The sequence below is a fragment of the Triticum aestivum genome, chromosome 5B (assembly GCF_018294505.1).
Source record: "Triticum aestivum cultivar Chinese Spring chromosome 5B, IWGSC CS RefSeq v2.1, whole genome shotgun sequence".
NCBI classification, from domain to species: Eukaryota; Viridiplantae; Streptophyta; class Magnoliopsida; order Poales; family Poaceae; genus Triticum; species Triticum aestivum.
Window position 1 is genome coordinate 527,019,674 of NC_057807.1, and position 72,089 is coordinate 527,091,762.

General features: G+C 48.2%; 1 long non-coding RNA gene and 2 pseudogenes across 8 annotated transcripts; 2 read left to right on the plus strand and 1 right to left on the minus strand.

Annotated features, from left to right (window-relative positions):
• Positions 1 to 16,873: 16,873 nt before the first annotated feature.
• LOC123112931 (uncharacterized) lies at positions 16,874 to 21,161 on the minus strand. Of its 8 annotated transcripts, none has more exons than XR_006455820.1 (8): positions 20,859 to 21,161; positions 20,655 to 20,750; positions 20,234 to 20,468; positions 18,304 to 20,158; positions 17,905 to 18,006; positions 17,564 to 17,708; positions 17,335 to 17,484; positions 16,874 to 17,198 (listed from the first exon to the last, which is right to left on the minus strand). It is a non-coding gene; the product is annotated as an uncharacterized lncRNA (long non-coding RNA). The 8 variants fall into 8 exon arrangements; XR_006455813.1 differs by having other exon boundaries at positions 20,815 to 21,161; XR_006455816.1 differs by having other exon boundaries at positions 20,577 to 20,750; positions 20,859 to 21,160.
• A 2,673-nt stretch (positions 21,162 to 23,834) lies between these two features.
• LOC123114962 (probable kinase CHARK) lies at positions 23,835 to 25,666 on the plus strand (annotated as a pseudogene).
• A 22,817-nt stretch (positions 25,667 to 48,483) lies between these two features.
• On the plus strand, positions 48,484 to 54,101 carry LOC123116745 (uncharacterized; annotated as a pseudogene).
• The last annotated feature ends 17,988 nt before the right edge of the window (positions 54,102 to 72,089 follow it).

Here is a 72,089-nt window from a genome sequence, read left to right on the forward strand (position 1 = left end):
CGTGATGATCGGACATGGTTTAGTTGATTTGGATCACATGATCACTTAGATGACTAGAGAGATGTCTGTCTAAGTGGGAGTTCTTAAGTAATATGATTAATTGAACTTAAATTTATCATGAACTTAGTCCTGGTAGTATTTTGCAAATTATGTTGTAGATCAATAGCTTGCATTGTTGCTTTCATATGTTTATTTTGATATGTTCCTAGAGAAAACTGTGTTGAAAGATGTTAGTAGCAATGATGCAGATTGGATCCGTGATCTGAGGTTTATCCTCATTGCTGCACAGAAGAATTATGTCCTTGATGCACCGCTAGGTGACAGACCTATTGCAGTAGCAGATACAGACGTTATGAACGTTTGGCTAGCTCAATATGATGACTACTTGATAGTTTTGTGCACCATGCTTTATGGCTTAGAATCGGGACTTCAAAGACGTTTTGAACGTCATGGACCATATGAGATGTTCCAGGAATTGAAGTTAATATTTCAAGCAAATACCCGAGTTGAGAGATATGAAGTCTCCAATAAGTTCTATAGCTAAAAGATGGAGGAGAATCGCTCAACTAGTGAGCATCTACTTAGATTGTTTGGGTACTTCAATCGCTTGAATCAAGTGGGAGTTAATCTTCCAGATAAGATAGTGATTGACAGAATTCTCTAGTCACCATCACTAAGTTACTAGAACTTCGTGATGAACTATAGTATGCAAGGGATGACGTAAACGATTCCCAAGCTCTTCGTGATGTTGAAATCGACGAAGGTAGAAATCAAGAAAGAGCATCAAGTGTTGATGATTGACAAGACCACTAGTTTCAAGAGAAGGGCAAAGGGAAAGAAAGGGAACTTCAAGTGGAAAGACAAGCAAGTTGTCACTCCCGTGAAGAAGACCAAAGCTGGACCAAAGCCTGAAACTGAGTGCTTACACTACAAAGGAAATGGTCACTGGAAGCGGAAATGCCCTAAATATTTGGTGGATAAGAAGGATGGCAAAGTGAACAAGGGTATATTTGATATACAAGTGTTTGATGTGTGCCTTACTAGTGTTTATAGTAGCCCCTGAGTATTTGATACTTGTTCGGTTGCTAAGATTAGTAACTCGAAACAGGAGTTACAGAATAAACAAAGACTAGTTGAGGGTGAAGTGACGATGAGTGTTGGAAGTAGTTCCAAGATTGATATGATCATCATTGCACACTCCCTATACTTTTGGGATTAGTGTTAAACCGAAATAAATGTTATTTGGCGTTTGCGTTGAGCATGAATATGATTTGATCATGTTTATTGCAAAACGGTTATTCATTTAAAGTTAGAGAATAAATTGTTATTCTGTTTACATGAATAAGACCTTCGATGGTCATACACCCAATGAACATAGTTTGTTGGATCTCGATTGTAGCGATACACATATTCATAATATTGAGGCCAAAAGATGAAAAGTTAATAATGATAGTGCAACTTATTTGTGGCACTGCCGTTTGGGTCATATCGGTGTAAAGCGCATGAAGAAACTCCATAAAGATGGATTTTTGGAATCACTTGGTTATGAATCATTTGATGCTTGCGAACCGTGCTTTTTGGGCAAGATGACTAAAACTCCGTTCTCCGGAACAATGGAACAAGCTACTGACTTATTGGAAATAATACATACCGATGTATTCGATCCAATGAGTGTTGATGCTCGTGGCAAGTATTGTTATTTTCTGACCTTCACAAGATGATTTGAGCAGATATGAGTATATCTACTTGATGAAACATAAGTCTGAAATAGTTGAAAGGTTCAAAGAATTTCAGAGTGAAGTGGAAAAATCATCGTAACAAGAAAATAAAGTTTCTGCGATCTGATCGCGAAGACGAATATTTCAGTTACGAGTTTGGTCTTCAATTAAAACAATGTGGAATAGTTTCACAGCTCACGCCACCTGGAACACCACAATGTTATGGTCTGTCTGAACGTCGTAACCGCACTTTATTAGATATGGTGCGATCTATGATGTCTCTTATTGATTTACCATTGTCGTTTTAGGGTTATGCATTAGAGACAGCTACATTCGCGTTAAAAGGGCACCTTCTAAATCCGTTGAGACGACACCATATGAACTGTGGTTTAGTAAGAAACCCAAGTTGTCGTTTCTTAAAGTTTGGGGCTGCGATGCTTATGTGAAAAAGTTTCATCTTGATAGGCTCGAACCCAAATCGGAGAAGTGCGTCTTCATAGAATACCCAAAGGAAATTGTTGGGTACACCTTCTATCATAGATCCGAAGGCAAGATATTCGTTACTAAAAATGGATCCTTTCTAGAGAAGGAGTTTCTCTCGAAAGAAGTGAGTGGGAGGAAAGTAGAACTTGATGAGGTAATTGTACCTTCTCCCGAATTGGAAAATAGTTCATCACTGAAATCAGTTCCAGTGATTCCTACACCAATTAGTGAGGAAGCTAATGATGATGATCATGAAACTTCAGATCAAGTTACTACAGAACCTCGTATGTCTTCAAGAGTACGGTCCGCACCAGAGTGGTACGATAATCCTATTCTGAAAGTCATGTTACTAGACCATGATAAACCCACGAACTATGAGGAAGCGATGATGAGCCCAGATTCCGCGAAATGGCTGGAGGCCATGAAATCTGAGATAGGATCCATGTATAAGAACAAAGAGTGGACTTTGGTGGACTTGCCCGATGATCGGCAAGCCATAGAAAATAAATGGATCTTCAAGAGGAAGATGGACGTTGATAGTAGTGTTACTATCTACAAAGCTCGACTTGTCGCAAAAAGGTTTTCGACAAGTTCAAGGTGTTGACTACGATGAGATTTTCTCAACTGTAGCGATGCTAAATCTGTCCGAATCATGTTAGCAATTGCCGCATTTTATGAAATCTGGCAAATGGATAAACAAAATTGCATTTCTTAATGGAGTTATTAAAGAAGAGTTGTATGTGATGCAACCAAGAGGTTTTGTCGATCCTAAAGGTGTTAAGAAAATGTGCATCTATGGACTAGTGCAAGCATCTTGGAGTTGGAATATACGCTTTGATAAGTTGATCAAAGCATATAGTTTTATACAGACTTACGGTGAAGCCTGTATTTACAAGAAAGTGAGTGGGAGCACTACAACATTTCTGATAAGTATATGTGAATGACATATTGTTGATCGGAAGTAATGTAGAATTATTCTGCAAAGCATAAAGGAGTATTTGAAAGGAGTTTTTCGAAGAAAGACCTCAGTAAAGCTATTTACATATTGAGCATCAAGATCTATTGAGATAGATCAAGACGCTTGATAAGATTTTCAATGAGTACATACCTTGACAAGATTTTGAAGTAGTTCAAAATGGAACAGTCAAAGAAAGAGATCTTGCCTGTGTTGCAAAGGTATGAAATTGAGTAAGACTCAAATCCCGACCACAGCAGAAAATAGAAACAGAATGAAAAGTCATTCCCTATGCCTCAGTCATAGGTACTATAAAGTATGCTATGCTATGTACCAGACCTATTGTATACCTTTCTCTGTATTTGACAAGGGAGTACAATAGTGATCTAGGAGTAGATCACTGGACATTGGTCAAGAATATCCTTAGTGAGGACTAAGGAAATATTTCTCGATTATGGAGGTGATAAAAGAGCCCGTCGTAAAAGTTACCTCGGTGCAAGTTTTCACACCGATCCAGATGACTCTAAGTCTCAATCTGGATCATATTGAAAGTGGGAGCGATTAGCTAGAGTAGCTCCGTGCAGAGCATTATAGACATAGATATTTGCAAAATACATACGGCTCTGAATGTGACAGACCCGTTGACTAAGCTTCTCTCACGAGCAAAACATGATCACACCTTAGTACTCTTTGGGTGTTAATCACATAGCGATGTGAACTAGATTATTGACTCTAGTAAACCCTTTGGGTGTTGGTCACATGATGATGTGAACTATGGGTGTTAATCATATACAGATATGAATATTGGTGTTAAATCACATGGCGATGTGAACTAGATTATTGACTCTAGTGCAAGTGGGAGACTGAAGGAAATATGCCCTAGAGGCAATAATAAAGTTATTATTTGTTTCCTTATTTCATGATAAATGTTTATTATTCATGCTAGAATTGTATTAACCGGAAACATAATACATGTGTGAATACATAGACAAACATAGTGTCACTAGTATGCCTCTACTTGACTAGCTCGTTTATCAGAGATGGTTATGGTTCCTAGCCATGGACAAAAGAGTTGTCATTTGATAAACGGGATCACATCATTAGGAGAATGATGTGATTGACTTGACCCATTCCGTTAGCTTAGCACTTGATCGTTTAGTATGTTGCTATTGCTTTCTTCATGACTTATACATGTTCCTGTAACTATGAGATTATGCAACTCCCGTTTACCGAAGGAACACTTTGGGTACTACCAAACGTCACAACGTAACTGGGTGATTATAAAGGAGTACTACTAGGTGATTATAAAGGTACATGTTGAGTTGGCGTATTTCGAGATTAGGTTTTGTCACTCCGATTGTCGGAGAGGTATCTCGGGCCCTCTCGGTAATGCACATCATTATAAGCCTTGCAAGCAATGTGACCAATGAGTTGGTTACGGGATGATGCATTACAGAACGAGTAAAGAGACTTGCCGGTGACGAGATTGAACTAGGTATTGGATACCGACGATCGAATCTCGGGCAAGTAACATACCGATGACAAAGGAAACAACATATGTTGTTATGTGGTTTGACCGATAAAAATCTTCGTAGAATATGTAGGAGCCAATATGGGCATCCAGGTCCCGCTATTGGTTATTGACCGAGAATAGTTCTAGGTCATGTCTACATAGTTCTCGAACCCGTAGGGTCCGCACGCTTAAGGTTTCGATGACAGTTATATTATGAGTTAATGAGTTTTGATGTACCTAAGGAGTTCGGAGTCCCGGATGAGATCGGGGACACGACGAGGCGTCTCGAAATGGTCGAGACGTAAAGATCGATATATTGGACGACTATATTCGGAGTTCGGAAAGGTTCCGAGTGATTCGGGTATTTTTTGGAGTACCGGAGAGTTACGGGAATTCGCCGGGGAGAAGTGTTGGGCCTTATTGGGCCCTGCGGGAAAGAGAGAGGGGCTGCCTAGGGCAGGCCGCGCGCCCCCCCATGGCCTAGTCCGAATTGGACTAGGGGGAGGGGCCGCACCCCCTCCTTCCTTCCCTTCTCTCTTCCCCTTCCTTGTCTCCTACTCCTAATACATGGAAGGACTCCTAGTTGGACTAGGAAAGGGGGAATCCTACTCCCGGTGGGAGCAGGACTCCCCTAGGGCGCGCCATAGAAGAGGGCTGGCCCTCCCCTCCTCCACTCCTTTATATACGGGGGTAGAGGGCACCCCATAAACACACAAGTTGATCTACGGATCGTACCTTAGCCGTGTACGGTGCCCCGCTCCACCATATTCCACCTCGGTCATATCGTCGCGGAGTTTAGGCGAAGCCCTGCGCCAGTAGAGCATCATCATCGTCACCACGCCGTCATGCTGACGGAACTCATCCCCGACACTTTGCTGGATCGGAGTCCGGGGATCGTCATCGAGCTGAACGTGTGCTGAACTCGGCGGTGCCGTACGTTCAGTACTTGGATCGGTCGGATCGTGAAGACGTACGACTACATCAACCGCGTTGTCATAACTCTTCCGCTTACGGTCTACGAGGGTACGTGGACAACACTCTCCCCTCTCGTTGCTATGCCATCACCATGATCTTGCGTGTGCATAGGAAATTTTTTGAAATTAATACGTTCCCCAACACTGGCACGTTCCGAGCACGCGTAGCAATGCGGCCCCAACCCCAGCCCTCGCGACATCGCGAGATCAGTGCCACGCGTATATCATTACTCTCTGGAGATACCATGGAATAGGGGGAGGGGCACGACCATGGCAGGCCCAGAGTGTGGATCAACCACACCAGGGGCTCCCGAATTGGTCATTTTTTTTCTTCCTTCTTATTCTCAGGACTCCGTCTTTCAGAAGTCCTGTCCGGCAGTGGATCTGCCGAACTAACTATGCAATAGCCAGGGAAGTAGAAAAGCTATGACGAGTATCTAGGTGGTCTCCATTACGAGCATTATACCTGTTTTACATACCATTCCGCAGCCTACCCCTGGAGGGGGACATGTTAAATAGTCCCACCACTTGCTTATCGCACTATTTGTGTCGTCCTGCACTCATTGCAGTATTTTTTGAATAAACAATGCACCTTTTTTTATCATGGCATTCCTTTTTTATACATATGTTCACTTATGACATGTTGCATCCGTACGCTTTGGTACGGCTAAATACACCAGGGGCTTACGTTCTCCAAACTATGGTGTGATAAGTCCGAACACTTTCACAAGTGCGGCACCCCGAACTTATAGCATTATATGCATCGGCTCCGAATCATGTCTTGGGTCAATAGTTGGGTTTGCCCGGCTCCCATGTTTTGGTACCTTACGTTCCGTTATATCGGCTAAGGTAGCGCTGGGAGAACCACTGCGATTGTGCCCTAGTTGAGCTGGGTGAGCACCTCAGTGGAGAAAGCTAAAACTGACCGTCATGATGGGGCGAGAGTCGGTCGCTGTTCGAGAGGTTTTTTCGAGTCCCTAAAGACTTATGCCGCTTAGAGCGAGGAACCGGCTTTGTCCGGCCCAGGCGTGGATAGCGCCCCAAATTCGGCCTTCCGAACAATAGGGGCTTCACCAAAATTTAAAATTATAGAATTCTATGGCTAAGTGAGAGTGTTCAAGCATTATAAGTCCAATTGCCTCGTTCGTTGTGTTGAGTGCCTCCCTAGAAGGACCCAAAAATGGGAACAAGAGCGCCCAAGTTTATCCCGAACACCCCAGCACTCGTGGCATGGGGGCCGAAGCCAACAACTTGCCATCTCTCAGATTTGATAGACGGTCGCACAGAAGGTAATATTTTAAATTAACAAAAGTTGCTTAGCGCATATGAGCAAAGTTTTCAGCGCACAGGATAACAAAACGCGAGTCTAATCAAAGATTACATCTTTGGAGCACTCACCCGCAATAATGCGGGCACCCTTCAGCACACCCTTGTAATACATCTCGGGTGTGCGATACTCCTTGCCTGGCGGTGGCGCGTCCGTCACAAGCTTCTCAGCGTCCATCCTGCCCCAGTGCACCTTAGCGCGGGCAAGGGCCCGGCGGGCACCTTCAATACAGGCGGAGTGCTTGATGACGTCAACCCATGGACAGGCGTCCACCAGCCGCCGCACCAGACTGAAGTAGCTCCCAGGCATGGCTTCCTTGGGCCATAACCGAACTATGAGGCCCTTCATGGGATGTTCGGCCACCGTGTGGAGCTCGACCAGCTGCTTCAGCTGGTCGCTCAAGGGCACCGGATGTCCGGCCTCAGCATACTGAGACCAGAACACGTTCTCCGTCGAGCTCCCCTCCTCGGCTCTGTAGAATGCAGCGGCATCAGACACGCTGCGGGGCAGATCTGCGAACGCTCCTGGAGAGCTCCGAATTCGGGTAAGTAACAGATAATTCACTTTTACATGCTTGCTTTGCATGAAGAATGCCTTACCCGCCGCTATCTTCTTCACCGCCTCGATTTCCTGGAGGGCCTTTTGGGCTTCGGCCTTAGCGGCTTGGGCACTCGCAAGAGCGGACGCAAACTCGGACTCTCGAGTTTTCGAGTCACGCTCCAAATTCTCGTGTTTTTCCATGAGAGCCTGGAGCTCTTGCCGCACTTCCGCCACCCGCGCCTCCTGCTTCTCTCGCTCGGTGCGCTCCGCGGCCGCATTGCGTTCGGTCGCGGACACCGCCTCCTTCAGGGTCGCCACCTCGTTCGTGGCCCCTGCAATACCCACGTTATTCCTGTCATTTCTTGCAACCAAATCCTTTTTTTATAAGGTACAACTCTAATAAGGTATTACTTACCTTCCTTGTCCTCGAGCTGCTTCTTGGCATGTCCGAGCTCGCTCTCGGACCGCTCAAGGCTCTTCTTTAAGGCATTAACCTCTGTAGTAAGTGCGGCAGAGGTCAGCAGCACAGCCTGCATTCCCATATTGACATATTTGTGTTAGACTCCTGCGTATATCTTTTTAGATCCTCAGCTCGGCTTTTCGAACACCGAACTAAGCATCAGGGGCTACTGTCTATGCGGTACTACTTTACATATCTTAAAAAAATCCTTACCTCAAAGCTTGTTAGAAGGCTGCTGCAGGCTTCGGTCAGCCCGCTCTTGGCGGACTGAACTTTCTGAATCACCGCACTCATGACGGTGCAGTGTTCCTCGTCGATGGAAGCACCGTTGAGCGCTTCCAGCAAGTTATCTGGCGCCTCCGGTTGGACGGAGGTCACCGGCGTCGCTGTCTCGCCCTTCTTACGAAGGGGCCGCCCGCCGGACTCCGGAACCATCAAAGGTTTCGGCACGAAGTCCGGCCCAAGGTCCGAAAGGTTGCCCTACGGCACCTCTAGGGTCTCCTCCTGGCCGGTCCCCTTCTGGGACCCCACCTCGGTGTCTTCAGCGTCACGAGGGGAGGAGGCAGTCGGAAGCGAAGCGCTATTCACATCCGACGAACCCAGGGACCCGCTCAACGACGCGGGGAGATTGTCCTTGGGCGGGTTGTATGGTCGTGTTCGGCATTAGTGGACACTATGCGGCAAAAGGAAAGACATAAGTTATTCTGTGATCCGGACACTTACGATCTCACTAGGGGCTTGGCCCTCAAAGGCCACTCCTCCTCGCCGTCGCTAGCGTTGGTGGAACAGTCCGGAGGAAGGGTCCTTCCCTTCTTGGTCCCTTCGCCCTCCCCCGCTGGGGAAGCCTTCCTTTTCTTCTCTCCCCCCGCTGGGGGAGAGGCCTCTTTCTTCTCCTCCTCGTCCTCGTGGGAGGAGTCCGCCTCGGAGTCATCGGACGATGAGTCCGATAACACCTAGCGCCGGGAACTCCTCCGAGTTCCCGTGGGCTTCTTCTTGGCCTTCTTCTCCGGCACCACGTAAGGCGCCGGGACCAGCAGCCCTATCAAACGGGCGTCTGCTGGGTCTTCTGGAAGGGGCACCGGACAGTTAATCTGTCCAGACATCTTCTGCCAGGCCCGTCAAAGGTATTGGGAGTTTAGATCCCACATAGAGTCAAACTATGGAAAGCAAGTGTCCCGTAAAGGATAATATAGCTTACCTCGCCAGCCGGACGCTGCGAGCTGAACCCGCGATCTTCGGTAGCGGATGCAGGCGCCTCAGCGCCCTTGAACCTCCAGGCCTCTTCGTACGAGCCTACTCAAGGTCTGGTGCTGTGAAGGATCGAACTCCCACAGGTTGAAATCCCGCTGTTGGCACGGGAGAATCCGGCGGATGAGCATGACTAGGACTACGTTGACAAGCTTCAGCTTCTTGTTCACCAGGGTTTGGAGACAAGATTGGAGTCCGGTCAGCTCCTCCGAATCACCCCACAACAGGCCCTTCTGTTTCCAGGAGGTGAGCCGCGTGGGGATGCCAGATCTGAATTCGGGGGCCGCTGCCCATTCAGGGTCACGCGGCTCGGTGATGTAGAACCACCCCGATTTCCACCCTTTGATGGTTTCCACAAAGGCGCCCTCGAGCCATGTGACGTTGGGCATCTTGCCCACCATGGCGCCTCCGCACTCCGCTTGGCTGCCGCCCACTACCTTCAGCTTGACATTGAAGGTCTTTAGCCATAAGCCGAAATGGGGCTGGATGCAGAGGAAGGCCTCGCACACGACGATGAACGCCGAGATGTTGAGGATAAAATTTGGGGCCAGATCATGGAAATCCATGCCGTAATTGAACATGAGCCCCCGGACAAAGGGGTGAAGTGGGAAGCCCAGTACGCGGAGGAAATGGGGAAGAAATACCACCCTCTCATGGGGCCCGGGGGTGGGGACGAGCTGCCCCTAGTCTGGGAGCCGGTGCGCGATATCGCTGGACAAGTATCTGGCCTTGCGCAGCTTCTTGATGTGCCCCTCCGTGATGGAGGACGCCATCCACTTGCCTCCCGCTCCGGACATGGTTGGAGAAGGTTGAGGTGAGATGTGCGGACTTGGGCGCTGGAGCTCGAGTGCTCGAAGATGGATAAGCAAAGGAGGAAGAAGGCGTAGGTGAAAAGGTGGATCCTTATCCCCTATATATGAGTGGACGAAACTATGCGTCCCCACCGGCCCAGTAAAACTCTCTTATCTGCCAAGCGCCGCAATTAATGGTGCGGTTGGGTTACCCACGTCCATATTGATGAGAATCCCGAAATAAGGGGACACGATCTCTGCTTTGACAAGACGTGCCAAGGAAACCGCTTCGCTAAACGCGCTAAGGTGGAACAATAAAAACGATTCGAATAAAGGCTTGTCCGTGACATGACGTCATGCCACGAAATACGTCAGCAGATTGAACCTGTGTAAATATTATTCTCTCTATGGTGGTATGTGGAATTTATTTTGCGGAGCCGGACACTATCCTGGTGTTCAAAGTCTTCTATGAATTATTCGGAGGAGGAACCGCCTTGCAATGTTGTCGGTGTACTAAAGTAGGGGGGTACCTTAGTACCCCCAACTTGTGCACGGGCAGTCGTAGCGCCCCGCGGCAGGGCTTGCCGGGCGCCCGGCAAGGCCCCCTCCGCCACTCCTTATTGCCACCATTCAAGAACAAAGTGCTAGCCAGGAACACGAAGGCCCCGGCAAGAGGAGCTTGCCGGGAAGACTAACCAGGACATCACCAGAAAACTTGCCGCGGCGCCCCGCGCGCCCCGGCAAGGCCCAGTGGCCGGCAAGCATGCCGGCACAACAAAAGGACCGCGGCAAGGCACTTGCTGCGGCAAGGCTGCCACCCGTCTCCAGCGCACTCAGTGACGCGTCATCACCAGGCCATCCCAAGGGCACGTGGCGAGACACTACACAACCATGCGGAGCGAGGTGGCAAACGGAGCTGACAGAAGCGCCATCGTGGCAACCGGAGGCTCACTTAACGGTCACTCCTTCTGCACTGTTGGGCGACCGGACGGGCATTTAATGCCCTTGTCCCCTGCCATCAGAGTTAGGTAGGGACACTGTTGTGCACTGTTGCACCAACCTGCGCTTTTACATTTGTACCCCCTCTTCCTACGCTGCCACCTGTGGGTACCCCCTTTGAACTATAAAAGGGAGGCCCATGCGCACGTAGAAGGGGTTCGGTCCATTGGACACACAGCACTACCTTACGCTCGCACGCTCGAGCTAGATCAAATAACAACACAGAGCAGCAGTAGGGGTGTTATCTCTCCGGAGAGCCCCGAAGCTGGGTAAAGATCGCCCGTCTCCCCGCGCGCGCTCGACCTCGATCTGCTCTGCGCACGGCCCCGCTCCCCCGCCGAACCAGAAGGGGCCCCCGAGTGCCCCATAGGTGTTCGAGGCCACGGATACGCGTTCCAGCCCCGACATCTTTGGCGCGTCTCCTGTTTCTCTGTTCAGGAGGTAGGTCAAGGAGGCCCCGGCGAGAGAAGCTCGCCGGGGAGGGCAAAAGGGGCGCCTAGGAGAGCTACGGGCGCCAGAAGACACCAAGAGAACTTCCCGGGGGCCGGCCAGGAGCTTGGCGGAGGCGGAGGTGCCGGAAGCAGAGCTCGAAGGCGGGGTGGTGGAACGTCAGCACGCTGACGAGGGCGCCTCGCCCTCGTACTCCGACTTGACGGCCTTGCCGCCACCCCTCTTCCTCTTCCGTAGCCTCCCTACGCCAGCCGCTCAAGGAGACGGCCCCGGGGAGTTCAGAAGGCCGGCGACCCGGATGATGGGGTCGCCGGTGGCGCGCGAGGCAGCGTCCGGCGCCTAGTCGGACCCACCATCCTCGTCGTCGTCGCTGTCACTTCCCTCCTCGTCACTCTCGCTCAAGGAGGGACCTTCGCTGTCGGAGGAGCTGTCCACACAGCATCTCGCCCGGGTCCCGGAGTCCCCGAAGACCTTGACGGCGAGAAGGTCGCCCTCCATTAACTTGAAATGAAGGGTAAACCCCGCCGTCAAGCTGTGGATGCGGGCGAACGTCTTCCACCCTCGGTCGAAGTACATCACGCCAGGGGCTGGGGACACGACACTCACTCGAGTGCCGCTGATCCCGCAGCCCCTCATGCGCAACTCCATCACCTCGGGCGGATCCGGTTCCATCGCACTCGCGAACGGGGCCGGCAGCCGGAGGCGGCGACGAGGCGCTCGGCACAGGTTGATGAAGAACTCCCAGGGATCGTCTCCAGTGTGGACCACCTCGAGGAAAGGAGCCGCCGGCGGAGACGGGGGAGGCGCATCGCCCCGGCCACCTCTCCCCCGACCGCCTCGACCACGTCCTCGGTCCCGTCCGCGGCCCCGCCCCCTCCCTCTCCCCCTCGTGGCCGGCTCCGCCGCCACAGGTGCGGGATAGGGAGAGGCGCGCTGCCTGGAGGCGACCCTTGCTACCACCATAGAAGGACCAGGATTCCCTCCCTCCATGGCAGATGGGAGGAAGAGTAACGGAAGTTGAAGACGAAGGGAAGAGAGAAGGTGCGAGACTATTGTGCTCCCCTTCCGCCCCTTTTTAGAGGACGAAGTAGGGGCTCAGCCGCCCCGCCCAGCCAATCGGAAAGCGAGAAGGGTAGAGGAGCGGGGCCGACCCACCATCTTCGCCCGTGACGGCTCGGTCTCCCACCTTCGCCGCCCACGACCCCCCATGCATGAGGGCCGCGTGGCGAAAAAGCAGGGCCGGAACGACGGGTGAAAAGACCCCGCCCTGCCCCACGATCACGGGTGTGGATGCCTTAAAGGGCGCATGCGCCACCCACGTCTCCCACGACGCTGCAATCGACGCATGCCGTTGCGGGAGAGCGCGGTGGGCGCGGAGCCCGTTGCTGTGCGCGCCCAGGCCACGCGTGCCCGTGCACTGTTTTGGGCCTGGCCCAACAACGCTCGGCACCGTGTATGGCCCAGGCCCGGGGGCTCCTGTCGGTGTACTAAAGTAGGGGGGTACCTTAGTACCCCGAACTTGTGCACGGGCAGTCGTAGCGCCCCACGGCAGGGCTTGCCGGGCGCCCGGCAAGGCCCCCTCCGCCACTCCTTATTGCCACCATTCAAGAACAAAGTGCTAGCCAGGAACACGAAGGCCCCGGCAAGAGAAGCTTGCCGGGAAGACTAACCAGGACATCACCAGAAAACTTGCCGCGGCGCCCCGCGCGCCCCGGCAAGGCCCAGTGGCCGGCAAGCTTGCCGGCACAACAAAAGGACCGCGGCAAGGCACTTGCCGCGGCAAGGCTGCCACCCGTCTCCAGCGCACTCAGTGACGCGTCATCACCAGGCCATCCCAAGGGCACGTGGCGAGACACTACACAACCATGCGGAGCGAGGTGGCAAACGGAGCTGACAGAAGCGCCATCGTGGCAACTGGAGGCTCACTTAACGGTCACTCCTTCTGCACTATTGGGCGACCGGACGGGCTTTTAATGCCCTTGTCCCCTGCCGTCAGAGTTAGGTAGGGACACTGTTGTGCACTGTTGCACCAACCTGCGCTTTTACATTTCTACCCCCTCTTCCTACGCTGCCACCTGTGGGTACCCCCTTCGAACTATAAAAGGGAGGCCCATGCGCACGTAGAAGGGGTTCGGTCCATTGGACACACAGCACTACCTTACGCTCGCACGCTCGAGCTAGATCAAATAACAACACAGAGCAGCGGTGGGGGTGTTATCTCTCCGGAGAGCCCCGAAGCTGGGTAAAGATCGCCCGTCTCCCCGCGCGCGCTCGACCTCGATCTGCTCTGCGCACGGCCCCGCTCCCCCGCTGAACCAGAAGGGGCCCCCGAGTGCCCCATAGGTGTTCGAGGCCACGGATACGCGTTCCAGCCCCGACAAATGTCGAAGACAATATGCGCACTGGACTCGTCGTCATTGAAGCCTGGTGCGCGATATCGCTGGACAAGTATCCGCCGGTCCGCGATATCCTGTTCCCCGAGCCCGTCACTACAGAGCCGGGCTCCCGCCCGACCACCTCGTCGGCATCGAAGGGGAATGGATAAGGGTGACGCCCTGCCTCCCCGGCCCCCATGGCCTCACTCCTCCTCGACGCCCCCTCCCAGATCCACTTCTCCTCCTAGCTCGCTCGATCCCGGTGATCTGGATGAAGTCAGATGCCACCGCCACTGAGGGAGTCCTGGACTAGGGGGTGTCCTGATAGCCGAACTATCATCATTGGCCGGACTCCAAGACTATGAAGATACAAGATTGAAGACTTCGTCCCGTGTCCGGATGGGACTTTCCTTGGCGTAGAAGGAAAGCTTGGCGATACGAATATGTAGATCTCCTACCGTTGTAACCGACTCTGTGTAACCCTAGCCCTCTCTGGTGTCTATATAAACCGGAGGGTTTTAGTCCATAGGACAGATAACAATCATACCATAGGCTAGCTTCTAGGGTTTAGCCTCCTGGATCTCGTGGTAGATCTACTCTTGTACTACCCATATCATCAATATCAATCAAGCAGGAGTAGGGTTTTACCTCCATCAAGAGGGCCCGAACCTGGGTAAAAACATCGTGTCCCTTGTCTCCTGTTACCATCCGCCTAGACGCACAGTTTGGGACCCCCTACCCGAGATCCGCCAGATTTGACACTGACAGCCACCATGACCGACCCCGTTCACACGGCCACTGCCCTCCCTGCTGGCTAGGAGTTTGTCGAGGAGCTCCGAATGCCTCCGCTACTTCGTCTACGCCAACGAGATCAAGTCTAGCACCCCCAGATCGACGTCGTTGCCATCTTCCTCAACCTTCGGCCACCGCAACATTGTCGTTCGATCCGCGCCGCCCCGAGCTACCCTGTCTTCCCCTAGGGTGCCATTGACACTGCCGTGATCTCCTCTTGCCTTTCCCCAGTTTCCCCTCTCGTTTGCTCTCGTTAGGTATTTCGCCGTGGCCGAGAACCGCCGTCCGCCATCGCCATTGCAGGGGTAGCCATTGAGCTCCTCGGATTGACCCCGTGGCACATGCCCGCTCCTATGCGCGCCCATGCCCGAGCCTTCAGCTCTTCTTCCGCGCCCGCGCGGCCACTCCCTCTCTGGTTCTCCATGCCCACGCACGTGCCACACCGCATCCATCGTGCCCGCCGTTGCCATCACGCTCGCCACAGCCACCGCACCACTGTGCCCCGCGCGATGCACACCCTGGCCGCGCGTCACACTCTCGCTGGCTACACTCGCCCCGTCTTCTACCGCCTATCCCTTCGCTCGCCCCGCTATCGCGGCCCTGCCTCGCGTCGCCTCCTGTCGCGGCCATCTTCTGCCAGCCGCCCCCTCAGCCATGCCGGCCGCATTTCTGCCCTCCACCGTCTGCCGCTCGCCTCGCCTGTTGTGTGCTTCTTCCTGCTGCTATGCGCTGCTCTACCACTGGTACATTGTTGCGCCATGCCCTCGACACCGTCGTGGACAAACGTGGCGGAGGGATTGTCAATGGAGTACGAGGAGGAGGTGGTGGAGAAGGTGTGGAGAGGCAAGGGGTCTAGGGTGGCGTCAGCTGGCTGTGGTGGAGGTGATTATGCGAGAAGGAGCCGGAGCGGAAGAAGAGGTCACAATTGGAAAGAATCGCAAAAAAATCATAACCCGGAGATGTCATTCCAAAAAATGCTAATGTCGATGGAGGGGTAATTTCCTTCAATAGGTGAAAAACATAGGAAATATTGGATGTTATCAAGGAAAGGTAAAAATTTAGAAAAGTTAGGATTTTGAACTGATGTTTATGTAAATGGGGTTTTATTGTTTGGTAACATGATATCAGTACCTGCCCGTTTGTGACGTGTCTGATTAGAAAAGTTTGCAAATGTTAAGAAACTATTTATTGGGAGGAAAGTCTGTGACGTGTCTAATATTTGTTTTCTAAAACAAATTTCACTAATGAGAGAAATCGATTGATTTAGATAAGTTATGAAAGTTTGATTCAAATCTATTATTGTTTCTTAAAAAATTGTTATTTGTTTCGTAAGACAAATTGAACCAATAAAAGGAATCGATTGATATGAATAATTTAAGGAAGTTAGATCCGTGATTTGTTATATGTTAGGAAAGTTCTGGTTGTAATAAAGAGTGGAGAGAAAAATAAATCGATGAACCAGGATGGGAGGGGGTGGTGGGAGGAGAGACGAAAAAAATCAACGAAAATAAACCGTGGAGACTATTCACCAACTGCTCCATTAGGAGTAGAGATACAACCTTCTCACGCGAGGGACGAGTACAGGAACAACACTAAACAAAAGAAAAAATAATATCAATCTTGTTGTCTAAATCATGTGATTGGAAAGTTAGATGTGAGATGAATATTTTAGCAAATCTGTACAAAATGTTGATGGGTCTGACTTTGCATCATATATCGCCAGTCACTACACCACGACACTGCATCCCCAACAACCAAATTGGTTGGGAATATAGGTTCCGCCAACAGACAGTCAGTCGGGAAAGACTATTGCCGACCGACCTTGTCTGTTGGGGAAAGCCCAGACGGGAAAACCCTTTCCTGACCGACATAGTTTTCCCGACCGACTTCTTGTTGGTGATGGGGTATCTTTCCCGACCAACATTCTGTTGGGCCTTCCCTAGGCCTTTCCCGACCAACAGTTTGTTGGGGCTACAATGGGCCTTTCCGGACCGACTATCGGACAGGGATTTCTTTCCCAACCAACAATATGTTGGGATGCCATGGGCCTTTCCCAACCGACTATCTGACAGCGTATTTTTTCCCGACCAACATTATGTTGGGCCTGGCATTAGCCTTTCTGATCAATTGTTAGACATTTTTTTTTCTACCAGCCATCATCGAATAGCCCTCCTGTAGGTGGACTTTGAATTACCAACAAAATATACATCAAGTTACAGTGCATGTCATCCAAAAATATTGAACCAGATGCAAACAATAACAACATACATTTCATTAATTTTCACATATAAATACATCATCTGTTAGTAACTAATGTCCATCCAAGTTTCCTATAAACTAATGAAACTAATTAAGTAGAGGAAACATTATTGTTCATTGCCTAAGAGCAAAAATTCCTCACATTATTTTCTAGAATTTGTCTTAAGAGGCACATCATCTGCCTTGGCTCCTTGTAGTGGGCAACTAAATACACATCCTCACAGCCTTCAACCAAGATCCTTGTGTCCTTCTAGTACTTGACATCAAAGCCTTCCTTCTAAATCTCATTGGAGAACATCCTCCAGTCTGAAAATCTGCAAGTCAAAATCCCCGGTTAATATTTCCGCACGATAACTGGACAATGTGATATTTTCTTGAAGCTGCCTTCAGTATCATTTCATACCAAAGCAACTAAAGAGAATTCATTATCACTTATGGGAAAATGGGTACCTTTAGCTCCCCTCTTTTGTGTTTCCTGTAACTTCTTTTGCTATAGCCTAGGATACTTGAAAGGAGTAACAAATCTAGCAGAGAAAGCATTTGCTAAATGAAAGGATAATTCTCTTCAGGACATGGGGGATAACGCTCTTGAGGCCATTCCTGCATAAATGAAAGGACTAAGAAATTAGATGATTAATAAAAGGTAGCAGCGAAAGCATTTCCTAAGCAACGAAATTACCCATGGGGATAGGTGGAGCCTTCAATATTTCCAAATCAGTGACATGCTCAAAGTCCTCTGTTGTAGGCAAGTCACTTGCTATCACAAACAACAATTTAATATCTCCTTCAAGCGTTACTTCACCAACAAACCGAGGCTCCAAATCCTGGTAAAAGCCATGGTATGATTAGTAATGTGAAAAATACTCTGAAACAAGAAAAAAACGGTTCCGTAATCAGAGGACGAAAATTACTTTCACAGGCCATCATAAGACACCACAAAAAAAAATTAGCCTGACAAAATCAGTTCACCTTGACACTGTTAGAAAATGCAGCAGAAAGAAATTCTTATACAAGACTCACCTCTTGAATGCAAAGAAAGTGACATATTTGAATGTAACTTTGAAGCCAAGATCTGTTTTTGACATTTGTCCACCATGCTACTACATTTTTCCAAATCATTCACTGAAAAACAACAGAAAACAAAACTTTATGTCAAGCCTGCTACCAAAAGAAAAAACATGTGTAACCAGTTCATGAAAGTACTTTTTAGAAAATTACAAAGCAATAATGAGGCTTAATTAACTGCTGCACATAATGAATTTTACTGCTTCAAGGGCTTCTCTATTTCCATGAAGCAAAGCAGCATAGATTCTTTTTAAGATATTATTAAAATTACGGCCTAGTTCAAATCTGCACACTGCAGCACATAGAGAGAGGGGGGAGGGGAGGGAGAAGCCAAGTGAGAGAGTGAGATCTTACCGATGTCGTTGCCGCCATGGATGATAGGCACCTGGTCACTGAAAGTTAGTTGGGGGGAGATGAATGTCAAACAACTAAATTTTAATAAGAAACAACCAAAAGAAGTATATCGCTATATAGCTCTGTACATTGACTAGTAACAATCAATGCTGGTATATCTTCTCTTCTTACTTGGTGATGGTATACACAATATTTTGGTTATTCTCTTCATCTAAAGATTGTCTCAGATAATGTATATAGTTCATAGCTTAGATGGTTCAACAGAATTTTGAAACTGATTCATGAAAATACTTTTTAGAAACTCAAACCAATAATGATGCAAGTCAACATAAAAGAACTTTACTGCTTCAACAAGAGGGCTAGAAATGAAAGGTAGGCCAGAGTTCTCACAAGAGGATGTCTATGGCACGGTAGATGCCAGCCAAACCTAAACTAACAAGCAACCCTTCACAACAATGAATTACGACAATCTTTCTTATTCTGCATCTCTGGTTCCTTCACTTCAGGTTCTATCTTCTCCTCCCCAGCTTCTTGAAAGTCTTTCCAGGGACGAGCTCTACAACGTCATCGTCATCATCCTGGGAAGCACCAATGCTGGCGCCAGCCTCAGCACAAAATACTCCCTCCATCCGGAAATACTTGTCAGAGAAATGGATGTATCTAGACGTACTTTAGTTCTAGATACATCCATTTTTCTTACAAGTACTTCCGGACGGAGGAAGTACATTTCTAACACCAATTACATATAAAGTCAGTCTAATCATGCCATTTTCCCAAAGTACCATCATAGTTAACATGCATAGTGCATGGCTAAGTTCTGTCCTCCAAGTTATAGCATGTGAATTACTTATGAAAATCCACTAAGCAAATTAATTATGACAACCTAGATAAACAAAATTTGTCATCCATGCTTTATTACTCTGTAAAATATTGAACAGAAGGTGTACAATAACTAGAACCTAGGGGTCCTTAATATAAATATAAAATATATTATATGTTTATATAAATGTTTGCAATAAACAAAGTACATAAAAAATCTATGAATATGTCGGCGAAGGGTGAACACCTAGCTCAATATATGGATTGAACATACTGGTGGTTAAATTTTGACCGGTGTGTAAAACAGAGCAATAATAGATTCCTCTACAACAAGACGTAAATCCAACAGTTTGTTTGCTTGCTGTTACCGCAACATCAGGTCAATATTAGGTCTATGTGCACAATAATTTCAGGTTTCTATAATTTGACCTAATTATGTAGTGACATTTGTATGACTGCCAACAAACATCAAAAACCAACAATATAGATCGTGTTCTACTACAAATGAGCTAGTACCCAGAAAAAATGATCACTTCTAGTTACTTTTGCCAACTTTAGTCCCAATGGATGAAATTGACTTTTTCTTGTCCGGATCATGTTTCTTGCTCAGAAAACTATGAGGTCGCCCCGTGCGAACAACGGAGACATGAAACCACCAATGTTACAACTTACAACAAATAGTTTGATTTCATTTGTTCATAACATTCTGATATTCAAAATATCCGGGAAGCAGGGCATAAATAAGATGCTCTTCAGGTTAAAGTACTGCACCCATCATTAGCATCATATAGTTCCGTCAGATTAATAAACATGAAAAGAAACACAAGCATGTGGTCACATCATTATAAACTAAAAGCTCGAGCTCGAAATAAGTAATTGCAAGCATGTGCAGCCTCACTTTTGCAAATAATTTTCTAATCATGCCTTGCTTATATAGTTACAGTATGCACTTGCAATTAGGGCTCTTGGGGAACTATCCTGTAGCCTAGATGATTTTCAGGTTGACATATAACCTGATGAAGGAGTGACGCCTCACCTGCATACATGAAGCCATTAATAAACCAATGAATTGCGACTACGGAACCAAGAAAATCTAAGATTTATATCATACCTACATGACCCCAAATTGTAGACATTGGGGCGACAGTTTTTAGAGCCAATGGATCCATATAGCTACCAGATATTTCACACCTATTCAATTCAAAATCCCAGCAGATATGCATCGCATGTCGATGGGGCGTGGCATACAATCAAGCATCATGATAGCAAGGCATGGGGCCACAGTTTTCTTCAAAAATCACATAGTAGATGTAGAAATAGCTTCCAAATCCACACATAATATAGGCCTGCACATGTGAAAGGAAAAGTTACGGACTAATACTGAAATTTTATTCGACCAGTCCATCAAGCAGGTCGATTTCTGGAGATAAAGTCGTTGTCTCACAGGGAAATACCTAATAGCAGAGGTAGCCAAAGCCATGCCTTTAGAGGGACTATAACCCAGATCTGGCAAGAGGCATCTCGGAGCATACCTTCTTGGCCGGCGTGACATAGGGGCGATGGCTGAGCTTGGGCGCAGAAGAAAAGGGCAGCCGTTGGCAGGGTGTGGACGGCGATGACAGGACCACCTGTGCGTATAGGGTGGTGTGGTGAGCGACGGGGGAGGGGGATAAGCAGGATAGGAGAGAGCACCTGGCGGCGGAGGGTGCTCGAGCGCGTAGCAACACGGAGAGAACCTCACGGCGGAGGCTGCTCGAGCCCGTGGCGGTGGTGAGAGCCTCTGCAGGTGGAGGCCGAGCGAGCGCAGCGGAGAGAGAGCTCGAGCGTAGCTGCGGCGGTGTGGAGTGGCCTCGGTGGTGCGCAGGCTGAAGTAAATGAGGGAGATGCGGAGGGGGGTGCGTCCTCGCCGGCTGGAGAGCACGCAGCTGGCCGCAGAGAGTAGCGTCGGCGGCGGACAGAGAGCTCGAGCATGGCGGCGGCGGATGTAGAAATTGGGTGGGGGTTGAGGGATTTGGGGATTTAGGAGCGAAAGGGGAAAAAAGAGAGGGAGTTTTCAGTGGGCTGGGCTAGTTTTGGCGCTAACTTTTTATGTTCCCGCGTGCGCGACTGGTTGGCCCAATTAGCTGCCAACAGTCGGTCGGCATTAATCCCCGACCCATAGTCTAATGGAAGTCCTCGTATTCCCGACTGACGACCTGACATTAAATATATGAGCATTCTCGACTGACCCTCAGTTGCTACGCATATGCATTACCGACCAACAGTCTGATACAACTTTTCCCAACCAACTGTCTGATGGTATTAGAGATTTTTCCCAACAGTCGTTGGTAGGGAAATCTGGTGCGTGGTGTAGTGAGTCTTGATCAATTGCATTGCACCGCAAGCGACCTTCGTATCACTTTTCATGGCATTACATGGCAACTACGAGTAGTTATAGCTACTTAAGTATTGCAAAAAATAAAGGTAAACTTTTAGAGCCGGGGCGCCGGCCGAAACTGCGGTTGGTCGACTAGCTCACCCCGCGCGTTGCGCTAAAGCAGGAGGGATAGGTCATCCCGCGAGGGCCCGCACACCGCTTTCGTTTTCTTATCGTTTCGAGTACGGCTGCTGTTCACACACCACATCTCCTTCCTTTCTTCCCTCCCTGCCCACGCTGCTGCTTCTGCCTATCTGCTTTTTCTCAGACGCCATTGTTGTAGGGTTGCTGCACGGGGCGCCCTCCCCCATGAAGCGCGGCGCCGTGGAGTTGTTGTTGCTGCACGGGATGCCATCGCCATGGCCGCGCCCTTCGCCATGGCCGAATGCGACGGGGCCAAGCACCGGCGCTACTACGACAAGGGGGCCATGGCCTGCGAGCTCACAGGCCATGGCGGCCATGGCTTACGAGCTCGAGGCTGTTACAACTCCGGATTTTGCTTCCATATTTGTTTTTCTGGAACCAGTGTACTAATTTGTTACCATCATCTTTGTTTCTTGCTGGAACTAACCAAATTTTGCTGCCATGTCTTTTTGCTAGAATCATTTTGTACCACTTTTTTGCTACAACAGTTTTAGTTTTTTGCTACTACTGCACTGTGGTTTGTTACACCCTTTTTTATGAGGTTGTCGAGACCCTGCCACTATGTGGTTTGCTACAACCTTGTACACTTTTTTGCTACAACCTTGTGCATTTTTGCTACTACCGGAGAAGCCCATAGCTGGACCACAAGTTGTTTTTGCTACAACCGTTTTGTGGTTTGCTGCAACCAGTGTCAATTTTTGCTACCACCGGCTTCTTGATTTTTCTGGAACCAACGCTCGATTTTTCCCTTTTGCTACCACTAGCGTTTCGATTTGCTGGAACAAGCTTCAATTTTTGCTACCATCAGGTTTTCGGTTTGTTGGAACGGCATCGGTTTTTTCCAATTTTGCTACCAACGTTTTATTGGTTTTTGCTGGAACCGTCAAGAATTTTTGCTACGACCGGTGGAATTTTTTGCTGCGACCGGCAAATTAAGGACGAGGAACAACACGAGCTCTACGGTGGGTGTTGCGGCCGACGACTTGCAGCTTTGCGAGCCGCGGGGGGCCTCGCCGGAGATACACCGCGGGAGCCTTGCTGGAGATGCGCGGTGCTGCGAGCTGTGGGGATCTCGCCGGAGATACGCCACGGGGGCCCGAGGAAGAAGAAGCTGGGGCGAATTTTTTTTGCTCCAGATCCAACCGCCGCGCGGCTCGCATGGAGCGGCTATAGCTGGACTGGCCCACCGGCGCCTAGCGGTGCCCAAAAATAAAGGACGTCGATAACTGCCACACGTGTGGCAGGAAAGGAGACGCAACACACGTCTCTAATGCAAATAGATTGCCACGTCATCGCATGCATGCATGCGAGAATCTTTTCGGATTTTCAGTTTTTAAAATGTTTTATCTCTTAAATGAAAAATCCGATTGAAGATCCATTTCCACCATTAAATCCCTCGCGACGAGATCTTCAAAACTAGATCTCATATTGATATATTTCGACGATTTTTTTTTTGTTAAAAGTTGCCATGTCTATTGTACATGAATTGCCATGATATTTACATTGAAGTTGCCATGATATGTTTCAACTATTTTCTTTTACATTTAAAAGTATATTTTAATATATTATAAAACGGAGAATTAAGAAACTAGACTTGCCATGCACCATAAACTAAAATTGCCATGATACATACACTTACAATTACAATGGTTCAATAAAAAATATTTTCATGGTCAAAGTACTGGAATTGCCATCATCAAAAAACTAAAATTGCCATGATATACAAACTAAAATTGCCACATGACAACTTTAGTTTAAGCACTATGGCAACTATAGTGTAAACATCATGGCAACTTCTGGGCAAAAAAAAAAATTCGTTGAAACATATCAACATGGGGTCTAGTTTTGAAGATCTCGTCGAGACGGATTTAATGGTGAAAACGGATTTTTAGTTCGCTTTTTTATTTACGAGATAAAACATTTTTAAGCCAAAAACCAAAAAGATTTTTGCTGATGTCATCTATTCATACGTGACAAAATGAGTGGTGATGGAGGCATGTGGGCGATCTGCAAACATCCACACGTTGGGCGTTAGTTTTTTCGAAAATAAATGAGAAGTCAACAGGAGCCTCCATGCATGTATGCGAGGCGGATTGGACAGAACTACAAAGGCTAGTCTTCTTCTCCTGGAAGCTACGCAACACTCTGAACCATGGCTATCTCTTCCATCTTGAGAATCCCTGGTATCCTACACCGTCATGTTCGAACTCCGTTCGTGGTACCGCGGTCCTCGCAAGTACTACAGGGAGGAAGTGACGTACCAAACCTCCGGCAACAAGTACGGTACTGCCCAATCCCGTCGTTCTGCAACATCCCCCGGGAAGAAGAAGCAAGCTGGGCCAATGAGATGTTCGATTCTCAAGAATCCCGCTCCCACGACTCCGACATGGACTGGATATTCAAGCCTCGCAACGACACCTTCCCCGTAGGCGTCTGCGAGGCCGATTACAAGATGCGCTACGCAAATTTGATGCGTATTGTTTTGTGCAGCAGAAGATTCTGCAGGGTCGACGCCTATGTCTGCCACTCCATGACGAAGCGGCTGTATGAGGTGGAACCAGAGTACCTAAAGATTCTGAGCTTCACTGGGCTGTATATCCTCTCAGGTGTGGTAATGTTTTCCTCCGTATTGGTCTACTGCATCATAGAGCTTGTGTCGGTGCGGTGTTCCAGAAGGAGAGAAGAGCAGGCGAACGAAGAGCACGGGGGAGGATCGATGCCGAGACCGCAGTTCGAAGAGCCAGCAATGCCCCGGCGGTACCGCTACGCCGAGCTGGCCGCCGCGACGGGTAATTTCGCGGAGAACAGAAGGATCGGGCAGGGCGGGTTCGGCTGGGTATACCGTGGCTTCTTGAAAAATGGCGGCGCGGGCCGTCACGTCGCCGTCAAGGCGCTCAGCCCGGAGTCGTCGGCGCAGGGGAGGAAGGAGTTCGAGGCCGAGGTGAAGACAACAACGCGGCTGAGCCATCGCAACATTTGTGCAGCTGCTGGGGTGGTGCGAGGGCCACGACGGCGGCCTCATGCTCGTGTACGAGCTCGTGCCGGGAGGCAACCTGGACAAGCGTCTCCATAGCCCTGACCCTGAACAGCTCCTCACTTGGGAAGAAAGGTACGTACAAGTACATCTCGTCATAAATTACCTCTGCTTTTCTCGTCAGTTCAGTTATTCACAACAACTGGTATATGTTCGAAATTTTAAAGGTTCGAGATTGCCCTGGGCCTTGGCTCCGCGTTGTGCTATCTCCACACGGAGGTGGAGCAGTACTGCGTCGTGCACGGCGACATCAAGTCTAGCAACGTCTTGATCGACTCGTCCGGCCAGGCCAAGCTCGAAGACTTCGGGCTGGCGAGGCTCCTCCATCACGGAGCCGATCCGCGCACCACGGAGGTCGTCGCGGGGACCATCGGGTACATTGACCCGGAGTTCGTCAACAGCCGCAGGCCATGCGCCGAGTCCGACGTCTACAGCTTCGGCGTCCTGCTCCTGGAGATCGCGAGCGGCAGGCGGCCGACCCCGCCTGCGGGGCGGCCGGGTGGAGCTTCGGCCCGGAGTTCGTCAACAGCCGCAGGCCATGCGCCGAGTCCGACGTCTACAGCTTCGGCGTCCTGCTCCTGGAGATCGCGAGCGGCAGGCGGCCGGGTGGAGCTTCGGCCTGCGGCGACGCTCGTCGGACGTGTCCGCGATATGTATGGCCGGAACGCCGTCTCGACGCGGCAGACGTGAGGCTCGGCGGAGACTTCGAGGAGATGGAGATGGAGCGTGTGCTCGTCACCGGCCTCTGGTGCGCGCACCCCGACAGTAGCCAGCGGCCGTCGATGGTGCAGGTCATGAGTTTCCTCCGGCCCGAAGATGCAGAGCTGCGTGTGCCTCCGGCGCACCGTGTCTTGGAGTTGGAGACGAGCCACGGGTCGACGCGTTCCTCTCTCGCCAGTACTACGTACCACACTCCACCAGATTCGGGTTACCTAATGACAGACCAATGACACGTACGCGCAATCTTCGAAGACCAAGCATGTGTATATATGCTGCGATGTGTTTATTTTCTGTGACAGTATAACTTCAGTACTCTGTAATTGTAGTCTGCATTCTATCGTGGCTGATCACTGTATTGTAGGCTTGTAGCGCACTCCTCCTCACTTGTAGCTGTTCAAGTCTATTAGGTTGATCTTTCTTCCGTTCGAGCCCAACGGGTCTACCCTGTTTTGGGAAGATAGGTGGCTCGCCAGTCTGGTTGGTCAGGTCGCTGCTAGGGGCGAGTGGGCAGCTGATGTTGGGCCAAACATCGCCGCTGCTGCCCTTCAGCAGTTCCTTCAGTTGTGACCGAGGACGAGGGTAGCTGTTTGGGAGCCGCGCACTAATGAGCAGGATACAGTCTCTTGGTCCTCGGAGACGCATGGATAGTTCTCGGTCCGATCGGCGTATGCTAGCCGGTTTTGGGGACGTGAAGTGGTGCAAACGTCAAAACTGACTTGAAAATGTCGAGCACATCTGGAATGCCGCTTCTTTGATTGGCTGGCCCTCAGGAAGCGGTGTTGGACTTCAGATCGCCTAGCTAGGAGAGGTTTGCCGCATCAGGACGCGTGTTCGTTTTGTGACCAGGAAGAGGAAACGATAAACCACATTCTGCTCACGTGTGTGTTCGCTAGGATGACGTGGACGGTGGTTGGGGAGGCTCTTGGCAGGCGGGACTAGATGCCGAACCAGGAGGATGCCCTTGGGGTTTGGCTATGTAGTAGGAGTGCAGATACCTCACTCCGCACCAAGGACTTACATACCATACTGCTCCTAGTTTTGTGGGAGTTATGGAAGCATCGTAATGCCATTGTCTTCGACAACGGTTCTTCCTCGATCGAGAGGCTCATCGTCAAGGTGAGGTCGGAAGCTAAAGTGTGGGCTGCGGCAGGGCTAATCAAAGGGGAGTTGGAGGGTTTTCTAGGAGGATTGTATATGTGGGCTAATTGGGAGGAGTAGAGTATATGCATGTAAGTGGAGTGGATGTGGGTTAAAGGCCGCACGGTCATGTATGCGTAATTTGTGGTGGAGGCTTTCTTTACCTTTCTTCTTTAATATATGACTAGCACATATGCCCGTGCGTTGCAACGGGAGATAAAATAATATGCATTTAAAGTCAGTGAGAATTATATGCGCAAGCAAAACCCTGTATGCACATGAAAAAGGAACATTTAGTTTCTCGATGCCGCTGCGTGTGAAAGAATCAATCCACTACTTTTTCATTCATTGATCGAGGGCATTTAAGATTTTTGTTACGTCATCGTACTCCAGAGCAGGCCCATGAGTTGTTTAATCTACTTTTCTTTTCAATCCTTTCAATCGAGGGGATTTTGAGGTATGAAGTTTCTGAACATTCTAGGAAACATGAACAATTTTTTAAATACTGAACAATTTTTTGAAAATTATTTACACTTTTGAAAACGATTATAGGTTCTCCTGTGCGAAACTCTGACTATTTATCACCCAGTGCGGAAAATAAAATTTTCATAGCTGTGTGGGTAGAAAAATAAAGGGGCTTGCTTCGTTGGGCCACAGCGCGCGGCCCATGTACGAAAATTCTTTTTCTAGCAGAGAAACACGTAAGAATGTAGTACCACCTCGGATAGAAAAAATTCAGCGATGAACGGATGGAAAAATTAACGAAACGCACATTGCTTTATTAGTATATATATATATATATATATATATATATATATATATATATATATATATATATATATATATATATATATGAGAGAGAGAGAGATAGATATAGATATAGATCTGCGTACTCGTACATATTCAAGAAAAAGAGGTAGGTCGAGAACCCACGCAGCCCATGTATGCCCACCAAACAACAGCCCACTGTGGACTCGCGGGCATCAAGCACGACCCAGAAATTTGAGAGATCTTTGCTAAAAAAAAAGGAATTTGAGAGATCGGCAGCGGCGAGAAACGAACCACTGATCTATCCGCTCGTCTACACTGGTGACGAGCTGCGGCCGCCGTTGTGCCCCAGCTAGCCCTACACTGGTCCGGCCTTCGCCCTGATGCCGACACCAGGATTCGCCCAAGCCGCCAATTATTGAAGGTCATGCCCGATCAGCGACGCTCTCGACCTAATTCTTTAATCCTTCACATTGTTTTTTCGTTTGGTGCTTACAAGTTTGTTCTAAACAATTAGCGCGGCCAAAAGAGCAGAGTGATGCCTCCGAAAATGTTAGTTGGTAACACGGAGATTCAGTGTGAACTAGCGAAAAGAACTAAGAATAGAGATTTTCCTCTACATTGTTGATGTGTGAGCATATGACAAAATCCCAAGCACACCCAAGCTCTCTGTACTCTTAGTGAGCTTTCTAAAAAGAAATGGTTGACACTCGAGACTAGGAAGCATATTTGTTGCCCTCTGGTTAATCTGCTATGCGGAGGAAGAATAATGAAGAAAAATACCAATGATCAAGCGGTTGAGCGATTAATGAACCAAGAGAGTAAATGCTGGAAGAAGGTAATAATCTTGCTTAACTGATTTTATTTGGCCCCTGAAAAAATTCTCTTGCTAATTTCAATTCAATGTCATATATATGATGTCTTTCGCGAATGCCAACTGCCTTTTGCAAGTGGTTTCATCATTTTCGTAACCACATCAGCGATGTACATAATCAATCAATATAATTTTTTTCGAAACGGAGGCAAAAATTTTGCCTCATCGATTAATTAAGATGAAGAGAATTGCCCAATTAATTATGAAAAATCAGGCGAAAACCATTACAAACGTACCACAGACGAACTACTTACATGACATGAAACCCCACAACGACACATACATTACTCCAAACTAACAACAACCAAACTCGACATTGCTACCACGCCAAGTGACCCAAGAAGAATAGCTCGACACAAGACATCATGCTCCTCCCAAACAACAAAGGCAACCCAGTCCAAGAGGACGAGCCGAGAGATCGGAGATCATCCATCAAGCAAGCACATTCGTCTTGCCTATGGCACCACTCTTGCCTTTGCCGACCTTCTTTGATTTGCCCCTTATTGGCGTCCCAGTTAGGAGGCAAGCAATTGACCTACCCAAACCAGGTCTAGCAACCTCCACGCTGGCAAGCAAGTCACAAAGCTCCTTTGCGAAGAGAGCATTAGAATTTGGAGCAGGTGCCGACACACTTGACTCGATGGTCATGCGACTCATAGGCACCACTTCCTCGATGGTCACAGGCGAGGGAAGGGCAGCAATATCTGAAACTCCATGCTCCACAACGCTGAGTGCTAGGCCGCCTGACACTTGACAAGGCTCCACGGGGGGTGGTGAGGGCACCAGGGCCACCTCTGAAGCCTGGAGAGATCCCAACTTGAGCTACTCCGTTGGGAGAGGCGAAGCAGGTTTCCCACACAATATCTGTAGCTCGGGCATGATCTACAACACCGGAGACACAACCTCGGCACAGGCCTCACGCTCAAAGGCCGTCAACACAGAGGGCGTCGAACTGGACCTAGCACAAGGCGAGAAGCTACCGAAGAGCTCTGCATCTGCCTCATCCACGAAGCCAACAACAGACTCAACCATGGGAGCCGGTGCAAGAGGGAACCTTTGCAGAGCAGCCTCCGCACGCTTTAAAAAGCTCCCAACACGCACTAACCAGCCTTGCAAAGAGTCAGCGACCTCACGAAGCGGCTTAATTGCCTCCTCCACATCCTTCCAGGTGGAACTCGAAGCAATCAACGAGGAAGGCAATGAATCCTGACAAATAGTCTTCATGTTGCATAGTGCCTCATGGATCCCTGATGTTGGTGGAGACGCAACAACTGAAGCCCAAGAATGGGTCGGCGGCCATGTGAAAGGATCGATATGGTTGACTAGAGGGGGGGGGGTGAATAGGCAACTAACAATTTTAAGATTTTCTTTACCAAATTAAACTTTGCAACAAATAGGTTGTCTAGATATGCAACTAAATGAGCAACCTATATGATGCAATAACAACTAGCAAGCAAGAGATGTAACGATAAGTAAGCTTGCAAAAGTAAAGGCACGAAATAACCAAGAGTGGAGACGGTGAAGACGAGGATGTGTTACCGGAGTTCCTTCCTTTTAAGGGGAAGTACGTCTCCGTTAGAGCGGTGTGGAGGCACAATGCTCCCCAAGAAGCCACTAGGGCCACCGTATTCTCCTCACGCCCTCACACGATGCGAGATGCCGTGATTCCACTATTGGTGCCCTTGAAGGCGGCGACCGAACCTTTACAAGCAAGGTTGGGGCAATCTCCACAACAATCGGAGGCTCCCAACAACAACACCACCACGAAGCTTCACCACAATGGAGTATGGCTTCGAGGTGACCTCAACCGTCTAGGGTGCTCAACACCCAAGAGTAACAAGATCCGCAAGGGATAAGTGGGGGAATCAAATATCCTTTGGTGGAAGTGTAGATCGGGCCCTTGTCACCCAACCCCGAGCAAATCAACAAGTTTGATTGGCTAGGGAGAGAGATCGAGCGAAAATGGAGCTTGGAGCAACAATGGAGCTTAGAGGTGGAAGAGGTAGTCAACTAGAGGTAGAAGACATCCCTTATATAGTCGGGGAAAAGATCCAACCGTTATCCACTAGTTCTGCCCGCGACTCACGGTACTACCGCTCTAAGGGAGTGGTACTACCGCGACGACGCACGGTACTACCGTGGGTGATCACGGTACTACCGTGGCAGCTGCACAGGCCGGAACAAGCCTGAGCTAGAAGCAGTACTACCGCTGGTGCGGTACTACCGCTCCCCCTTGCGGTACTACCGCAAGGCAGGAGGGTCACGGCCTGGGAAGGGCGCGGACGAAATAAATTTCATCCGTGTCTACTTCCGCAGAAACTAGGGTGGTGCAAAAACCCGACGCGGTACTACCGCCTGTAAGGCGCGGTACTACCTTGGTAGGCACGGATGTAAAAAATTACATCCGCGCCTACTACCGCGACGCAGCGGTACTAGGCAGAAGGGCCACGGTACTACAACTCCAAAGGAGCGGTACTACCGTGAGCCCCCGCGGTACTACCGCGCAGGACGAGCGGTACTACCGTGGGTGGCGTGGATGTAAAAAATTACATCCGCCCCTACTACCGCACCGGAGCGGCACTAGGCCAGAGTGCGGCGGTACTACCGCACCAGAGGAGCGGTACTACCGTGAGGGGCGCGGATGTAAAAAATTACATCCGCCCCTACTACCGCACTGGAGCGGCACTAGGCCAAGGTACCGCGGTACTACCGCGCCAGAGGGGCGGTACTACCGTGACCTGTCGCGGTACTACCGCGTGTACTTGCGGTACTACCGCAAGTACAGCAGTAGTCGTCAGTTTTTCGCACAACAATGATAACGATGGGTAGCTCCAAAGTGCAAGGAAAGGAGGGGCAAGTGTACGTGTGATTCCACCCTACCTTTCCGACGCGGACCCCCTCTTAATAGTACGGCTCTCCTACGACTCAACTCCACCAAAGAGAAACGTAGAACAACGACGGCTTCACTAGTCTCCGAGGGGCACCGAATCGTCTTGTGCCTAATGAAGAAGTATCTGTGGGACTCAAGGCACACGATTAGTCCGCACGAGTATTGTCATCAATCACCAAAACACTTAGGGATAAATATGCCCTTACAATCTCCGCCTTTTTGGTGTATTGAGGACAACACGGGATTTGCACATAGATAAGATATGTTTAAAGCAGTGGCAAACCCCACTCCTCTAAAATATAGATGGGGCTCCCCCTAGATATGTGCACTATATATGAATGCTTTGGACTGCATGGCACACAAACTAGGATCAACACTCCCCCTATATTTTAGAGACCAAGACATGATAATAAGCCTAGCATAGCATGAAAGAAGCACAAAATAACACAAGCTAGCTAGGATAGATAGAGTGCATATGTCTTACACCATATGAGATAAGATAACCAAGGTTCAAATGATAAAAGCAGCAAAGAGTTCAACTAGCAAACACACAAACTCGCAAATCCAAATCCCTACACTCTCTCCCCCTTTGGCATCGAGACGCCAAAAAGGCAGAGAGGACACCTAAACACACAAGAGGTGGCTCAAGCAGAGAAACTGTCCCACTCCTCTTCGTCAGACTCCTCCGCAGCTGGAATGGACTCCTCGGCCTCCTCCTCAGAATCAGTCCACTTGAATCCTTGCTTCTCCATCCACTCGGTCTCAGGAGTGATGCGCTCCTCAGACCCGCCAGACACATCCTCGCCATAGAGCTTCAAGATCTTGTTGTGCCGGCGACGACTCTCCTTGGACTCCACGTGAGCCCTGTACTGTCCCTTGGCTTGCATGCAGAAAAGTGACTTCATCTTATCCTTCAACCTCTTGGCCCAGGATGGCCTAGAGTCACTCTGAGTAGGCCTAGAAGAACGGCCCCCAGCAACATCCTCAGCTCCAGCAGCATCCTCATCAACAGCAGCAGCCCTAGCAGCAGACGCCTCAGCACGAGTAGCGGTGTTGGCCCAGTTGGGTTTGACCCTCAGACAAATGGGCTCATGGTGAATCCAGTCTGGAGCCAGGAACTCCTCCGCGGGGTACATTTTCTCCCAAGTCTTCGAAATCAGCAGAAACAGGTAGGGTCCATAAATAGGCACCTTGCGGTTGAACACAGCAAACCGAAGCTCGCACCACATGATGTGAGAGACATCAAGTGGCTGAGTCTGAGACGACCGAGCCTCCTCGCACAGGAGCATCATGTCCACCATGTAGGCATGAACCTTGTCTTTGTCACCGATGCGTGGGAACAGAGAGTTGCGGAAGATGCGGTACATGATATCCAGAAACGGGTTGAGAACCGAGACAATCTTGCCAGTGGCGAGCTTCTTCTCAACCATGAACGGAGTGAGCTTGTCCTTGTCAGCAGAGTCAGTATTGCCGTGAGGGCGAACACCAACAGGAGTGTCAAGTCCATCATCAGCAACTTGAAGCAAATCCATGAACTCCTTCCAGGTAGCAGACAGCTGGCGGCCATTGGTCATCCATGTCATCCTCCTCTCATCATTGGTGTGAAAGTACACTGAGGCAAAGAACTGACAAATGATCTCAGGATCATAGTCCATGTGGAACGAGATCACATGCTCAATTCCAAACTGCTCCACCAAGTCCAGAGCCTCCCCAAAGTAGTCGCGAAACTTGTCCTTCCTCATGTGGTGCATCTCAATCCACTTTACCTCTACATAGGTATTCTGCTTGTTCTTGATGACATCCAAGTAGATCTGGGTTTGAGTCTTGTTCCAGAACAGTTCACATCCTCTGATAGTGGAGCGTGGGGTCGCATATGGGTGAAGCTGCCTGAGACGGACATACTCTTGAGCGCCTATCTCATCCATGCCCCTGGCGGGCTCCTTGTGCTTGCTGGCGGTGGACTTGACATTGCGCTTCGATGCAGATGATCCCTCGGGAACTTCTCCTGGGTTGCGCAGACGCTTGGAACCAGTGTCACGAACGGGATTGGCCCGGCGAGAGCCACCACCTAAAACACACACGCAAAGCACCAAAACAAGTCGAAAAGGATCAATGCAAAGGCTAAAAGACAACACATGAAACCCATAGAAGATAAACGGGAAAGTTGGCATGCGATAGATGTGAGCCATGGTAGAACTGCCATGGGGTGTGATACTAAAGTCTTAGTACAGCTCCAGACGCGGTAGTACCGTGAGGGGTCACGGTAGTACCGTGGCTGGGGCAGTAGTAAGACGTTAGTACCGCACGGCGCGCGGTAGTACCGCGCCATAGGGGCGGTAGTACCATGGGAGCGGTAGTACCGCGCCCTACGGGCGGTAGTACCGCGTCGCGTCGGATCAAGCAGGATTTGAATCTGAAAAAGACCCGCGAAGCCATGGCGGTGCTACGGTGACCAGATCTAGTGCAAGACAACAATACAAGTATAAATCCTATGCAATACTACACTCCTTCATCCTACTCTTGCAGAGATCTAGCCGAGAAATCTCAAGAACATGCAAGCCTCCCCCAAAACCTAGAAGAACCAAATACAATCAACACGGAGAAGGTTTTGGGGAAAAACCTTGGTCCATAGCAAGAGCACGTGGTGGGGAACGATCCCACCAGACGGAATCACGGGAGGGAAGCCGGTGGAGGAGATCCGGCGACGAACGCCGGCTCCGTTCGTGAGCACGAGAGAGGAACGGGCGATGTGGAGAGAAAGGGACAAATGGGTATGGGGGAGTTAGAACTCCCCCTGCCCGACCTTATCCCCACGCGCCCGAACCGGCGCGGTAGTACCGCGGGTCATCGCGGTAGTACCGCCCGGGCGGAAGTACCGCGCCGTGGCGGTAGTACCGCTCCATCAGGCGGCCGTAAAAAATTACTGCCGCTTGGGTGCGGTAGTACCATGCTCCCATCAGCAGTAGTACCGTGATTGGCCACGGTAGTACCGTGGCCGACCGCGGTAGTACCGTGAGCTCACGCCACCAAGGGTTTCGAACAGGAGAGAAAACACGCCTATGCACCGGAAAAACAGACACAACCCAAAGCAGCACAAAAAGCAAAGGAACAACGGTAAAACCCTAAGTGACAAGGTCTCTCGAGGAGAGAGGGCGGTGGCCGAAGCCACCTATGTTTGAGTTGGATGGTATGGCACCGCGAAGAATTATCCTTGGGCCCATGACCAAAACTCGTCTTTGAAGCACAAGTACCATCAAAGATGGCTAATGTGAAAGAGGTGATCTATTTATGCATAATGGGGGGAGGGAGAGTTCATTGAGAGAACAACACTCCCCCTATGTCCATGCCTACATCTAAACTAGACAACAAGTTGAGTGTGGTGGGGGGTGCACGGGTTCAAGTCACATTGCTCAAATCAATGATATTTAGCTCATGCCTTAACTCGCGAAATCTTGCTTCATCCAATGGCTTCGTGAAAATATCTGCAAGGTTATCATGAGTGTTGACATACTTGAGCTCGATCTCCCCTCGCCTAATGTGATCCCGAATGAAGTGATACCGAATCTCAATGTGCTTCGTCTTGAAGTGTTGCACCGGGTTGAGGGAAATCTTGATGGCACTTTCATTATCACACCAAAGAGGCACTTTGTCACAAGTGACACCGTACTCCTTTAAAGTTTGCCTCATCCATAGGAGTTGAGCACAACAACTACCGGCCGCCACATACTCCGCTTCGGTGGACGAGAGAGACACACAACTTTGCTTCTTGGAAGACCGACTTACCAAAGAGCAACCAAGAAATTGACACCCTCCGGAAGTGGACTTCCTATCCACTTTGTCTCCCGCCCAATCGGAATCCGTGAAACCTTCAAGCTTGAAGTTTGCTCCTCTTGGGTACCATAAGCCAAAGTTTGGGGTATGAGCCAAATATCGAAAGATTTGTTTGACCGCCACAAAGTGACTTTCCTTTGGTGCGGCTTGAAAACGTGCACACATCCCCACACTCAACATGATATCCGGCCTATATGCACAAAGGTAAAGCAAGGATCCAATCATGGAGCGATATACCTTTTGATCCACCGCTTTACCATTGGGATCGATGTCAAGTTGGCACTTGGTAGGCATTGGTGTAGTAGCCGGCTTGACATCACTTAGCTTGAATCTTTTAAGCATGTCTTGAGTATATTTGGCTTGGTTGATGAAGGTTCCTTCTCTTCTTTGCTTGATGTCGAAACCAAGGAAGAACTTCAACTCTCCCATCGAAGACATCTTAAACTTGGAGGTCATGAGAGCGGCAAATTCTTCATTGAAAGCTTTGTTAGGGGAACCAAAGATAATATCATCAACATATAGTTGGCATACAAACAACTCCCCGTTGACCTTCTTAGTAAAAAGAGTGGGGTCGATTAGCCCTACTTCAAAACCACGATCTTGTAGCAACTCGGTAAGGTGGTCATACCACGCACGTGGGGCTTGTTTAAGGCCATAGAGTGCCTTATCGAGTTGATACACGTGATCCGGAAAGTAGGGATCCTCGAACCCGGGGGGTTGCTTGACATAGACCAACTCATTAATGGGACCATTAAGAAAAGCACTTTTCACATCCATTAGTTGCAACTTAAAGTTGTGATGGGAAGCATAAGCAATCAACAAACGAATGGATTCAAGACGAGCAACAGGAGCGAAGGTTTCACCGTAGTCGATACCCTCGACTTGGGAGTAGCCTTGTGCTACCAATCTTGCCTTGTTGCGAATGATGTTCCCATGGGCATCTTGCTTGTTCTTGAAGATCCACTTGGTCCCAATGACATTGTGGTTCCTGGATGGTCTTGGCACCAATCTCCACACCTTGTTGTACTCGAAGTTGTTGAGTTCTTCATGCATGGCATTGAGCCAATCCGGGTCTTCGAGCGCCTCATAGACCTTTTGGGGTTCAACACAAGAGACAAACGCGTGATGTTCACAATAGTTTGCCAATTGTCTACGAGTGCTTACCCCTTTACGAAGGCTTCCAACCACATTTTCCATGAGATGGCCTTGGTTTGTGAGCTTGGAAGCAATCTTCGCGGCACGACGCTCTAATTCCTCCTCGGGTGTGGAAGGAGGAGGGTTGACTTGATGATCTTGAGCGCCGTCTTGAGTTTGTTCTTGATCTTGAGGTTGATCTTGATCTTGAACTAGCTCGAGGGGGAGAACTTGACCTTGGGCATCATTTAGTGGTTCATCACCGTCTTGAGGTAGATCTTGCCCTTGGTCTTGTTCACGAGGTTGAGGGCCTTCACGTTGTTCTTCGGAAGCGTGTGGGTCTTGATGAGGTGATGGCTCTACTTGAGTAGAGCATTGTCCTTCTCCTTCGGCCACAAGGGGTTCCTCAATGGGTAGGATGTGACCAATACCCATTCTTCTTATGGCTTGGGGAGGAATTTCATCACCTATATCACAAGTACCACTTTGCTCCACTTGGGAGCCGTTATTTTCGTCAAACTCCACGTTACACGTCTCCTCAATGAGTCCGGTGGACTTGTTGAGGACACGGTAAGCATGAGAGTTTGTAGCATAACCAACAAATATGCCCTCATGAGCTCTAGCTTCAAATTTAGACAACCGAACACCTTTCTTGAGAATGAAACACTTACAACCGAACACCCGGAAGTACTTGAGGTTGGGCTTGTTGCCGGTGAGGATCTCATAAGGAGTCTTGTTCAAGCCTTTGCGAAGATAGAGCCGATTGGATGCATGACATGCTGTGTTGATGGCTTCGGCCCAAAAGTTGTATGGAGACTTGAACTCCGCCATCATGGTCCTTGCCGCATCCATCAACGTCCGGTTCTTCCTCTCCGCAACACCATTTTGTTGAGGGTTATAAGGTGCCGCATATTGATGCTTGATCCCCTCGTCACTAAGAAACTCATCCAAGGTGTAGTTCTTGAACTCGGTGCCGTTGTCGCTTCTTATTGTCAAGATCTTTGCATCATGTTGACGTTGAGCTTCATTTGCAAAGTTGATGACGGTTTGTTGGGTCTCACTCTTCCTCTTGAAGAAGTATACCCAAGTATATCTTGAATAATCATCCACAATCACCAAGCAATACTTTCTTCCTCCAAGACTATCAAAAGATGGAGGCCCAAAGAGATCCATGTGAAGGAGCTCCAAGGGTCTCTTCGAGTAGATGATGGATGAGGGAGGGTGAGCCTTTTCATGAAGCTTTCCTTCGATACAAGCACTGCACGCACGATCTTTGGCAAAACTCACATTTGTTAGTCCACGAACATCGTCCCCCTTGAGGAGACTTTGCAAAGATCTCATATTGACGTGGGCCAAACGGCGATGCCAAAGCCATCCCACGTCAACTTTAGCCATTAGGCATGTCGCGGTCTTAGTGGGTTGCTCTGAAAAGTTAACCACATAGAGACCGTTCTCGACATGCCCAACAAAGGCTACTTTAAGAGTCTTGCTCCACAAGAGGGCCACGGTATCAATATCAAAGAATGTGGCAAAACCCATGAGTGCAAGTTGACGAACGGAAAGTAAATTGAATGCAAGGGACTCAACAAGCATGACTTTCTCGATCGTTAGATCATGAGAAATGACAACCTTGCCGAGACCCAATACCTTAGAATGTGATGCATCACCCCACTCGACATTGGTGGGCATAGATGGAATCTCTTGCACATCCACCACCAAGTCCTTGCTCCCGGTCATATGATTTGTTGCTCCACTATCGAGCAACCATGATCCCCACCGGAAGCAAACACCTACACGAGATCAATGCTTGGTTTTAGGTACCCATTTAGTAATGGGTCCTTTGATGTTAGTAACAAGGGCCTTGGGAACCCAAATAGACCATTCAATGTACTCATAAGGAGAACCAACAAATTTAGCATAAACATGTCCATCACTAGCACGGCACAACACATATGAAGGGTTAAAGTCGCCGGCTTTGTTTGAGGAAACATTCTTGCCCTTTTGAACATCAACTTCCTTCACTTTATCCTTCTTCTTCTTGGAAGCTCCGTCTCCCTCTTTCACAAAAGTTTGTTTGAGGGGAGGAGGACGATTGGCCTTGTTGTTCTTCTTCTTCTTGCTCTTGGACTTGGGTGCAAACCCAATTCCTTCTTTGCCCACAACTTCCTTTTGATTGCTCAAAAGGTCGTTGAGGTTTTTCTCACCTTGAATGCAAGTCACAAGGCCCTTCTCAAGTTGATCCTTCAACTTAGCATTTTCCTCCACAAGATGCACATGCTCACAACAAGGGTTAGTAGCACATGCATTATCAATTAATACCATATGAGGAAAGGTGGCTTTTTCCTTGATTAGCTTAACTTGGAGTTGAGCATGAGACTCTTTGAGGCTAGCATGAGTACCCTTTAAGACCTTGTGGGCCTTGTCAAGTATCTCAAACTCCTCTTTGAGTCTAGCATGATCAACCCCAAGTTTAGCCTTCTCGGAGGGTAGCACACGAGACATGACAAGAGCATGATCAAGATCTTTCTTTAACTTAGCATGGGCATCATTGTGTGACTCCTCAAGAGTCAAACGATGCACACGCTCTTCCTCAAGAGCATTAGAGAGATCCGATATCTCATCGGCATAGTCACGACTATGACCTTCCATCTTGGAGATGGTTTCTTCGTGAGCCTCGATCATGTCATTGGCCTCACCAAGTTGTTCCAAGAGAGCAACAAAGTGCTTCTTGGACTTTCCCTTGAGCTTACTCATGAAGGACTCTAATTCATTCACTTCCTCATTAGACTCAACATGTCCATCAATGCAATCCTCCACGGAGGGATTAGAAATGATGGTGGTTGTGATGTTGGGGGTTACCTTGTTTGAAGCCTTCGCCATGAGGCATCTAGCAGTGATGTTTTCGTTGGGTGATTCGAAGAGAGACACCCGAGGAGTAGCAATGGCAATGGATGCCATGGCCGTTGCTTCTTCATTCTCATCATCATCGTCATCCTCTTGGTATTCTTCTTGAACCACCAACCCACGAGTGGGAGTCTTCTTGGCGAAGTTGTTCTTGTTGGGGACGGACTTGGCTTTGTCTTTCCGAATGAACTTGCCACCATTGTCTTCCCTCTTCTCGTAAGGACAATCCGCAACGAAATGGCTCACATTGCCACAGTTGAAGCAAGTTCTAACTCGTTGCTTGCCCTTGACGCCACTTGAGTTATTCTTGTTGAAGTTGGGTCTTGAGCTCTTCTTGCTCCAAAATTGTCTTGAAGCAAGGGCCATGTGCTCATGGTAGTCGAACTTGGTGTCTTCGGGGTTGCTATCCTCATCTTCCACTTCTTCCTCTTCTTCGACAATGACCTTGGCCTTCAAGGCAAGGTTAGGCTTCTTAGCTCTTTGAGAACGGAGCACCGCATTTTCGGCGGTCTTGTCCAAGATGCTCATTGCAACGAACTCATCCAACACTTCACTTGAGGTCATGGTGTGGAAGTCCGGTCGTTGACGAATGACGGAGGACATGGCTTTGTTGTAGGGCATCATGGCCTTGAGGAACTTTCGCTTGATCCAATTGTCATCCGTGTCCTTGCTTCCATGATCTCGAAGTGCCACCGCGAGTTTGGTTACTCTTCGAAAGAGCTCACGAGGTTCTTCATCTTCTTTCATTGCAAACTCGTCGGCTTCATCTTGCACCACTTCATAGTTGGACCGTTGAATGCTAGCACTTCCACGATAGAGGCCCCCAACACATTTCCATGCTTCTTTAGCCACGACATGGGGTCGAAGGTGAGGGAGATCTTCGGGAAGAATTGCATCTTGAATGATGAAGAGAGCACTCTCATTGAATTGATTGTCCACGGCTTCTCGAGGGGTGAAGTTGCTTGGGTCATGAGGATAAAAACCTTCTTCAATGACTCTCCAAAGGTTAGTGTTCACATGTTTCAAATGACGCTTAAAGCGATACTTAGGAGGTGGACCGGCATGATTCAAATGAGTGGAGGGGATAGGCCCTCCATAGACCGGGGGTTCCACATGGGCAAAGATGCCGGTGCCATTTCTACCACTAGTAGAAGGACTCTTTTCATTGTTAGCTTCCCCCTTATCGTAGAAAGCATCCGTCACCTTGTTAGTGGGATCACCCACTTTCATAGGTGCGGTAGATACTTTAAGTCCCTCTAAGAAATCATTAAACATGCTTTTAACCTCGGCCGTCATGGAGGTTTTCAATGTGTCCAAAGCCACATTGAACTCCTCACGAGAGACCGAGGTTCCCCCTTCGGCCGAAGATGAGATGGGATTCACACCGGAGTGTTCCTCCACACCATCGTTGGTGTCAACCATACTCTTCGGACGGTAAAGTCCTTAATAAAGAGACGAGGCTCTGATACCAATTGAAAGGATCGATATGGTTGACTAGAGGGGGGGGGTGAATAGGCAACTAACAATTTTAAGCTTTTTTTTACCAAATTAAACTTTGCAACAAATAGGTTGTCTAGATATGCAACTAAGTGAGCAACCTATATGATGCAATAACAACTAGCACGCAAGCAAGCAAGAGATGTAACAATAAGTAAGCTTGCAAAAGTAAAGGCACGAAATAACCAAGAGTGGAGACGGTGAAGACGAGGATGTGTTACCGGAGTTCCTTCCTTTTAAGGGGAAGTACGTCTCCGTTAGAGCGGTGTGGAGGCACAATGCTCCCCAAGAAGCCACTAGGGCCACCGTATTCTCCTCACGCCCTCACACGATGCGAGATGCCGTGATTCCACTATTGGTGCCGTTGAAGGCGGCGACCGAACCTTTACAAGCAAGGTTGGGGCAATCTCCACAACAATCGGAGGCTCCCAACAACAACACCACCATGAAGCTTCACCACAATGGAGTATGGCTTCGAGGTGACCTCAACCGTCTAGGGTGCTCAACACCCAAGAGTAACAAGATCCGCAAGGGATAAGTGGGGGAATCAAATATCCTTTGGTGGAAGTGTAGATCGGGCCCTTGTCACCCAATCCCGAGCAAATCAACAAGTTTGATTGGCTAGGGAGAGAGATCGAGCGAAAATGGAGCTTGGAGCAACAATGGAGCTTAGAGGTGGAAGAGGTAGTCAACTAGAGGTAGAAGACATCCCTTATATAGTCGGGGAAAAGATCCAACCGTTATCCACTAGTTCTGCCCGCGACTCACGGTACTACCGCTCTAAGGGAGCGGTACTACCGCGACGACGCGCGGTACTACCGTGGGTGATCATGGTACTACCGTGGCAGCTGCACAGGCCGGAACAAGCCTGAGCTAGAAGCAGTACTACCGCTGGTGCGGTACTACCGCTCCCCCTTGCGGTACTACCACAAGGCAGGAGGGTCACGGCCTGGGAAGGGCGCGGACGAAATAAATTTCATCCGTGTCTACTTCCGCAGAAACTAGGGTGGTGCAAAAACCCGACGCGGTACTACCGCCTGCAAGGCGCGGTACTACCGTGGTAGGCACGGATGTAAAAAATTACATCCGTGCCTACTACCGCAACGAAGCGGTACTAGGCAGAAGGGCCACGATACTACAACTCCAAAGGAGCGGTACTACCGTGAGCCCCCGCGGTACTACCGCGCAGGACGAGCGGTACTACCGTGGATGGCGCGGATGTAAAAAATTACATCCGCCCCTACTACCGCACCGGAGCGGCACTAGGCTAGAGTGCGGCGGTACTACCGCACCAGAGGAGCGGTACAACCGTGAGGGGCGCGGATGTAAAAAATTACATCCGCCCCTACTACCGCACTGGAGCGGCACTAGGCCAAGGTACCGCGGTACTACCGCGCCAGAGGGGCGGTACTACCGTGACCTGTCGCGGTACTACCGCGTGTACTTGCGGTACTACCGCAAGTACAGCAGTAGTCGTCAGTTTTTCGCACAACAATGATAACGATGGGTAGCTCCAAAGTGCAAGGAAAGGAGGGGCAAGTGTATGTGTGATTCCACCCTACCTTTCCGACGCGGACCCCCTCTTAATAGTACGGCTCTCCTACGACTCAACTCCACCAAAGAGAAACGTAGAACAACGCCGGCTTCACTAGTCTCCGAGGGGCACCGAATCGTCTTGTGCCTAATGAAGAAGTATCTGTGGGACTCAAGGCACACGATTAGTCTGCACGAGTATTGTCATCAATCACCAAAACACTTAGGGATAAATATGCCCTTACACCATGCAAAGATTTGCCAAACACATTACTATCAGTACAATTTTTTGTTGAAAACACACATATTATTGCGGCAAGTTGAAGTTACACCTCTTTTTTATTTGGCAGTAGCTACCCAGACTAGTAGAAAATGGGCCAATGGTCCAGGCCTGCCCAGCCCATTAGTCCCGGTTCAATCCAGAACCAGGACCAATGGGGGCATCGGACCCGGTTCGTGAGCCCTGGGGGCCGGCCGAGCCACGTGGGCCATTGGTCCCGGTTCGTCTGGACCTATTGGTCCCGGTTGGTGGGACGAACCGGGACCAATGGACCTCGCTCCTGGCCCAACACCATTGGTCCCGGTTGGTGGCTTGAACCGGGACCAAAGGCTGCCCTTTAGTCCCGGTTCAGGCCACCAACCGGGACTAAAGGGTTGGTCCTCGTTGCGGCCAGAGTTTAATCCCACCTCGCCAACCGAAGGGGGCTCAGACCAGTTTATAAGCCCCTCCCTCTCTGCCTTATTGAGCTCCTCTCAAAATGAAAATAGATGCCCTTATACAGGGAATTTAACCTAAATTCATACTGAATTTCTCTGAAGTTAGTAGAAATTTATTATGAATTTAGGTTGAATTTTCTCTATAAGCGCATCTATGCTCATTTCTGAGTAGTTTTTTATATAGTTTTTTTTCTTTTTAGTAAAGTTAATCACAACTATTTTTTCTTCTATTTATTTTTGAGTAGTTTTTTATATAGTTTTTTTCTTTTCTGCTATATTTACTTTTTTCTTTTTATTTCTGAGTTGTAATAAGTCATTAAAAATAAGCATCTATGCTCCTTTTTTAGTAAAGTTAATCACAAATATTTTTTCTTCTATTTATTTTTTTCTTTTTATTTCTGAGTTGTAATAAGTCATTAAAAAATAAGCATCTATGCTCATTTTTTTAGTAAATCAAAATTATTTTTTCTTCTATTTATATCCGAGTGGTTTTTTATATAGTTTTTTTTCTTTTCTGCTACATTTATTCTTTTCTTTTTATTTCTGAGTTGTAATAAGTCATTAAATATAAGCATCTATACTCATTTTTTTTAGTAAAGTTAATCAAAACTATTTTTTCTTCTACTTATTTCTGAGTGGTTTGTTATATAGTTTTTTCTTTTCTGCTATATTTATTTTTTCCTTTTTATTTCTGAGTTGTAATAAGTCATTAAAAATAAGCATCTATGCTCATTTTTTAGTAAAGTTAATCACAAATATTTTTTCTTCTACTTATTTTTTTATTTTTATTTCTGAGTTGTAATAAGTCATTAAAAATAAGCATCTATGCTCATTTTTTAGTAAAGTTAATCACAAATATTTTTTCTTCTATTTATTTTTTTATTTTTGTTTCTGAGTTGTAATAAGTCATTAAAAATAAGCATCTATGCTCATTTTTTAGTAAAGTTAATCACAAATATTTTTTCTTCTATTGATTTTTTTCTTTTTATTTCTGAGTTGTAATAAGTCATTAAAAAATAAGAATCTATGCTCATTTTTTTAGTAAAGTTAATGAAAATTATTTTTTCTTCTATTTATTTCTGAGTGGTTTTTTATATAGTTTTTTTTCTTTTCTGCTACATTTAATCTTTTCTTTTTATTTCTGAGTTGTAATAAGTCATTAAAAATAAGCATATATGCTCATTTTTTTAGTAAAGTTAATCAAAACTATTTTTGCTGCTATTTATTTATGAGTGGTTTTTTATATAGTTTTTTTCTTTTCTGCTATATTTATTTTTTTCTTTTCATTTTTGAGCTGTACTAAGTCATTAAAAATAAAAAAGAGGCGCAATGCTCGTTAATTTGCTTCAAGCCTTTCGGAATAGTGTCAACTGCACTGCACATAGCTCTATGCAGTCTACCCTATTCCTCAAGGCTTGAAGCTAACCAACGTGCAGGTGAGCATTGAGCCTCTTCGTTATCGTCTCTGCACTCAGGGCTTATAAACAGCTGCGAGTGCCTCTCGCTTGGCGAGGTGGGACTAAAAAAACAGTTGCAGGAAGAATCAACTAAAAAACAGTTGTAGAAAATAAAAAAGTAGTTAGACGGGTCCATTGGTACCGGTTGATGGCACCAACCAGTACCAATGCCCCTCTTTGGTCCCGGTTGGAGGAACCAACCGGGACCAATGCACCTCTTTTGTCCCGGTTGGAGCCACCAACCGGGACCAAAGGTCTTCGTTTCCCGCCCAAGGGCGGGAAATGAAGACCTTTGGTCCCGGTTGGTGGCTCCAACCGGGTCTAATGGGGGGCATTAGTCCCGGTTGGTTTCACGAACCGGGACCAAAGCCTTTGCTATATATACAGCACTTAGCGCGACTTCGATCTCTCCTCCTCCACTCCCGTCGCCGCGTCTCCCTACCGCCACCTCGCCGTCGCTGCCCCGCCCCGACGCCGTCGCCGCCCCGCCCAGCCCCGCCCCGCGCGCCGTCGCCGCCCGCCCCGCCGCCCCGATCGACGTCGCCGCCCCGGCCCGCGCCGCCTCGACGCCGTCGCCGCCCCGCTCCGCACCTCGCCGTCGCCCTCGCCGTCGCCGGCCGTGAGCATTTTTTTATTTTTGTTAGATTTTTTTGTAGTTCATAGATTTTTTTGTTAGGTTAGATGTGTAGTAATTTAGATATGTAGTTCATAGATTTTTTTGTTAGATCAGATTTTTTTGTTAGATTAGATGTGTAGTAATTAATTTGTTCATATTATGTTATATTTTTTTTGTTAGATTAGATGTGTAGTAATTAATTTGTTCATATTATGTTAGATTTTTTTCTGTTAATAGATTTTTTGGTGATATTATTATTGAATATGCATGTTTGGTGATATTATTGTTAATAGATTTTTTTGGTGATATTTAGATTGTGTAATTAATTTTGTTCATAGAATTTTAATGATTTTTTTGTTCATAGTACTTAGAAAAAGGAAAAAAATAAGAAGTAGTTTATATATAGTTGAACTAGCTAGTTGATTTAATAAACTAATTTATTTTACTATATATAGAAGTAGTTTGTTTTTAGTAAGTACTACTTATTTATTTATTGTAAGTGCTTAGTAGTTGAACTAGATAGTTGATTTAATTAATAAAACTACTTTATTTAACTATATATAGAAGTAGTTCCCGCATCGACGTCGGCGATGCCTATCCCGCATCCTCGTCGTCGTCGACTCGGCGGTGGAGGCCTGCTTGATCAGGGCCATGTTCGGGACTGGGCTCCGCCGGGCTGGTATTGGGAGGTGCTACCTTCCGGGGGACGTAGGTTGGTGAGGAGGCAGCCCGTTGTTGACCCGATCCTTGTTTGGTGGCGGTCGCGTGGGCCAGTGATGGTGGTGAGGCTTCCGGACACTGCAGAGGTGGTAAGTCACCGTGTCAGCGAGGAGGACGAGCACGTCCATCGCTACATGGTTGCATTGGAGGGCAGGTTCGACAATACCTGGCAGGTTCTTCAGGTATCTCACTGGAGCTATGATCCTGTGATGGTTCCTTATCTTTGGGTGTCCACCGCCCGCGTCGATACCCGTCGGGCGCTACGGTTCTAGTTGTATTAGTAATAATATTCGACGATGCACGGACACCAAGAGATGATGTACTTTTGCTTATAATTATTGAATGCATGCTAATTTGAATACTATACTTTATTTTATGATTTGGTTTTGCTTATTTTATGATTTGGTCTTGCTTATTGAATGCTCATATTGGATAAGTTCTCCTTCATTCCCGTGTGCTAGACAATTTGGTATATAATGCATTCGGGAATGAAAGGAGGAGCTACGTACATCGATCATCGATAGTCAACCCGTGATTAATAATAATGATCTAGTTTAATATTTGAATTATGAACATAGGCCGAAAATGTCGTACTCATCGGACGACGAAAACCGCCCGGGGGAGTGCGACTGGTGCCACGACGACCGAGGTATCTGCGATAGGTTCATTGAGCTGGACGAAGACCGGCGCTTCAGCATTAAGCTCGAGGAGACCTGCGATGTTCATACGGTACGCAACGACGACAATAGTTTTTTTCATAATTAAGCACGACTTCGACTATTTTAACGTGTATTTTTCATCTTTTCCAATTCGACTAGCTTATCCCATGGTTTGCAAAACGCTATGTCTTGGAGAGGATGAGTTTTGAAGACCATGAAAGTTTTGAAACCAAAAAAATTGGGAAGGTGTACAATGCTCAGAGTGTAACCCATTTTGGTTGCAAAAATTGGGAAGCACTTTGCAAGATGTATGGTCTTGATGAGGGTATGCTTGTCACCATGGATCTTGGTGATCTCACAATCGAGCAAGAGAGACCTTCGATTTGGGTCCTTGTGGATACGCCTCCAATTCTTCCCCCATGTGAGCTTATCATAGTTATTAAGTAATTTATATTGTTTATTTCAAAATATATAGTTGACAACTTATCTCCATTGACAGCTTATTTTCATTCTTCAAAGAATGTGCGGAAGATGGTAGACAGAACCTACTACACCGAAGGCTCCGAATTAACTTATTAGGAGAAAAATCATCTGGTCGCATTTTGTACTGATCTTGAGAATTACAATATCTACAATCAAACTCCTCAACATTATGGTCAATACGTGCCACTAGTGCACGTGTTGAACTACGGTAACTACCATGGAGATACCCTGGTAAGATTATTTTTTACTATTACAACATCCGTGCATCTTTTTGCACACTTCTAAAACTAGTACATCATTGCTAACTATGAAATTATTTCTATGTTTTTCAACAGATAATCCCAAATGATTGTGTGCCTTATCTAATGTATAAGCATGGTAGCCTTCATGTTTTGAACATACAACCAGGTCGTCCTACGAATCTCAACTGTCCATACCGGGTTTCTAAAAGAAGTGGAGACATTACAATCAAAGAATGAAAAAATGTATGGACAGTCGTAAGGAGCTTCTTGGAAGCAAAAAGCAGCGAAGGGCAAGAATTGGAGACAGGATGATCTCCATTCTTCATAATGGAGAGTCAGGGGCTATATTGTTTTATGCTATTTTACGTGTTTAGGTCCTACCTGATACTGATGATCATGTGCTAAGAACAATTGTGTAGGGTTGGGTTCGATGACTATGAGGATGATGATCGTATGACTTATTATTAATAACAAGTAGAAGTTGTATGATGATGCATATTAGTAGGACTTGTTATCATATATATATATATATGATGTATGATGCGAGCATGCATGAGCATGTTATATCAACGGGTGAAATGAACATATATAGCAGCAGCGTTGATAAACCAAGGACGAAGATATAAGAGAGGACACTTCTCTCTATTAGCTAGCTAATAACAACCTAAAAATAACCCACAAAACCCCTAAAGCAGCCACTTTTCTAAAAAAAACATGGACTTTTAGTCCCGGTTGGTGCCACCAACCGGGACCAAAGGCCCCCCTGACTGGGCTCGGCGGACCGGCCACGTGGAGGCACATCTGTCCCGGTTCATCTTTGAACCGGGACTAATGGGTGGACGCATTAGTAACGATCCATTAGTCCCGGTTCATGAACCAGGACTAAAGGCCCTTACGAACCGGGACTAATAGGTGTTTTTCTACAAGTGCCAGTTGATCATCGCCGCTAAATTAACATCTGACCGCCCAATTTAATCCAGATGATGTGGATCATTGTGAACCCTCATAGGTAAGGAGCCTCGTGAAAACGTTTAACAGCTTAGGAAGCTGGTGCTAGCTACTGCTCTCCCTGTCTGGTGCTAATTAAAAGTAGATTAGCTTGTTCCTTTCTAGGTCAGATCTGACCTTGGGAGAACAATTTTATTGCAGTGTCACTCGTACGTGGCAATGACTCGATCTGATCCATGGTAGCTAGCTGGGTTCAGATGATGTGACCTTGGGACGGGCACTAATTGATACAGTTGTACTCCCTCCGTCCCAAAATAAGTGTCACAACTTTGTACTACTCTAGTACAAAGTTACACTAAGTTTGAGACATTTATTTTAGGACGGAGGGAGTATATACATGTAACTTATATTAGGTGAAGCTTTCAAAACTAAGCACACAGTCTTGATGCCTTTGTTCGCATGCATGCACCTACTGAACAATACAAGATTATCTAAAGTGCGACTTGAGGTCGTCTTGTGAAGATTAATTTATTAGCTAGGGCGGCACCTTTTTGCCGCCCCAAAGTGCACCAGACGCGTTGAGAACAACTGGGCAAAGTGGTGGGATCAATAATGCACCTCTCTTTGATTAGTTTTTATGCACAAGCAATCAACATACAGGGATATTGAGAGAGAGAGTCACGACCACCCTCAACCACAGCTCATCGTCGATGCTAAGCTGTTCTTACATCCAGAGATCAGTCAGTGTAGCTAGCTAGCTAGCGATGCAGGTGGTGACCGGCGCCATGGGCAGCCTGCTCCCCAAGCTGGGGCAGCTGCTCATGGAGGAGTACAACCTGCAGAAGAACGCCAAGAAAGGCGTCGAATCTCTCATCGAAGAGATGAAGAGCATGGACGCTGCACTCTGCAAGGTGGCAGAGGTGCCGCGCCACCAGCTCGACGAGCAAGTCAAGCTCTAGGCTGACGAGGTCAGGGATCACTCCTACGACATAGAAGACATCATTGACAAGTTCATCGTGCGTGTCGAGGGCCCTAATAAACCTGCTGCCGATGGCAACAAGCTCACGGACCTTGTGGAGAAGATGGCCAACTTGTTTAACAAGGGCAAGGAGCGTCGTCGGACAGCTAGCGCCATCAAGGAAATCAACAAAGATGTCCAAGAGGTGGCCAACAGGCGCGGCAGGTGCGTACCCGATTGCACGGACCTACCTATGATTTTTGTGGCCGATTGACCACAGTGACTTTCGGTTCGTGGAGGGAGAGGGGGATAGACATCGTCACTATCGGCATGTACTTCTATTTAGAACGATAACACTTGTGATATTTTTCAGTGGGTACATCTTCCCCTCGCAGGTACACAGTCGATAATATTGTGCCTAAGCCTACAGCTGGGACGACTATCGATCCTCGTCTCCGCGCTCTATACACTGAAGCTACACAGCTTGTCGGCATCTATGGGAAGAGGGATCAAGAGCTTCTCAAGTTATTGTCTTTGGGAGATAAAGATCCCTCCAACAAGAGACCAAAAGTAGTCTCCGTCGTTGGATTCGGGGGATTGGGCAAGACCACTCTAGTCAGAGCAGTATATGACAAGATCAAAGGTGGTTTTGATTCACGGGGTTTTGTTCCGGTTGGTCAGAATCCTGACATGAAGAAGATTTTCAGGGACATCCTTATTGGTCTAGACAAAAATATGTACACTAATATGAATCTCATGGTATTGGATGAAAGACAACTCATCGAAGAAATCCGGGAATTCCTTCACGACAAGAGGTATGCGCCCCTCACCCAGTTACGGTCAAATGTTCCTGGTGACAAGTTTTTTTTTTGCATGCTATGGAAGCAGCTATATAATGATTGGTTATCTAGTAGATGGCTTAGAATACTTTCCGATGCTCGGATGCATCTTTTCAAATTGACAATTTATATGTTTCCTATAAAGACATGCATAATATTGCAATTATTCATGTAGATGTACAATTTGTAGTTTTTTTTGTTGTTGATGGAGGTTGTTAATTATTAACTTTTCTATTGGCTCTAGGCCGTGTTTTTAAAAAAATAAAGAAATTGAGATTTTCCTGGAACACTGGCTCAAATGTTAGTGGTTTTGACTAATCTAATCTTACTTATAGATTTACCCTGTACTGATTAACTATGAATACGTTATTGGCAGCCACCAGATTGTGAATTTGATAACCATTTGGTTATTTGGTTTGACATTTTGGATAAATATAGTGCATTGTAATTTGAGGTCATTATACAAGTTATAGTTCCATAACAGTGACTACATGTGTGTTTGCTACATGCCACCCATCTGTTACTAATTTATGCTTTTTTGAATCCTATTTTTGCTTTGACAGCATCTGATTCTCAGTTCATAATAATGCTATATATCGTCAACAAGATTATTGATGAGTTTGGAATCTGGTGTCCCCTTGTTTTCATCCTTATATGTACTTATTTGTACATAGTTTGTGTGTGTTATATGGCACTTTATTATCCCTTGTGATCTGTGCATCAACATTTCATTAATGTTCTCTCACAACTTGTACAGGTATCTCGTCGTAATTGATGATATATGGGATGGAAAACTATGGGAAGATATCAAGTTGGCTTTCTCTAATATGAACAATCTTGGCAGTCGCCTAATCACGACAACCCGCATATTAAGTGTATCCATAGCATGTTGTCCTTCAACTCATGATTCTATTTATCAAATGGGACCTCTCTCGGATAGTGACTCTACAAGGCTCTTTTGTAAAAGAATATTTTCAAGTGAGAATAAATGTCCTAGTGAACTTAAGGAAGTATCTAGAGATATTTTGAAGAAATGTGGCGGTGTACCATTAGCTATCCTTACTATAGCTAGTCTTCTCATTGTTGGTCATCAGATCAAGCCAAAAGTTGAATGGCAAGTTCTGCTAGACTCAATTGGGCGTGGACTTACAGAAGATGCAAGTATGGAGGAAATGTAGAGGATACCATCGTTTAGCTACTATGATCTGCCTTTTGATCTGAAGACTTGCCTATTATATTTATGCATGTATCCTGAAGATCATGAGATGGACAAAGAAGATCTGATATGGAAGTGGATTTGCGAAAAATTTGTGCAGCATGGAAAGCACCAGACTAGTATCTTTGAAGTTGGGGAAACTTATTTTAACGAGCTCATAAACAGATACATGAGTATACCAATATTTAATGGTTTTCGTGAAGTACAAAGTTGTCGAGTGCATGACATGGTGCTTGATCTGATTCGTTCCTTGTCAGCTGAATCAAAGTTTTTGAAAATATTGGAAAGTAATAAGGATATCACTAGTTCTCAGAACAATATCCGTAGATTGTCCCTCCAAAATATTGAGGAAGATCAAGAAACTACACTTCTTGCTAATTCAATGAGTATATCACAAGTAAGGTCCATCACTGTCTTTCCACTAGCCATGACTATCATGCCGGCTATATCTAGCTTTGGTGTTTTACGTGTGTTGGACTTACATCGATGCCGTATTGGGGCACTTAACTCTCAGCCTAAGGTGAGGGATATCGGGTACTTATTTCACCTGAGGTACCTAGGTCTAGAAAGAACTGGTATCTCTGAAATCCCGGAGGAAATAGGAAATCTACAGTTTCTACAAGTGTTAGATTTAGGAGCACGGTTTTCTGTAGGCTGAGCTACGTGGTACCCTATATCAGGGCCGTTCAGAATGGACTATGTTGCATCGAGATTTGTGCAGGAGTTTGAAAATCTGCAACGCTGTCAAAACGATCAACGCTTAATACTCTAAACTTGGCCTGGCACAAGTCTTGTCGGTATCTCTGGCAGGACAAGTTCCTGTAGCACGTGTTAGGTGCCTCTGGCTGAGTTGACTCGGTGCTTGCTCGGTTGCTCACTGCAAGAGTGTCATGCTACATGAAAAGATAAAGAAAAAGTGTGTCTTGCATACAAATGTCAGGAGAGAGAGTATGTCTTGCATGCAAATGTCAGAAGAGATTGTGTGTTTGTGCTGCAGTGCGTCAGTGCTCATGGAGTAAAGAAATAGGAGAGAGAGAGAGAGAATCTTGCATGCAAATGTCAGTGTACAGAAAGAATGCGTTTGTGCTGCATGCAAATGTCAGGAGAGGTGTCAGGGGAGAGAGTGCGCGGTTTGTTCTGCATGCAGGAGAGAGACCCTGCTAATTATGCTGACAATGTCAGAATGTGGGCACATGATGCCTTAGTCGCACAGATCTCAATGCGAAACAGACGGATATGATAACAGGTACCATGTAGCTCGAGCTCCAGAGAAACTTTACCTAGATTTAGACTGCAATTTTGAGATGAGAGTGTTGCCGTCATCCATGTGGAAGCTAAGACAGCTAATGTCCATAAAGGTTTTATTTCGCTGCTATTGGCCCCCTGGTGTGTTGGGTAACCTGACTTCATTGGAAGTATTGGAGACCATTTATGCCTCCCCGAGCACTGCGCAAGAGCTTGGCAACCTAGCAAGGCTGAGGGAGCTCGACATTCACTTCCTTGCTTGGAGCCTCGAGGTAGAGGAAACTTTTGTGGAGACTATATTCAAACTGCATGATATCCAAAGTCTAAGTATTACATGTGACGATGTACAATACTTGGATCTCTTGGGGGGGACACTGGGAACCCCCTCGATGTCTCCGCAAATTTGCGTTCAGCTCAGACCACATCACATGCTCTTCATTGCCAGTGTGGATAATGAGAAGTGGCCCCGCACAGCTATCAAACCTATCTAAGTTCGACATCATAGTCAAGGAAGTTAGGCAGGAGGATGTGCAAATCCTTGAGAGGTTGCCAGCTCTTATACATCTCTTAGTATGGAGCACACCAAACAGAAAGGCTGCTTGTCATCGGTTCAGATGAGTTCTGTTGTGTGATAGCCTTTGGAATGCATTGTGAGCCAGCCACGCAGTTAGTCTTCCGACAAGGAGCTTTGCTAAATGCCGAACTCGTCCGATTCAACCTGGGCGTGCGCGTGGCCATAGAAGATGGTAACAACGATCTGTTTGAGATCGGCCTGGGTAACCTGCTTTCACTTCAGAGTGCATTAGTTGAAATCCATTGGGATGGGGTCACCAATATGGAAGCTGCCAAAGCATATGCCGCAGTGAAAAATGCAATGAACGCCCAACCTAGACATCCAAGCATTGACATTTATATGTATCCAGAGAAACCAGAAGGTACAAACTACCAAAACAACACATGATACTAACCAATGAGTGAATCTGGCTAGTGTTGTTTTTTTACTCTTCTCCGCACTCCTGCGCCTATATTCATGCACATGCTTCCTGATAATATCTGGGCACTAATCAATCTCTTATTGCTCATTTTTACCTCTCGATCTCCAAATTAAGATACCGATGATGAGGATGATGATGAGTATGACCACGATGATAGCGAAGATGAAGGAGAAAGAATGGACCTGGAGTACGTACACTCATCCACCCGATGCTTTCTTTCACTAATTCTTGACATGCTCCATTTTAGATCCCAGCTCAGACATTTCTTCTTGCTTTCTCAGCTAGAGTCTGTTGAAATATGTTGCCCGCCTCCCTTCATCAGTTTGGACTTTTGGATGAGTTGGCTGGAGCATGAATTCAACATGGTAATCAGAGCATCTTCCTCTTAGATCGAAGATCGCATCTAGCTACCTTCCCCGCGGCCGAGATCATGTCTTCCTCCGCAGCCCTATCGTCCACCATGAGCGCGCTTTCCAGCACCACGTCCTCCACCTTCGCATCATCATCCAGCAGCAGCTCTGTTCCTCTCGGACCGCCACCGCAGGAGAAGCTATCAAGGGGAAACTTCCTTCTATGGAAGGCCGTCGTGCTCCCGCAGATCAGAGGCGCACAGATGGAGCACCACCTGAAGAAGTCATGTACCTAGGATAGGGTCATAGACCTGATCAAAGTACCCTACCCAAGGACACCCTCAGAAGAAACTACCTTCCAGTCGACCAAGAGAGACTTCACTCGACGGACTCGAAGGACTCGACCACGAAGACTCACTCGACCACCAGAGGATCAAGAACCACTCTGCAGCGTAACAGTCTGTAATTAAGTAGTCTTTATGGCATTTAGGACACTTTATGTAAGGCGTTACCAGTAATGCCTAGACTTAATTTACTTTAAACCCTGCATTACTGAGGGCCGGAGGGGTCTGGCATACACTATATAAACCACCCCCCTCCTCAGTGTCAAGGGTTCGCACCCCTGTAATCCAGACACATATAATCCACTCGACCGCCTCCGGGCTCCGAGACGTAGGGTTGTTACTTCCTCCGAGAAGGGCCTGAACTCGTACATCCTTGGTGTTTACAACTGCTCCATAGCTAGGACCTTGCCTCTCCATACCTACCCCCACTCTACTGTCAAACTTAGAACCACGACAGTTGGCGTCCACCGTGGGGCCGGTGTCTTAGCGATTTTTGGAGAAGTTGCAGTTTTCCGATTACTTTCATCATGGTTGCTGGTGGAGTTTTGGTCGAGGGCCGTGAGATCCGTCTCGGCGCTCTCACCTTCATCGCCGACGACTCCGCTTGGCTCCAGGAAGCTCCACTCGACGTTGATGCGCTCCCCGTCCGCGGTGCGACGCATTTTCACGCATGTGTCCGCGGCGTTCTGCTGCGGCAACCGTCGACTCCATATCGGTCGACTCCCCTATCGTCCACCCTCCCTGTCTCCCGCCAGCGCAAGCGCTCTGGTCGGTCGAGGCTCCAGCGGTGGGTGCGGCACGCGGTGGCTCGCCAGACGGCCACCACCCAAGTTGCGGCAATCGACTCCGACGAGTCCCTCTACGGCCTGTTCGATCTGTCGACTGGCTCCCTAGAGACTGCATCCGAGTGCGACAGCAGTGATCCAGCGGCGGAAGTCTTGATGGTCAACGGACCTCGCAGCCCTCCCGGTTTCCCCCGCGAGGACGGGGTAGACGGTGGAGGCGACCCCGCACAAGTCCACGAAGAGTACCAACCCGAGCCACTCAATTCCCTGCAAAGGGAAGAGCTTCGCCGCAGGAACATGGATGCCCTGCATACTCCCATCGCGGGAGAAACCCCTGAGGCTCACGCCTTGGAGGAGGCACGTTTGGCCAACTTGGCTGAACGCGCTCGTCTGGAGAACCTTCAGCGAGCACTCGATGAGCGCGCGCGGCAACGAGTACCCAACTCCAATCGACGTCAACTCTTCCCGCCGACTCAGGTATATCGAATCCCGATTCAGAATTTAGCAGCTGCAACCCGTATAGCAAAATCCATTCATCCCTCTCAGTCGGAGGCTGGCAGAGGCCTGATGCAGATCAGAGATTTGCTCCGGGCAGCAGGAGATCAGAATTCAGCCGTGTCGCAGTCACGCAACAGAATTCACAGTCGATCCGTCGCTGCGAATATGGTTAAGTCGGCTCACAGCCCCAGATCGCCTCCGCGGCGTGAAGGACGCGAGAATCGACGGGACCAATATGGTGACCGATACGACCGTGATGATAGGCGTCGAGTGCCCACTCCTCCCCCGAGAGGTGGGTCATACGCTCCTCGGCAGCAAGATGATAGGCGTCAACTCAGTGTGGGGCGAAGAGCTCCGGTCGACCCCCGGGAACCAGGCTTTGACGTGCGATCCATCATCGTGCAAGGCTTGGTCGATCGGAACAGGGCTCATCGAGGCGGCCCTGACAGAGATGCGCCCACTAGCAGTCGAGTGCATGTTTCTGGTCCGGAATGTTTCAGCAGGGCTATCAGAGCCGCGGTGATTCCCCCCAACTTCAGGTTGGCAACTGGAGTAAGCAAGTTCACCGGTGAGTCTAAGCCTGAAACTTGGCTTGAGGACTACCGAGTGGCTGTACAGATCGGCGGTGGTAATGACGAGGTGGCCATGAAGCACTTACCGCTCATGTTGGAAGGTTCTGCCAGAGCATGGTTGAATCAGTTAACTCCAAGCAGCATTTACACTTGGGAAGATCTTTCCCGAGTGTTTGTCAGAACATTTGAGGGAACTTGCAAGCGACCAGCTGGATTGACAGAGCTGCAAGTTTGTGTGCAGAAGTCGAATGAGACCTTAAGAGAGTATATTCAGAGATGGATCACTTTGCATCATACCGTGGAGAACGTGTCTGATCATCAGGCAGTCTGCGCCTTCAAGGATGGTGTTAAGAACAGAGAATTAAGTTTGAAGTTTGGTCGAACCGGAGATATGACCCTGAGTCGGATGATGGAAATTGCCACCAAGTACGCCAACGGCGAAGAGGAGGACCGACTCCGGAGCGGCAAGTACAAGCCGAGTCAGTCGGAGAAAGGAAACTCCAGTCGGAAGCAGAAACGGAAGGCCGAACCAGCGGCTCCTGGGGAGGCTCTGGCCGTGACTCAGGGCAAGTTCAAGGGAAACCCAAAGGATCCTGGAACCCCAAGAAGGTGAAGGATAAAGAAGGAAATGACGTGATGGATATGCCTTGTCACATCCACACGAAGAAAGACGAAGAGGGTAATATCATCTACCCGAAGCATACCACTCGCCAGTGTCGACTCCTGATCCAGCAGTTCCCAGGTAAACAGCCCAAGGACAAGGAAAAGGAGTCAGACAAAGCCGAAGACAAGGAGGACAGTGAGGGAGGATATCCTCATGTTAACTCCACTCTGATGATCTTTGCGGATGTGGAAAGCAAGAGTCGACTGAAGGTTATTAACCGTGAGGTGAACATGGTCGCCCCGGCGACACCCCATTATCTGAGATGGTCCCAAACTCCCATTACATTCGACCAGTCTGATCACCCGACTCATATAGCCACCCCTGGGAGGCAAGCTTTGGTGGTCGACCCGGTGGTCGAAGGCACTCGACTCACGAAGGTGCTGATGGATGGTGGTAGTGGGCTGAACTTATTGTATGCGGACACGCTGAAAGGAATGGGGATTCTGATGTCCCGAATGAGCACCAGTAACATGAGTTTTCATGGAGTTATACCAGGAAAGAAAGCCGAGTCACTCGGCCAAATAGCTCTGGACGTGGTGTTTGGTGATTCAAAGCATTTTCGCAAAGAGAAGCTGACGTTTGAGGTCGTGGATTTTCAGAGCGCTTACCACGCTATTTTGGGGAGACCAGCTTACGCACGGTTCATGGCTCGACCATTTTATGTGTACCTCAAACTGAAGATGCCCGGCCCCAAAGGAGTGATCACTGTCACTGGTGATCGGAAAAAGGCAGAAGAGTGTTTCCAGAAAGGCTCAAAGATTGCCGATTCCCAGGTGACAGCGGTCGAGTTTGAAGAATATAAGCAAAATGCAGATCCGAGTGATTTGCTGCGAGCCAAGAAGCCAGCCACGGAGTCAGCATTTCAGTCGTCCGGTGAGACGAAGCCCGTCCACATTCACCCGACCGACCCCAATGCAGCTCCGACCCATATCTCCACAACACTCGACCCGAAATAGGAAGAAGCGCTCATCCAGTTCCTCCGTGAGAACTGGGACATCTTTGCATGGAAGCCAGCTGACATGCCGGGTGTTCCCAGGGGACTGGCTGAGCATCGCCTTAGAGTCGATTCAACGCAAAGCCGGTCAAGGAACATCTTCGGCGGTCCGCCGTCCAGAAGAGAAAAGCTATTGGTGAGGAGGTGGCTCGACTATTGGCGGCAGGATTTATCCGAGAGATATACCACTCCGAGTGGCTCGCCAATGTCGTCATGGTTCCTAAGAAGGACAACTCACTCCGAATGTGCATCGATTTCAAGCACGTCAATCGGGCCTGCCCGAAAGATCATTTTCCTCTCCCTCGCATTGATCAAATTGTTGACTCGACTGCGGGATGCGAGAGATTGTCTTTTCTAGACGCCTATTCCGGGTACCATCAGATCCGTCTGTACGGACCCGATGAGATAAAAACAGCTTTCATCACTCCATTCGGGTGCTTCTGCTATATCACCATGCCATTCGGCCTCAAGAATGCCGGAGCCACGTTCATGCGAATGATTCAGAATTGTTTGCTCACTCAAATCAGTCGGAATGTGGAAGCGTATATGGATGATATCGTGGTCAAGTCGCGAAAGGGTTCCGACCTGCTGACTGACCTCGCCGAAACATTTGCCAACCTCAGAAGGTATGATATCAAGCTCAATCCATCAAAGTGCACATTCGGAGTTCCTGGTGGAAAGTTACTCGGTTTTCTCGTTTCCGAACGAGGAATCGACGCTAACCCAGAAAAAATTGGCACTATACTCCGAATGAAACGCCCCGTGCGGGTGCACGATGTCCAGAAGCTTACTGGATGCTTGGCCGCATTAAGTCGATTCATCTCACGACTCGGTGAAAAGGCATTGCCTCTTTACCGACTGATGAAGAAGGCAGACAAGTTCGAGTGGACTCCAGAAGCTGATGCAGCGTTTGCCGAGCTAAAAGCTCTGCTCTCCACCCAGCCGGTGCTTGCTGCTCCAGTCAGCAAAGAGCCTCTGTTGCTTTATATTGCAGCCACAGGACAAGTCGTCAGTACAGTGCTTACGGTCGAGCGGGAAGAAGAAGGAAAAGCCTTCAAAGTTCAGCGCCCAGTGTACTATCTGTCTGAAGTTTTGACTCCATCAAAGCAACGATATCCTCATTATCAGAAGCTTGTGTATGGGATCTACATGACCACGAAGAAGGTTGCTCATTATTTCTCTGATCATTCCATTACAGTCGTCAGCGACGCTCCACTTTCAGAGATTCTGCACAACAGAGATGCAACTGGTCGAGTGGCGAAATGGGCGATTGAACTTCTTCCCCTTGATATCAAGTTTGAGGCAAAGAAAGCCATTAAGTCCCAAGCAATAGCAGATTTCCTTGCCGAGTGGATTGAACAACAGCAGCCAGCTCAAGTTCACTCGGAGCGTTGGACCATGTATTTTGACGGCTCTAAGATGTTGAATGGTTCCGGTGCTGGGGTTGTCTTGGTTTCCCCCAGAGGAGATAAGCTCAGATATGTGCTCCAGATTCACTTTGATTCCTCCAACAATGAGGCAGAGTATGAGGCCCTTTTGTATGGGTTGCGCATGGCCATTTCACTCGGCGTCCATCGCCTTATGGTCTATGGCGACTCAGATTTGGTGGTCAACCAAGTGATGAAGGAGTGGGACGTGAGAAGCCCAGCCATGACTGGATACTGCAATGCAGTGAGGAAGCTGGAAAAGAAGTTTGAGGGGTTAGAGCTCCATCATATACCCCGACTGAAGAATCAAGCGGCTGATGATCTGGCAAAGATAGGTTCCAAGAGTGAAGCCATTCCGAGTGGTGTGTTCTTGGAGCATATCCATACTCCATCAGTCAAAGAAGATCCTTTCACCGAAGAAGCTCCGCAGCCCAAGAGTGCCTCAGATCCGACTGAGGTAGAAGTCCCAGCAGTGGTCGACTTGGTCATGGAAGTTTTAGTGATCACTCCCGACTGGACAGTTCCATACATCACGTATATGCTGAGAAAAGAGCTCCCGGAGGACGAGGAAGAGGCTCGACAGATCGTCCGTCGATCCAAGGCCTTTACCGCGATCAAAGGATAGTTGTACAGAGAGAGCGCGACTGGAGTTGGTCAGAAGTGTATAATGCCAGAGGAAGCTCGAATCATCCTTGATGATATCCACTCGGGGACCTGTGGCCATCATGCGTCCTCTCGGACCATCATAGCCAAAGCATACCGAGCCGGATTTTACTGGCCAAGGGCGAATGAGATGGCAAAGGAGATAGTGGACAAGTGCGAAGGATGCCAATTTTACTCCAACATGTCACACAAGCCTGCGTCAGCTCTGAAGACTATACCACTCGTCTGGCCCTTCACAGTATGGGGATTGGATATGGTGGGCCCCTTGAGGACTGGTCGAAGCGGTTTCACGCATGTATTGGTGGCAGTCGACAAGTTCACCAAGTGGATTGAGGCTAAACCCATCAAGAACCTCGACGCTGGTACTGCTGTTAGCTTCATCAGGGAACTGATATTCAGATTTGGAGTCCCGCACAGCATCATCATAGACAATGGGGCAAACTTCGACTCGGAGGAATTCAGGGATTTCTGCACTTCTCAAGGCACACGAGTCGACTACGCTTCGGTCGTCCATCCACAGTCGAATGGTCAAGTGGAGCGAGCCAATGGCTTGATCCTCAAAGGGTTGAAACCCCGACTGATGCGTGACCGGAAGCATGCGGCTGGGGCATGGGTCGATGAACTCCCCTCAGTGCTTTGGGGTCTGAGGACCACACCTAATCGGTCGACCAGAAGGACTCCATTCTTCTTGGTCTATGGAGCTGAAGCGGTCTTGCCGAGTGATCTACTCCACAATGCTCCTCGTGTTGAGCTCTACAACGAGGGTGAAGCGGAACAAGCGCGGCAAGATGCAGTCGACCTTTTAGAGGAAGAAAGAGAGATATCTTTGATCCGATCGACCATCTATCAACAGGACTTGCATCGCTTCCACGCTAGAAACATGAAGAGTCGAGCCTTCCAGGAAGGAGATTTGGTTCTCCGAGTGGACCAACAGAAGCAACACAAGCTTGCTCCTTCTTGGGAAGGACCCTTCATTGTCAGCAAGGTTCTCCACAACGGAGCGTACCGTCTCTACAACGTCAAGCACAATATCGACGAGCCCCGAGCTTGGAACACGGAGCTACTCCGCCCATTTTACACTTAAGTTTTCACTTGGATGAGTTGTAATAAAAGTACTTCTGTAGTTCATGTCTTGCAAGATAATAGTGTCATAATTTCCCCAATGATTTTTGTCACTTTTATTTGTTCAGTAAAAATTTTCCCCTCAGTGGGTGACTTAGCTGCGAATCCATTTCGACTAAGTTTGTAAAAAAAAATCCTTGCCGAGTGGTGAGCCAGACTCCCACTCGGGGGCTTAGCTGCGAACCCGTTTCGCCTAAGTTTGAATAAAATCCTACCAAGTGGTGAGCCAGACTCCCACTCGGGGGCTTAGCTGCAGTCCAAGTACTCGCCTAAGTTTCAATAAAATCCTACCGAGTGGTGAGCTAGACTCCCACTCGGGGGCTTAGCTGCAGTCTAAGCACTCGCCTAAGTTCAAATACAATGTGCGCTCGAGGACGAGGTGCAGGTCGATTGCGACCCTCTCCTCTGAGCTACGCTACAAGTCCAACGTGCGCTCGCAAGGAGGACGAGGTGCAGGTCGACTGCGACCCTCTCCTCTGAGCTACGCCACAAGTACAATGTGCGCTCGCAAGGAGGACGAGGTGCAGGTCGACTGCGACCCTCTCCTCTGAGCTACGCCACAAGTACAATGTGCGGTCGCAAGGAGGACGAGGTGCAGGTCGACTGCGACCCTCTCCTCTGAGCTACGCCACAAGTACAATGTGCGGTCGCAAGGAGGACGAGGTGCAGGTCGACTGCAACTCTCTCCTCTGAGTTACGCCACAAGTACAACATGCGGTCGCAAGGAGGACGAGGTACAGGTCGACTGCGACCCTATCCTTCGAGCTACGCCACAAGTACAACGTGAAAATCCTACTGAGTGGAGAGCAGACCTCCCACTCTGGGCTTAGCTGCAGCCCAGTGCTCGCCTAAGTTATAAAAATCCTACCGAGTGAGGAGCAAACCTCCCACTCGGGGACTTAGCTACAGCCCAGTGCTCACCTAAGTTATAAAAATCCTACCAAATGAGGAGCAAACCTCCCACTCGGGGGCTTAGCTGCAGCCCAGTGCTCGCCTAAGTTATAAAAATCCTACCGAATGAGGAGCAAACCTCCCACTCGGGGGCTTAGCTGCAGCCCAGTGCTCGCCTAAGTTATAAAAATCCTACCGAGTGGAGAGCGCACCTCCCACTCGGGGGCTTAGCTACAGCTCAGTGCTCGCCTAAGTTATAAAAAATCCTACCGAGTGGAGAGCGCACCTCTCACTCGGGGGCTTAGCCGCAGCCCAGTGCCTGCCTAAGTGAATTGAAGAATAAGTCGACTGCAGTAAGCATCTCGCTTTAAACCTGCAAAAGACATTTCAAACCAAATGCAAGCATATTCAAAACGTCGAATCCAAGTTGGGATAAAAACCTAACGGAACCAAAAGTGCTCAGGCGCTAAGCCTGTTAAGGTTTATCGGTTACAAAATCACTCGGCATACCGAGGCAAATTTAAAGTGTTGAGCTCAAGAAGTTTTTTACCCCTCCTGTGGAGGGCTGGAAGGTGCAACAAACTCATCAAGGTCGATCCCATCCGCGATCCGAGTGGCAGCGGCGATGAAAGTCTCCATGAAGGACCGAAAATCATGCTTCTTGGTGTTAGCCACCCGAAGAGCCGCCAACTTGTCCTCACGCGCATCCTTGCAATGGACTCGGGCCAGACACAGAGCGACGTCTGCACCGCACCTGGCAGAAGACTTCTTCCACTCTTGCACTCGACCAGGGACTGTGTTTAGTCGAGTCATCAGAGACTCGAGGTCATTTTGGAGCGTCTCCTTGGGCCAGAGCGTAGAGTCAATACGGGAAGTGGCGACCTTCAGCCGTGCAAGATAATCAGTGACAGCAGCAACACGAGACTCGAGCCGGAACACGTTCATGGCGACTTCATCATTCACCGGAGAGTTGATGGGGTCCAGGTTTGGTTCCTGTCGACCAATCTCCTCTTCAAAGTTTTGGCAAAATTCTGCAAGCACAACCACCGAGTCAAGACAATAGTCGAATGGAAAGAACACTGTAAAAATACTTGCTTGGTGCAAAGGTTTACCTTCGAGCATGAGGAACAGCTTCTTGGCGAGTCCGCCCAGATAAGCCTCCAGATCTTTCTTCTTCCCAACCAGCTCACTGGCTTTGTCATTCAGGGCAATCTTGTCGCTTTTCAGTCAACTCACTTCTTTGTTGGCAATATCAAGAGTAGCTTTCAGATTGGTGTTTTCTTCTTCAAGCCTGGTGACCGAAGCCAACTTCTCGTCTGCGAGCTTGGTCTTCTCTAAGGCTATCTTCTGCATCTCAGCTGGCTCAAGGTCTTTCTTCTTCTGGGCCTCCTTCACTTTGCCTGCAAAGTTACAACAAGGTCAGACTTTGAAACAAATGAGGGGCAAAAGCAATCGTCGAGTCCTCACCAAACATACCTTTGCTCTCCTCCTTTGCCTTCACCAAGTTCTCCTGAATCAGCTTCAGATCAAGCTCAAGTTGGATATGTTTGTTCTCCAACTCTGTGTAACGAGCCGCCAGGTCGCAGGATTTCTACGAAGAACCAATCGACAAAATGTCAAAGATAATTCACTTCCGAGTGAATAAAGAAAACTCATACGTTTCTAAGACTACAATCGAATTCAAACATTCGACCGTAGTCTCAGGGACTACACCCAGTGGGTGCACTCAGCGTGCCCTCACTAGTTCTATCAAGGAAGAGTCGACCAGTCGACCAACAAAAAAAAGAGTTGATCTTCAGACTGTAGTCCACTGCCAGCAGTCGACCACAGTCTCGGGGACTACACCCAGTGGGTGCACTCAGCGTGCCCCCACCAGTTTGGGAAACCCATTCGACCCAGTTGAATGAAGGAATTTATAAAGCCTATGGTCGACTGCCAGCAGTCCACCATAGCCTTGGGGACTACACCCAGTGGGTGCACTCAGCGTGCCCCTACTAAACCGGGATTTTAATCGACACACCCAGTGGGTGTAGGACTACTACGGATTTCAGAAAGAAGAAATTTCAGAGATCATATCCTAACAGAACAAGCGATGACCGACTGACCCGAACAATGCTTTGAAGAGCGGAACTGGCGTCATAGGCTGCCTGGCTAGCCTCCTGGATGGCCTTCACCTGCTCCATCATGACTCCCGCCTGGCGTATCGCTTCTTTTGCAGCGCTGGCTTGGTCCTCTGGGACGTAGTGGGTCGAGAAGAGTGAAGGTTGTGCGGCACTCGACGACGCAGGTTGAGCACTCGTCAACGGCACCGCGAAAGATACGGTGTGTCGAGTGGTGTTCTCCCCCTCCGCGACCAGTGTCTCGGGTGCTGTTGCGTCCTGAATCACCCTGCCAGCAGATGCTTTCCTGCTCCTCCTGTGCTTCAGCGGTTCCTCATCATCGTCGTCGTCAGGAAGGGTGATAACGACATTGGATGGTGCTACAAAAAAGAATTAGAATTAGAGACTAAGAGCCAATCGACTAAAAGACGGAATTACAAGTCATACCACGTTTTGAAGTGGCAGCGTCTTCCATCTCATGATCGTCAGCCTTAGCTGAGGTGTCAGAAGTAGTAGCACTGCGATTCCAAAAGACAGTCGGTTGATTTATCAGTCGACCAAAGATAAGTTCATGGGGAACAGAAAAACTCAAGCAACATCATTACCCTGAGATAGTGGGGATCGACACCTTCATCTTCGGCAAGACCTTTGCCGGCTTCGATGGCGCTGTCCGGGACTGCTTCGGAGCCTTCTCAGTCGGTGTCGGAGAAGTGGTCCGAGGGCGCTTGGTCGACTGCGCGACAACCGCGACCCCCTTGCCACGTTCAGTCGCAGGGTCATGGACAAGCTTTGATTGCCTTTCCGAACGAGGCGGTGCAACTTCCTCCTCTTCCTCCTCTTCTTCCTCCCCATCAGAGTCATCATCATCATCATCGTCAGCAGCATCCGAGTCCCAGTCATCCTGGCTTTCACCCCCACTACCTTCTCCCTCATCAGTCGGTGTCTGAGCTCCATTGGGCATCGAGTATAGTTCGGCGAGGGCCTGACAGACAGCAAAATAAAGATCAATCGACCAATTTACAGTGAAAGTAGAATGAGGATTGCACGATTACAATTGGAAATAAAGTGGGCACACCTTGTCTGGAATGCTAGAATGGTCGAGTGGCGGAATCCTTCTGGCTCCTCGAGGGTTGTCTTTGTTCCCTGTGACCACGGCCATCCACCTCTCCAGCGTGGCGTTGTCGACTGCTTCTAGATGGACCCGAGTCTCATCCTCGGTTCCACAGTACAGCCACATACAATGGCCTCGGTGCTGAAGTGGCTGGATGCGCCGCCTAAGGAAGACCTCCAGAAGGTCCATACCCGTCACTCCTTCCCGAACTAACTGAACTACGCGCTCCATCAACATCTTCACTTGGGCTTTCTCCTCCGGGAGCACCTTCAGAGAAGAAGGCTTGTTTGCTCGGTCCATGGTAAACGGAGGGAGGCCACTCGACTGCCCTGGCGTCGACTCATTCTGGCAGTAGAACCAAGTCGACTGCCATCCTCTGACCGACTCAGGAAGGGTCATGGCCGGAAAAGTACTCTTGTTTCTCATCTGGATCCTAAGACCCCCGCACATCTGGATAAACTTAGTTCTATCGTCATCTGGACTCGCCTTTTTCACTGTCTGAGAACGACAAGTGAATATGTGTTTGAACAGACCCCAGTGCGGTCGGCAGCCCAGGAAGTTCTCACACATGGACACGAAGGCAGCTAGATATGCGATGGAATTTGGGTTGAAGTGGTGGAGTTGCGCCCCAAAGAAGTTCAAGAAACCCCAAAAGAAGACACTCGGAGGCAGAGAGAACCCACGATCGACGTGGGTAGCCAGAAGAACACACTCACCCTCTTCCGGTTGTGGTTGCCACTCGTCCCCCGGGAGCCTTGCTGCCCCGTGGGGGATCAAACCCTCGTTGGCCATCTCCGTGAGATCTTTCTCGGTGATGGTCGACCGAATCCAATCTCCTTGGACCCAGCCGTGCGGCAGACGGGATCTTGACGAAGATCCGCCCCGACTGGTCGCTCTCCCTTTTGCCTTCCCCTTCGCCGTCGCCTTCTTCATGCGCTCCAGAGCCGCCGTCTTCTCCTTCACCATTGTCGCCAACGAAGTGTGCCAGGAGTGGTTGGGCGGAGGCGAGAGCAGGCGCAGGGGGCGGAGGCGGAGAGGACAGGGGGGAGAATGGAGAGGTACTGTTCAAAAACCCTCGCCGGATGCCTTTATAAGAACACTTCCGAGTGGATGACAGGTGGGCCCAGGCGATCCAATCACATCCCGAAACAGTCGCGCGTACGCGATACGTGGCGAAAAAGGTGGCGCTGGAATTGAGGCGTCTATGCCCTATCCCATCCGAGCGCCGCGGTCCGCCCCGCTTCGCGCGCTTCCCCAAAATTCGGATCCCACAAAATCCGCGAATGGCAGACCGATCTGTCAGACGGGAGATTTCCTGCAATCCGTCGCTCGGAGATTGTTAAGTTCAAAAGTTCACTCGATGAAAGAAAAGAATGGATCAAGGCGACTGAAAGAAAAGTTGCTGATATCCACAAAGAGATTATTGGTCCACGATGATACATGTCAGAACGCAAAAGCAGGTCGGAAATATTGTCAACTCCTTCCTCACTCAAACCTCGATCCATTCAGGGGCTAATGATGAAGTCATGTACCTAGGGTAGGGTCATAGACCTGATCAAAGTACCCTACCCAAGGACACCCTCAGAAGAAACTACCTTCCAGTCGACCAAGAGAGACTTCACTCGACGGACTCGACCACGAAGACTCACTCGACCACCAGAGGATCAAGAACCACTCTGCAGCGTAACGGTCTGTAATTAAGTATTCTTTATGGCATTTAGGACACTTTACGTAAGGCGTTACCAGTAACGCCTAGACTTAATGTATTTTAAACCCTGCATTACTGAGGGCCGGAGGGGTCTGGCATACACTATATAAACCAACCCCCTCCTCAGTATCAAGGGTTCGCACCCCTGTAATCCAGACACATATAATCCACTCGACCGCCTCCGGGCTCCGAGACGTAGGGCTGTAACTTCCTCCGAGAAGGGCCTGAACTCGTACATCCTTGGTGTTTACAACTGCTCCATAGCTAGGACCTTGCCTCTGCATACCTACCCCCACTCTACTGTCAGACTTAGAACCACGACACCACCTTGACGGGAAGAGCCCGGAACCACCGGCCACCCTCACCATCACCAAAGAAGGCAAAGACGAACAGATCGTCAACTTTGCCTGAACACTCTAGTACGCACAGCAGCAGCAACTCCTGGGGTATCTAATGGCGTCTCTGTCCCGTGAGATCGTCGCTCAAGTCGCCACTCTCCAGACGCCGGCAGAAGTTTGGAGCGCCATCAACGCCATGTTCGCCGCCCAGAGCCAAAGTCAGGCCATCAACACCTGCATCGAGCTTACAAACCTGAAGAAAGGTAACATGTCCATGGCTGAATATCTTAGTAAAATCAAAACTCTTACAGATGAGATCGCATGCTACATCGGAGTTCCTCTTCCCGACCCCGAGATCGTCTCCAAGATTATGGCTGGCCTCGACCTGGACTACAATCCGGTCGTGTCTGCTTTGTCTGCTAGGATTGAGACAGTTTGGGTTCAGGAGCTGTACAGCCAACTCTTGAGCTTCGATGCTCGCCTCACGCTCCTTCACGGCACCAACATCAGACAGTCATCTGTCAACTCGGCGGCTCGCGGGCGCGGTCGTGGATGCGGTCACCAAGGCTAGAGCCGCAACGGCGGCGGTCATGGTCGCGGCAACTACCAGGGCGAGGGTGCTCATTCTGGTGGTGGCAGCAACTCAGGAGGTGGCGGCTACAACAACAACGTAGGAGGCGGCGGCTTCAACAACAACAACAGCCGTCGCGCCTCCTCAAATCGCCGTCCTCATTGTCAACTGTGCAAGAAGCCGGGCCATGAGGTCATGGACTGCTGGCACAGATACGATGAAGACTTCGTCCCCGACGCTCGTCATGCTGCTGCAGCCATCCGTGAAGAAGGAGGAGGAGGAGATGGCGTATGGTACGTGGACTCGGGTGCAACAGATCATGTCACCAGCGAGTTAGAGCAACTTTCCCTCAGATAAAGATACCACGGTGGCGACCAGATTCACACCGCGGCTAGCGGTGGAGGTATGGATATTTGTCACATTGGACAAGCTTACATTAATTCCCCTAATCTCAAACGTGATCTAGTCCTTAAGGATGTCCTTCATGTCCCACAAGCTGACAAAAACCTTGCCTCTATGTCTCGTTTAGCCACTGATAATAATGTCTTCTTTGAAACTCATCCTCGTTACTTTTTTATAAAGGACCGGGCAATGAGTGAACTTCTTCATCACGGTAGATGCATTGGAGGGCTCTACCCCATCACATCCGGAGCACTTAGTCGCAAGAGTTGGCAAGTTTATTCTGCCATCCAACCCTCTTTGGAAAGGTGGCATCAAAGATTAGGACACCCATCATCGAAGTTAAGCAAGTAGTCAATAATGACAAACTTTCTTTGTCACATAGCCAAAATAGTGAATCAGTTTGTGAAGCTTGTCAGTGTGCTAAGAGCCACCAACTTCCTTATCCCAAGTCAAATAGTATGTCTCATGCTCCTTTAGAGCTTATTTTCAGTGATGTATGGGGTCATGCAAGAGATTCTTTTGGAAGGAATAAATGCTATGTTAGTTTTATTGATGACTATAGCAAGTTTACCTGGATTTATTTACTCAAATATAAATCTCAAGTCTTCTCTATCTTCCAAGAATTTCAGAAACTTGTTGAAAGGCACTTTAACAGGAAAATCCTTACAGTTCAGAGTGACTGGGGAGGGGAGTACAAAAAACTCAACTCTTTTTTTCGTAGCATAGGCATTTAACATCATGTTTCTTGCCCACATGCTCATCAACAGAACGGTTCTGCCGAGCGCAAACACCGCCACATTGTTGAAGTTGGTCTCTCCCTACTCGCTCATGCGTCTATGCCACTAAAATATTGGGATGAAGCGTTTCTTACAGCAACATATCTCATTAATCGTCTTCCAAGTAAAGTCATTGGCAACTCTACTCCGTTGGAACGTCTCTATCATCAAAAATCAGACTACAACTCTCTCAAAAATTTTGGGTGCGCTTGCTATCCAAATTTACGTCCATATAATCATCATAAGCTTGAATTCCGTTCCACCCAATGTGTTTTTCTAGGCTATAGTAATCTTCACAAAGGATACAAGTGCCTAGAAATTGCAACTGGATGTATATATATTTCTCGAGATGTAGTTTTTGATGAAACTCTTTTTCCGTTTGCCAAACTTCATTCCAATGCAGGCGTGCTTCTTCGTGCTAAAATAGCACTTCTTTCAGACCCTGACACAATCTCTGATCACGGGGGTGAATTAACTGAAGCTGACCATGTGCATAAATCCACAGAAAATTGCAATTATGATGATGTTTGTACAGGTGCAGTTCATGATTTTATGCACTCAGATTCAGCCAACGCAGCCGTCGTTAGCCCCGAGGAGGATCCTGTCAGCAGCAGGAGATCTGGCGCGCGATCCCAGGAAAATCCTGGCGCCAGCGCAATCATTGGTGGCGTCTGATCCGAGGCGGATCTCTTCCAGCGCGTGGACGCGGCCCGCGGCTCGGTGGCCAACAGCGACAGCGTGGAGCCCACCAGCCTTGGCGGGGGTGGGAGCGTCTCCCCGCTCGCCACGATTCCGCGGCCTGCTGCAAGTATGGCCGACCAACCGACCGCCGCTGGGCCCAGCCCACGGGCTCCGACGCGCACGGCCTCAGCGGGCGACACACGGCGCGCCTCGTCTGGCGGATCGATCCCGAGGCCGATTTCACCTGACGAGGATCCGGCTCGTGATTCCGTGGCGTCTGATCCAGCGTGTGATCCCGTGGTGCCTGAGCATGATCTGAGGGCTGGATCTTCTGTGGCACAAATTATTCCGCGGCGTCACACGAGGTCTCGATCAGGTATTACTAAGGAAAAAGAATACAAAGATGGTACCATCAGGTATGATAAAAAACGCGCTTTCCTTACTACTGTTGGTGAACCAGTTAGCCTAGTTGATGCTCTTGCTCACAAAAATTGGAAAGAAGCCATGGATAGTGAGTATGATGCACTTATGAAAAACAAAACATGGCACCTATAGTACCATCAAAAAGTGGAATGAACATCATTGACTGTAAATGGGTGTACAAGATAAAAAGAAAATCTGATGGAAGTATAGACAGGTACAAGGCCAGATTAGTTGCTAAGGGTTTTAAACAGAGATTTGGCATTGCTTATGAGGATACCTTTAGCCCAGTTGTTAAGTCAGCTACTATTCGACTTGTTCTGTCTATTGCTGTTTCCAGAGGTTGGAGCTTAAGACAGCTAGATGTTCAGAACGCATTCCTTCATGGTGTTCTTGAGGAAGAGGTGTTTATGCGGCGGCCACCAGGTTATGAAAACAAGAGTACACCACATTATGTTCGCAAATTGGATAAAGCATTATATGGTTTAAAACAGGCCCCAAGAGCTTGGTATTCACCATTGAGCAGGCAACTACAACAACTTGGATTTGTACCATCCAAAGCGGACACGTCCTTGTTCTTTTATAGTAAAGGAAATGTCACTATTTTTGTGCTAGTTTTTGTTGATGATATTATAGTTGCTAGTTCAAGTTCAAGTGCCACTACTTGTTTTCTTAAAGATCTTAAGTTGGAGTTTGCTCTTAAGAATTTGAGAGATCTTCATTATTTTCTTGGTATAGAGGTTAAATAAATAAGAGATGGTATACTTTTGACGCAGGAAAAGTACACAGCTGATATACTCAGGAGAGTAGGTTTGGAAAAATGTAAACCTATAAGTACACCTATCTCAACTTCTGAAAAACTTTCTGTTGAAAGTGGAGAGGCACTTGGATCAGAGGATGCAACAAATTACAGAAGTGTTGTGGGTGCATTACAATACTTAACACTGACACGGCCTGACATTTCTTATGCTGTCAACAAGGTATGTCAGTATTTACATGCTCCTAGCACCACTCATTGGACTGAAGTCAAGAGAATTTTGAGGTATCTTAAATTTTTAGAGGGACTTGGACTTCAAATTACCAAGTCTTCTTCTATCCTTGTTACTGCCTATTCTGTTGCGGACTGGGCAGGATGTATTGATGATAGAAGGTCTACTGGTGGATTTGCTGTTTTTCTGGGATCCAATATTGTGTCATGGAGTGCAAGAAAGCAGGCTACAGTTTCTAGATCAAGCACAGAGGCTGAATACAAAGCTTTGGCAAATGCTACGGCTGAAGTAATGTGGATACAAACACTACTTTATGAGCTTGGAATTAAGACTCCAAAAGCTGTCAGACTATGGTGTGATAATATTGGTGCAACTTATTTGTCAGCTAACCCTGTTTTCCATGCACGCACAAAGCATATTGAAGTTGATTTCCACTTTGTCAGAGAAAGAGTAGCTAGAAAGCTTCTCGACATTCAGTTTATTCCTACTGGAGATCAACTAGCTGACTGCTTCACAAAGCCTCTTACTATGAGGAGGTTGGATGAGTTCAAGTACAATCTCAACCTCGGCCGAAGCTCATGAGGTTTAGATTGAGAGGGAGTGTTAGAATATGTATAGGATAGAGATAGTTTTCATTCAAATTGTAATCTGTCTCTATCTCCTTTTCTCCCTTCTCACGTTATCTCATGTACCGAACTTCCTGAGATCGATCTCTCTCTGATCTCTTCTTGTACTTCAAGGCATTGCCAATATATAAACATGCGGCCCGGGACCAAAGGGTTCAACGCTAGATCGGACGCCACGGGATCATGAGCCAAGAGGTCTTGAGTTCAAGACCCTGCCAACGCAATATTAAATAAAACGATTCTGCAGCCTACATCGATCCCACGTCTAAGGACTAAAATAGCCTAGACGTGAGGGGGGGGGGGTGTTGAAATATGTTGCCCGCCTCCCTCCATCAGTTCGGACTTTTGGATGAATTGACTGGAGCATGAATTCAATAGAGTTAACGGCGGTGACGGCCGGTGGGCTTGATGGAGAAGTACACGCACAGATTTTATAGGCCACGTACCATGACGGAGAAGTACACACACGGATTTTATAGGTCACGTACCAGGTGATGAAGAAGAGAGAATAAATGAAATAGATAAAAATCATTGCCTGATGTCGAAGAACAGGATCTGAACTAATTAAGGTTTCTGTTGCTCTGCTTCAACAACGCTAGCGCTTGCGTTATTCAGTATATCGCTTCGATTTAGAGGTTTAATAACTTCTCATTGTACTGCTACCTAATTTTCCCCCCATTCATTTGATTGCTGAAGTTTGAACTGATTATATACGGTCATGTAATAAACTTGTGTTATTCTCTGTTTCTTTCTCTTTGAGTTGGCATTGCACTCTTTTGTTTTCTTCATTATTTTGCTTGTTTGTGCCTCCTTACAATCATGTGACGTATAATCATTGCAATCTTTCGTGATGTCCTATGCGGCATGGGCAATATACATTTCGGCGCGATAATTTTTCATCATATACTACTATGGCCAACTACATCACTAAATTAGGAGCCATATTTGAGTCTGCCACT